The 72,089-nt window shown below is 41.7% G+C and overlaps 3 non-coding genes across 3 annotated transcripts; 2 read left to right on the forward strand and 1 right to left on the reverse strand.

Moving 5' to 3' along the window:
- The first annotated feature begins 18,143 nt into the window (after positions 1–18,143).
- On the forward strand, positions 18,144–18,215 carry TRNAQ-CUG (transfer RNA glutamine (anticodon CUG)). Its single transcript has one exon. It is a non-coding gene; the product is annotated as a tRNA-Gln (tRNA).
- Positions 18,216–18,855: 640 nt separating this feature from the next.
- On the forward strand, positions 18,856–18,927 carry TRNAW-CCA (transfer RNA tryptophan (anticodon CCA)). The gene has a single exon. It is a non-coding gene; the product is annotated as a tRNA-Trp (tRNA).
- A 1,725-nt stretch (positions 18,928–20,652) lies between these two features.
- On the reverse strand, positions 20,653–20,731 carry TRNAQ-CUG (transfer RNA glutamine (anticodon CUG)). Its single transcript has one exon. It is a non-coding gene; the product is annotated as a tRNA-Gln (tRNA).
- Positions 20,732–72,089: the final 51,358 nt, after the last annotated feature.

The raw sequence follows: 72,089 nt of genomic DNA on the forward strand, positions 1-72,089 counted from the left end.
AGTAAATCTACCGATACGAGGCTGACTTATTTGAGCACCTTCAAATACCACCGGACTGAGCCAGGATCGAACCTGCCAAGTTGGGGGAGAATGTATTTAACGCCGAAAGATTCCATGTATTTGAACAGCACGAACGAAAAAATAAACTAGGCCCTCTGACACTCTTTTAAACACCCACGCACTTTAAAGGTAAACAAATACATCCGATACATGTGATAACTGAAGAATTTGCCTCGATCTACCCTGGTCCCGCGTGGCTAGTTGTTCCACCGTGACGTCATGCGCTAAGCGAGGAAAATGCAACACCTTCTGCGCACGGCTGAGTGCACCCCCCTGCTTTATCCTGCCGCTGGAATGTAAACTTCACTTACTGGCTTTTGCCTATACATTAAATGATATTTGGGGTTCTGAGCTTATGAATCTCCGTCCTCATTCTGTATCCATCCAATTTCTTATTCAAATGAGCGAGTTATCTCGGCTAACAGACACAGTTGGACGTATAACAACTCGACGTGTACCGTAACTGCTGGACGTATATATCCGAGTAATTTTCGTTGACCTCTTCTTTAACATAACCTTCAATGGCTCTATAACTGATCTGGATGCCACTGGACGGTTATAATATGCTGTGAACTTGAATGCACACATGGGGCATTGAAAGGCTGCGCCCCCACACTGTTGTTTATTATTACTACCTACTAATGGCATTCGGACTAAGAAGACCATGCGGCTACTAGTTACACAGTGAGAGAGAGCGTACATTTATAAGTCTTCGTGGTTGAAAATAGTCATAATTTACAACTTAATTTTACAGTATGATAAATATGCCTAGGCCTATTTACAAAGTACAGCGCATAATTGTGGAGTTAGGTTTGATAAGAGGATGACAATTGATGTTGGCTCTGGAGTATTTAACTTCACTAGAGAAAAGTACAAATGGTTCTGCTGTGGGGAGTACTTCTTACATGGCAGTAGGATGTAGTTCAAGTCGGCTATATCTCCAGGGTCTTCTGCCGCCCCCACTTGTGCAATATGGTTACACATCTTCTCTTGCTGGTTCTAATGCGATTTAGAATCTTGCACCGACGTTAAATTAGCTGAAATCCTGGAGATCGCTCACAGGGATTCTTGGTATAAAGTGGTGATGTAGCTACATATTTCCAGGCATTGGAAATGTTGAAGGAGCTCGCCTGTAGATGAAGTGCTGTGTGCCATGATGGTATTTATTTTAGCAGCTTATTTAAGGATGTAATGACATCATTGTGTGTTGGTCGTAAAGGACTGTTCTGAATTTTCTTCCAAGTGTTTAGCAGTGATTGAGATTGTCTTAAGGAAAATGTGTATGCGTCGGTAATATGCATCCTATAATAAGGCGCATTGCCTGACTGAGTTGGGTATCAATCACTTCGGTATGAGCACTTTTCTACTAGGCTGTCAGGGTGTGATACAGAGGAGTGTCTGTCTCGGCATACTGTATCGTAGACAGCTGTCAGATCTAAAAATACGCCCATGGTTATCATCTTCTTAAAGACACTTTCGATATTATGGATTACTAACTGTTCCTCACATCCACTCACCATCATCATCACTGACGCGACAGCCCTTTGTGGTCCTTGGCCTTCTGAAGAATATTTCCCCACTCTTTCCTATTCAGTGCAGAGCTCCTCCAATTCTTGATTCCAATCATCTATACATCCTCTCTCACCCCTTATTCCACGAACCAATTCTCAAGTCCTTTACACGTTTGCGAGGTCGTCGTAAAAAGGTCAGGTCGGCTATTTCTTCTTCAGATTTCGTAACGAGAGTTTTTTACAGATTGGGTTGTCAGCCCAACGTCAACCCCCAGCAATCCTGGAGGGCCGATGTTTTCTTTCGGGGTTGTCTCCCTTAACTGGTGTCCGACTCGTTGGCTGAATGGTCAGCGTACTGGCCTTCGGTTCAGAGGGTCCCGGGTTCGATTCCCGGCCGGGTCGGGGATTTTAACCTACATTGGTTAATTCCAATGGCCCGGGGGCTGGGTGTTTGTGCCGTCCCCAACATCCCTGCAACTCACACACCACACATAACACTATCCTCCAACACAATAACACACAGTTACCTACATATGGCAGATGCCGCCCACCCTCATCGGAGGGTCTACCTTACAAGGGCTGCACTCGGCTAGTAATAGCTACACGAAATTAATAAATTAAAATCCCTTAGCTGGTGGGTCTCCATTTTGAAGCGTCGGGAACTCGCTTTTTCGCCCTTCCATGACTTAGCCGTGTACACGCAGTGTACCCGTTACCCAGGGGCCACGACGTGGACATGCATGTATCGAACTCGGTAGGAATAAATGACATTTCCTGTGCTCTATTAGTACACTTCCACCAGCAAGAAGTGAACCCACAGGACCACATACTACCCCTCCCCACCCCCCTCCTCACATCCACTACCGGACCTGTTTCGGTGAGAGGAAGATTTATTGAAGTGTAACATCTGCTGTGAAACCTAATTGAGCTTCTTTTTCGTAAGTCTAGTAAATAAAACGTAAATCATGTCTACTAAGCAAGAGTAGTCAGTCTTAGGAATTACGAAACATTCGTTGTAATGTAAAGATTTACGAGCCTTGCAGTATCTAGGTAGAGAGATGCAGTAATCCTACCAATTAGGAAATACTTAAGAAATATGGAAATGAACGGCACTAAAGATGATAAAGGAGAGCTTAAATTATAGACACCCAAACACCGCGCCAGCCGCCACATTATGATAATGGCATCAACTTGTCGCCCTTCCCGCCATCCATCTTCCTACCTGGAAGTTGAGAGAGCTGCGCCGGGAATGAATTACACTCTGTAGATTAGAGAAGTTGCGAGGCACAGCATCACCATCTACGTACACATCACTAGAGCTCATATACTGAGTAGCAGCAGACTGCGTACAATCTAACAAGTCTACAACTGTCTACGAACTTAGATTTCAAAATGTTTACTTATGACACGAATATTGCGATTTAAATAAGAAATCTATATATCTATATATATAAAATAAGAGTTTTGTCTGTACATTGCTCAGATTTTGAAAAGAATGGCATTTCTGTATCGGGTATGACCACAGTAACAAGGAAATGCACTTTTTACTTTTCCGTAATGTCTGTCTGTCTGTCTGTCTGTCTGTCTGTCTGTCTGTCTGTCTGTCTGTCTGTCTGTCTGTCTGTCTGTCTGTCTGTCTGTCTGTCTGTCTGCCTGTCTGTCTGTCTGTACACGCATCATTAGAAAACGGCTAAAGAGAATTTAATGAAAATCGGTATGCAAAGTCGGAGAATTAGTCGCCATAAATAATTTCATTCACGCTGATAGAAATGGTAGTTGAGGGGAAGGCCTAAAATTTAATTTTCAAATATTTATGTTATTAGTGATCCTATCTTAATACAAATTGGTATGCAAAGTCGCAATAAGTCGCTATAGTCTAGCATATAAATATTTTATTCATGCTGAGTGGAATGGTAGTTTATATGAAGGCCTAAAATGTAATCCTTAATATGTACGTCATTATGGTAATATCTCATTCAAAACTGGTATACAAAGTCGTAGAATGAGCCACTACAATCTAGGCTATAAATTATTTTATTCACGCTGAATGAAATGGTAGTTTAGGGGAAGGCCTAAAATTTAATTCCCAAATACTTATATTATTAGTGGTCGTATCGATAAATACTACATATAGTTATATAGAATTAAATTAAAAAATTTACCGTACCGGCTATGGTAACACCGATATTCATGAATTTGTAGTTTTGTGCTTAGTCCATATCGACGCCGAGCCACGAGAAAATGGGTTAACAGAATTTAATGAAAATCGGTATATGGAGTCGGGGAATGAGAAACTATAGTCTAAACTATAAACAATTTTATTCGCCCTGGATAAAATTGTAGCTTAGGGGAAGGCGCCTAAAATTTTATTTTTAAATACCTGTATTTTTGTTCCTATCGAAAAGTACTACATAACAAAAGTTACAGAGAATACAATTTCCAATCATTTATGTTTTATTCAGTTTTAACGTACCGACTATGATAAGAGTGGTATTTCAGAGTCGGAAGAAAACTAAATGTGAAGGCCTACAATATCGAAAGCGCATAACACTGATCAACAATAACATTACATTGACCATTGTTTGTTGTAATGTTCTTTGTCTCTTATGCTGCCTCTCAACTTCGATAGATGAGATTACTGTTGCGTACTGAGTATAATAGCCTGACTGAATATAGGCGGGAAATAGCCGGGGAGTTAGAAAACTTTCTTCTTTAGCATGGCATTCCTCCGGTTCATACATTTTCTAATACAGCTGGTACGTAACACACTGGTTCTTCATAGTATTCCAGTTATTCGATCCCTACGTTGACGCGCTGTTTTGAATGAGCTCTATGTATACTTAAGGCAGAGGCTGACTAAATAGTAGTAGTAGTAGTATGGCCTGGTCTGGATAACAGTTTAGGCCTATTCCAAATTATAGCACCACAATTCACTAAATAACTCAAAATTCAACCCTGAAAATAGCCGTTTCTTACGAAAAGCTTCTTCCTCTTCACTTTTATTAAATTCTACATTCATTTTATTCCAAATTATCAGTTGAAGACAGGGTTTCTCCTCTGGCTTGGAGGAAAAATTTGCCTCCAAGTCAGATAGATTTTTCCGCCGCCAGTGTAGGGAATTGATATTTTCCGACTCATCGGGTACTCCTAGGAAACAGATTAGTAAAAGGGCATAGTTTTTGTCCTGGGAGCCTCCACTATTCGACCCTCTCCCCACCGAAAAAGGACGAAGGGTGTTCACGAATCACGGCTGTCTGCGGCTTGGTCATTCCACCTCTGGAACATTGGACTGTTAGATCGGCAGTGTAGTCCTTTTCTTTAAAAATGAGAAAATGTGTGGTGTTTCATTTGATTGAGTATTTCATATGGAAGCATTGCTTTTAATCGCGCCATTCCTACCGACGTCATTGTAATGAATGTTCATTTCAGTTGGGAAAACCACTAAGACAGTCTTTCTGAGAATGTAAAAAGGCAGGTGGAGAGTGAGTGTCTACCATTACACTGAAAATTCCCCAATTCAGTCTTCAATATGAGTAAAGACTTTTGGTGAATTCCCCGTCGCGTTTCTAGAGTAACGTTATGAGCCATGCAATTTAATACAATCTTGATCACAACGTGTACACTAGAATTCCGTATACATTTAGAATTCCGTATACATTTAGAATTCCGTAGCGAAGCACGGGTACATCAGCTAGTATAAAATAAGAGTTTTGTCTATACATTGCTCAGAATTTAAAAAGAATAGTATTTCTGTATCAGACGTGTCCACAGTAACAAGGAATTGTACTTTTTAATTTTCCGTAATATCTGTCTGTCTGTCTGTCTGTCTGTCTATCTGTCTGTCTGTCTGTCTGTCTGTCTGTCTGTCTGTCTGTCTGTCTGTCTGTCTGTCTGTCTGTCTGTCTGTCTGTCTGTCTGTACACGCATCACGAGAAAACGGCTGAAGAGAATTTAATGAAAATCGGTATGCGAAGTCGGGGAATAAGTCGCTACAGTCTAGGCCATAAATAATTTTATTCGCGCTGAGTGAAATGGTAGTTTAGGGGAAGGCCTAAAATGTACTTCTCAAATATTTATGTTGTTAGTGGTCGTATCGATAAATACTACATAACTAAAATTATATAGTACTAAATTTCCGATCATTTATGTCTTATACATTGTTACCGTACCGACTATGAGCACAGAGATATTCATGAATTTAGATTTTTGTTGCTAAGTCCACATCAGCGCCGGGTCACGAGAAAGTGGTTAAGCAGAATTTAATAAAAATCGATATATAAAGTCGGAGAATAACGAACTACAGTCTACAGTATAAATAATTTCATAAGACACCCTAATATCACAGAGTCGAAGAAAACTAAATGTGAAGGCCTACAATATAGAAAGCTCATGAAATTGATCAACAATATCATTAAATTGACCATTGTTTGTTGTGATGTGCTTTGTGTCTTAAGTTGCCACTCAGCTCCGATAGATGGGATTACTGTTGAGTTCAGAGGATTGTTTTAATTTGTTTTACGTCGCACTGGCAGAGATAGGTCTTATGGCGACGATGGGATAGGAAAGGGCTAGGAGTGTGAAGGAAGCGGCTTTGGCTTAAATAAGGTACATCTCCAGCATTTGCCTGGTGTGAAAATGGGAAACGTAGGAATACCTTCTTTAGTGCTGCCGACAGTGGGGTTCGAATCCACTATCTCCCGGATGCAAGCTCACAGCTGAGTGTCGCTAACCAGACGGCCAACTCGCCCTGTCGTACCGAGAGTAACAGCCTGCCTGAATATTGGCAGGAAGTAGCTGGGGAGTTAGATAAATTTCTTCTTTAGCATGCCATCCCTCTGGTTTATAAATTTTCTGATACTACTGGTACGTAACACACTGGTTCATCATAGCATTGTCCGACTCGTTGGCTGAACGGTCAGCGTACTGGCCTTCGGTTCAGAGGGTCCCGGGTTCGATTCCCGGCCGGGTCGGGGATTTTAACCTTAATTGGTTAATTCCAATGGTACGGGGGCTGGGTGTATGTGTTGTCTCCATCATCATTTCATCCTCATCATGACACGCAGGTCACCTACGGGTGTCAAATAGAAAGACCTGCACCTGGCGAGCCGAACCCGTTCTGGGATATCCCGGCACTAAAAGCCATACGACATTTCATTTCATCATAGCATTCAAGCTATTCAATTCCTATTCAATATCTGTTTGCATATTTAACGGAATAATAGCACAGGAGTGTTCACGGCAGTTTGCGGCCTGGTCATTCCAGCTCTGGAACTGTGGACTGTTATATCGGTACCGTAGTACTGTTCGTTAAAAGTGAGAAAATGTGCGGTTTTACATTTGATCGAGTATTTTTTATGATAATATTGCTTTTAATCCCTACATTCCTACTGACTTTTTTGAAAAGGCCTATTTTGACTTAAGTTAGGAAATTCACAAAGACAGTGTTTCTGAGAATCCCGTTGCGAAGCACGGGTACATCAGGTACTTTAGGAATATGTAGTAGAGGAAAAGTGGATGCTGTCAGACTATCCTGTGGCAAGGAAGCTGTCTATGTTGGACCAGACAGATTTCAGTAATACTTATGAGAATGATCTATTGACATATCATAAATGTAATTTTGATAATAATTTTCCCGTAATATTTACGGCAGTATTATCGATAATTGTTAAAAAATAGCTGGGAACTCGGAGCAACAAGCTGATAATGACATAAGCACTACAGAAATATACTAATAGTTAATTTTATGGAAGTCACAGACAACACTTAAAATGAGATTTTTGCAAACACAAATAGAATATCAAGCTCTTCAAGTTTGCTTACTAATACGTACACAATAACTTAAGAATATATAAAAAATATTAAGGTTTTAATCCCAGAGGGTTGAGGCGCTGGCCTTCTGACCCCAACTTGGCAGGTTCGTTCCTTCCTCAGTCAAAAGACAGAATCAGTCAATACTGATCTGCATTTAGGGCAGTAGCCCAGGTGGCAGATTCCCTATCTGTTGTTTTCCTAGCCTTTTCTTAAATGATTTCATCAAAGAACTTGGAAATTTATTGAACATCTCCCTTGGTAAGTTATTCCAATTCCTAACTCCCCTTCCTATAAATGAATATTTGCCCCAATTTGTCTTCTTGAATTCCACCTTTATCTTCATATTGTGATCTTTCCTGCTTTTAAAGACGCCACTCAAACGTATTCGTGTACTAATGTCATTCCACGCCATCTCTCCGCTGACAGCTCGGAACATACCACTTAGTCGAGCAGCTCGTCTTCTTTCTCCCAATTCTTCCCAGCCCAAACATTGCAACATTTTTGTAACGCTACTCTTTTGTCGGAAATCACCCAGAACAAATCGAGATGCTTTTCTTTGGATTTTTTCTAGTTCTTGAATCAGGTAATCCTGGTGAGGGTCCCATACATTGGAACCATACTCTAGTTGGGGTCTTACCAGAGACTTATATGCCTTCTCCTTTACATCCTTACAACAACCCCTAAACACCCTCATAACCATGTGCAGAGATCTGTACCCTTTATTTGCAATCCCATTTATGTGATTACCCCAATGAAGAAGATCTTTCCTTATATTAAGACCTAGATACTTACAATGATCCCCAAAATGAACATTCACCCCATCAATGCAGTCATTAAAACTGAGAGGACTTTTCCTATTTGTGAAACTCACAAACTGACTTTTAACCCCGTTTATCAACATACCGTTGCCTGCTGTCCATCTCACAACAGTCCGGTGGTATTAGAAGGTGCTCAACAGTGGCGTATGCTGGTATCAAGACGTGGGCTACCACTAGACTTAGGTTACCCCTTCTCGTTAGTTAGTTTAGTTAATGTCAAGCCATAAGCGTTCTGAACTGCAGCCAATAGCCAATGGAGTAGCCTGCTGAGTTGTCAATGCTGTTTCATAAGCTAAAGCCCTGGCCTCTGCTACTGGCAATAATCAACACCTGATCAGTGGAAATGGTAGCCTCAGGTTTAGCAAATTTAAGTCCGCCTTTGTGGCTAAATGGATAGAATGCTTGCCTTTGGTCCGATGGGCCTAGTTCAATTCTCGGAATTAACCCCCTTATACTCTTAATTCCCCTGGCTTGGGGACTGGGTGTTTATGACGTCTTCGCCATTCATTTCATCCTCATTAGGTCACCACCAAGCCTATACAGGTGCCATGGACTATTATTATTATTATTATTATTATTATTATTATTAAAATGTTGAATTTTACAGCATTACTAGCAGTTTTACCCATCGTTCACTGTTTTATTAGCTTCTTCGGGAGATCAGTGGTGATGTCCGACCCATGATCACAGGTTCGATTCCAACCAACCAAAAAGAACGCTAAAGCTTAAAGATTGCATTTCATTTTAGCAGATCTATCTATAAAAAGAAAACTACATTACTCCTATAACAGCAGCCGTGCATTGTTTTCCTATGTCGTGTCCGCCCCAGTTTTGAGCTCAGGACTATCACTCTTCCGAGGATCGAACCTGTGATCGGGAACGTAGGAAGAATGGTGTCACCGAGACGTGTGTTAATATTATAGGGGAAAATATGAGTAAATATGCATATGAATGTGATGGCAGTGAGGCCATAGTAAAATGAATAATATTAAGAAGAGATTTAAGGTAAAAATAAGAACCATGAAGGTCTTGAAACATGAAAGCATACAGAATGTAAAAAGGTAACAAGTTGTGCAATTAGAAGAAATGTCTTGGTCGAGTTGGGGTGAGTCATGAAGCAGGAAACTGCACCCTGCTAAATGCGTAGTATGTCTTCTAGAAAAGGTGGATAGATGTTGAACGAAAAAGGGAGTTTTCGTTCTGGTTGGCTGTAGCCAGTTTCCATAGGAAAAAGAACTTCGATACGGTTCCAGAAGATGGGCGTATCGAGGAGAGTGTAAAAACCAGGGGGCACACCCTGGAAGGGGCTTTTTTTTTTTTTTTTTTTGGAAGTTTTCTACCGGGAGTGCGAGCGGAAGCTCTGCCAGTCAGGTCTTCGATAATAAGAATAATAACTCGTAAGTTGGACTATACCGCTGAGAGTCGACCATGCCAAGTCTTCGTTATTCAGTATTATTTGAGGTTGAGGAGAAGCTTGTAAATACTGTACAGTATATATATTCATCGGTCTGCAATTAAAAGTGGTATTTGGGAAGCTGTGGACTTCGATTCTCTTCACACGTAGCGGATCCCCCAGGCCCTATTAGAAGTAAACTCCCAAACCGCTCGGGGAGCAGTCTGACTTATCACTTCACGTCGTGAAAGTACCTGTGTCACGACACCTACAAGAATGTAGAAGCAAAAGAGAGTGAAATACCAACTCTCTGTTACCTGTCTGATTATGTCAGAAGTATGAGGTAAGGTATATACGATAAGGAACGCATGTGTCTATTGAGAATCTTCCTGAGAACTTCGAATCTTTGAGCTATCTCTCCTTCGTTAGGTGTCCGGACATTTCGTACCACGGATATTCCGTACCACTTGATATTTGAGGACATTTCGTACCACCTAGGTGGTTATCTATCTGCGAACTGTTTTCCTGTAATCCCAAAATATTTATGCCAGGGCAATTCGTACTTGATGTCAAATTGGAACTCCATCTCCACGCCAAGGGGCGTAATAAGCCTGACAGACACCTTTAGAAATCCGAAACAAAAGTAATTTACAAAATTTGCTGAAGAAAACTTCTATATTATTTTAATAATTTCCCTTTGCACTATACGTATCACTTGTCTAAGTAAGTATTATAATAAGAAAGTCGATTTTTGAAGTATAAATACTAATTAATTAAATTCGTATGCCTATTTCTAGCCGGGTGCAGTCCTTGTAAGGCAGACCCTCAGATGAGGGTGGGCAATTCGTACCACTGTAGGTATGTAGGTAACTGCGTGTTATTGTGGTTGAGGATACTGTTATGTGTGGTGCGTGACTTGCAGGGATGTTGGGGCCAGCACAAACACCCAGCCCTCGGGCCATTGGAATTAACCAATGAAGGTTAAAATCCCCGACCCGGCCGGGAATCGAACCCGGGACCCTCTGAACCAAAGGCCGTACGCTGGCCATTCAGCCAACGAGTCGGACAGTATAAATACTGAAACAAAACAATACAATAGGAATATGATGTGACCATTCACAACGTCACCTATAGTATGTCATGATACCCAGGAGATGAAATATGCCGTTTTCCGCGTCATTCTACGATAAAAACTGCCCAAGTTAGAATTTTTCCACCCGCTCCGGGATACGATTGACAGTATCCTGAGTCGCGCGACCCAACTCTAGTTGCTGGTAATTAGCAGCGAGGCGGTGCAAGAGCGCTTGTACTCGAAGTTTTCTCACTCCAACCACGAGCAAGACAGAAAGAGACGCGTTATCATGTGACAGAGAATCTAGGTCACTAGCCGAGCCCAGGGAGTATATCCAACGTGAGAAGAAACATTATACCCTTTTCCCCTCATTCATTCACCACTGCCAACTCATCGAGTTCAATTGTTTTTTCCCTGTTAATTTTTATAAATCGCAAGATACTCAACGGATAATCACGTGTAAACATTAATTCGAATCAGGGAATTTTACGCATAATTATGAGACCGAGAAGTGTTCTACTTAACTGAAAGTACAGTAGCTACGCCGTAACAAGGGCGCGTCTTAATGGCTAACAGATGTTGAGCCCCAACCGTGGCAGCGAACCGAAGGATTCCCCTAGTGCTCGTCATCATTCACCGACAGAGACAAAAGGACCCTTTTAAGATTGCTTGAGAATCTACGGAGCTATTTCAATAATATTTACTCAGTGAAAATGGGAATACAGGAGCTACAATTTGATATCCTGTTCGTCACTCTACGTTGCGTATTACCGGAGCATATTTTGGGAAGGGGTTGCATTTTTCCCCACTCTCAGCATCCGGACAGCTCGCCTATATAGTGAGGAGCTGAGAGGCAGACACTACCAGTTCATTTTCAGTGCAACGCCAGTTCGTTAGTAGTTCGTCGTGATTTGTGTGTGAGTCGTTTATGAAGAAATCATCCTGTAATTTGAGCAGTGTAATGCAGTGATTTATTAAAGTTTGTGGATATATGTGGAAATAACCACAATTTGAGCAAGCTGTTTGCGCGTACAGTGTGCCGCTAATTAATATAGTAGAAACGGTACGAAACCGTAATGACCGTTATCCGTGTGTCAAAGAGGTTGTGCATCGAGCCTCATATATGCCTAAACTGAGACGGCTCAATTAAAATAAATAGGCACATATCTAACTAAGTGCGTGGAGTGTGTGTACTCGATATAAATGGGAAACATAAAGAAAATGAATGAACGGCTGATTGTCGACATGATTGAGGGTAGTGCCACGTTAGATCGATCCCTAACGCAGTAGAGAGCTCGACTTACGTATGACTAAGTGCAATAGAGTACGCCTGAATTACTGTCGTGATACACGAGAATGCTAACCCAGTAGTGGCCTAACCAGTGACGTTTCTAGGTGAACCAGTGGAATTTCAGGGCCTAGAGTAACTGTCTGCTGTCTATAAAAAAAGATAGGTAAATGAGAAGGAAATAGTGTCGGGCTTCAGTGACATTACCGACATTGGGTTGGAATGCTCGTGCCATTGAGCAGATCCAATCATATATTTAATTTGTGAAGTGTAACATAGATTAACGCATTTACATGAGATAACTTCCCCTCATTTACATAAGGAGTCTACAAGAACGTCGGAGTGAACGAGACATCTAGCTGTCTGCCGAAATTTCGCCTGTGTAGCAGAGAACGTATGGAACGTCGCACGAGATTAAGCCATCATGTTCGTGACTTGCCAGTTGGTCATCAAAGGACTTCACATCGCTGATGACGTTATGAGAGCAGAGTAAATTCATGGCGTGCCCTCCTGTAATGCTGTGAACGTGGTATCCTGAAGGCTAAGTACATTTCCAAGTATTTATATCTTTGAATGTCGTTACCCATTGTAAATATAGAGTAAATTTGCATGTAGACGTAACGTAGATCGCTAATATGCCATTTCAGAGGGATAATAATAATAATTTCATTTTTATTTTTGGTCTTTTGTGGAATACTTTCATCATGGTTTGGGACGACCATATTTTACTTCCATTTTTTATATAAGAGTTTGATAATGCATGACGTAATTCTAAGGACCTTAGATTAATTACGTGTGAAGTGCTGTCAAGTAAAGAGGGCTTAATATTCTGTAAAAATGACTCCAGTTATCATCTTTACTATAGCAAATATGAGTCATCAAAGATATCTCAGTAATTGATCTTTTTTTTGTACTTCACAAGCTCTTAGGGAGTCCTCCTAACTAGTAATTAAGGCTGCTGAAACAACAGATGAAGACATGAAATTGGGGTATATATTGTTAAATTATTTAGCTCGTGAATGTATGAGATAATTTGGACCCGTGTGGCAGGGATTCCTTATTAAATAGCATTGTAGTCGAGTTACTGAGAGGCGGAACGTGATGGGTAGGCAGGCCGTAGCCCTAATGTAAATGGTGCAGTAAAGACGTAAAGTTTCCCTTGGAATCTGGTATTAATATGCGCGAAGTGGATACCGCACCACGAAGATGATGATTACGGCCGGATCTAGAGCCGATATTTAATGTACTGCCATTGTGGCCAGGAAAGAAAGAATGACATTATTGCCGTGAAGCAATTGTATGAGAATACCCAGTGTTCCGCTCTCTGGAAGTGTGTCATGGGCGGCTAACAGCTGGGAGATTTATGAGCCCATTCAGAGGGGCGAAGTAAAAGTGTTTTCTTCAGTAAAAGGGAACAGGATATAAGTAGCTGGTTTCTTTCCTCTCGGCACAGCGATTGCTTGCATCAATTTAAATATTGCGAACGTCGCATAGTTTCCGATGTGTATTAAAGGAAGGATCCCTCCAATTTATTTCTTAATTATTTACAGCGTGTAGGGAGTTCCAGGTTAGATATACCCCGTCTCAGAAGATCCTGCTTCATTCCAGGATACAGTGAAGGCTTCTACTCACTGCCACCAGCAGCAGATGATTTGTACCATCTGTGACTCATCGCGCGCGCGCGCGCGCGCGCGCGTGTGTGTGTGTGTGTGTGTGTGTGTGAAATGTATTTGTTCTTGTCCATTTCTTGCAGGAAGTGATATGATACTCTGTCTATGATGTCTGATATTCAAGTCGCTCTATGCTTGTCCACAGGTAGCAACGTTGTGTAAATAATGCCCTGATATATGTATTGATAGAAATCCTAATGAAATGATCGTGTTTATTACATTGCCTATTAAGCAATGATTAACTTAGGGAAATGTTGTGGTACGACTTTCAAAGGCTTGGGAGTGTACACATAAATAATCTTCGTATATTTCAGTTCATAAATGTTCGTAGGCCTATATCATAACCTGATATAGTTTGAATATCTTAATTCTCGGCAAATAAACAGGATTATAGCAGGGTATGTCCATACTGATTAAATTTGTGCGTAAAGTGATCAGTGTAAGTGTAGCGCGAATAATTCGAGAGGAAACGCCTCTCTAAGTCTGAGATAGTGTAAATAGTTCAAGAGGGAACGCCTCTTAAGTTTGAATAATTGAACGTATAATGAAGTGTAGAGAAAGACTACCGAACATTTAAACGTCAAGATCACCCTCAATATCATATGTAAAGTGCGTTGTATGGCATATCCATGTTAATAAGATGTGTTCCATTAGTATAGTAAAATTGTTATACAAGATATGGTTTCTCTTCTCATTAGTAATGAAATAGTGTTCCTCTCAGAATTAATATTTCCCTACTCTAGAAATGATTAGAAGATCACCGCCCCATCGGACGGTCCAGTCAGCCCGATAATGCAATACCGACTCAGCTAGCAAATCATTCTAGTAGGGGAAGGTGAGGCTTCGACAACCGGGCCGAGTTCGAAGCTCACCGGAGGTGCTCCATTCTAATATCATACTTATGAAACACGGTAACTTGTTTATGTTCAGTACAGGTACAATACATCGTGTTCTGGCGCAATTTGCCTGGCGAGCATAAGGATGGATAATATTACTATTATTGTGAACATTTATAAACTACTGCATTATTTCATTATCAAGTAAGTAAAATAAAATATTCTGTTGAACTGGCCGATATGGGCTTACAGGTCACGCGGAAACAGGAAAGTACTGAAAGGTGGAAGTAGCTAGGTCGCCGCGAATGACGGATCTTCTTCTTCTTCTACCGCTTCTTCCCACACCTTGTGGGGTCGCGGGTGCAAACTGTGTAGCACATGTGGATTTGGTCCTGTTTTACGGCCTGATGCCCTTCCTAACACCAACCCTATGTGGAAGGACGTAATCACTATTGCGTATTTCTATGGTGTTTGGTAGTGTAGTGTATTTTCTGATTATGATGAAGAGAATTTTGGGACAAACACAAATAACCGGTCCCCGAACCAGAAGAATCGAACCCGGACCCTCTGAACCGAAGGCCTCAACGCTGACCGTTCAGCTAAGGAGTCGGACCCGAGAATTACGAATAAGAGGTAAGAATTAACGTGTGCCAATCAGATCAGTTGCGCCCGACGGAAGGTTAACATCAGTAGTGGTCACAATGTGCGGAGGCTTCTGCGCCAGTAGTGGACAATGGATATACAAATGAATACATTCATTAGGATACTTCACACTCTTTCGAATGGTACGGAATGTCCTCTCCTAAATATTTTTAAGTCATTAGCTAACACTTCGCAGGTAATCAGGCGGTCAAGTGGTACGAAATGCCCGGTGGTACGAAATGTCTTAGAACCCCTTCGTTAGCAGTGGCGATATGACGGACCAAAGCCTAGCACACCTATCCTCTGGTCCCCGCACCTATCGTGTTTTCAGCAGCTAGACGTGCTGGAGAAAGACGCAGTGCCTGAGCTGCAATATCTTTCTCCGGTGCCTTGCACTCAGAAATGCGAGCGACGTTTTATCTCATTGCGTTCAAATTTTGTAAATGGAAAAATGTGTCAGATGCTTACATTATAATGTCCTTTAAATGTCCATAGTTCTTGTGAGGTTTACCGGGAGAGCTAGCCGTGCGGTTAGGGGCACGGCTGTAAGCTTGCATTCGGGAGATAGTGGGTTCGAATCCCATCCTGTCGGCAGCCCTGAAGATGGTTTTCCGTGGTTTCCAATTTTCACACCAGGCAAATGCTGGGGCTGTACCTTAATTAAGGCCACGGCCGCTTCCTTCCAACTCCTAGGCCTTTCCTATCCCATCGTCGCCATAAGACGTATCTGTGTCTGTGCGACGTAAAGCCACTAGCAAAAAAAATGTTTAGGGTTAGGGTTTCACCGATAGCCCTGGTATCCCTTAGTATACGCAACTGGTGCTCAAATACATCAGCCTCGTGTCGGTAGATTTACTGGCATATAAAAGAACTCCTGCGGGACTAAATTCCGGCACTTCGGCGTCACCGAAAATCGAAAAAGTAGTTGGTGGGACGTAATCGAACCTGCCAAGTTGGGGACGAACAATTTCTCGAGGTTTAAAAGTTATTTCAGTTTTCTTTTTCAGAAGCGTTATTTCCACGACTGCCATAGTTAATTGAAACGAGATTTCCACTTCCGGAGGTGCATATGGCCCTTGAGGTTCACTCAGCCTACACCACAAATGAGTACCAGGTTAATTCCTGGGGGCAAAGGCGGCCGGGTGTAGAGCTAGCCACTCTACTCCATTACGTGCCGAGGTTACAAGTGGTGGAACCAAGGGCCTTCATGGCCTGTACGGAGATGACTTTGCTTTTTGCCATAGTTAATTCATATCCTCGAGGTGGTGCAGCTTTTTCCAGACACACCCCAATGGAGGTGAGCTGCATGACGGCCCTCCTGCCAATCGCACATTTCTGACAGTACCAGGAATCGAGCTAATAGGGCTAAAATTACGCTAAATCTTACACTACCGAGGTGGGCTCGGCCATTGGTAACGCTACGCGTACTTTCTTCAGTCTACGCAATATCCGGCACAAATGAAAAGATAACTGAAAAGCCTTTATTTGAGATTAACAGGGGAATGGCTGATGCACTTCTGGGAATATGTTGTGGTCATGCAACTACATGGACTCATTTTGTGCTGCAAGGAGTCTTAACTGTGAATAAGATCACATAAATCGGTCTGAACAGATTTGTTTTTTGGTGATCAGTTTAGTTAGGTAAAAGGACAGACACTTCTGCTCGCTGTGTTTACTTTAAAAAATAAATAAATAAAGCAACGCCTGGACCAAAGATGGTATTAAGAATATGGATTGTTTGCGTGTTCTACGTGCGCGTCATGAAAATTCAAAAACTCATGGTGCGAGGCAATAAAAATCACCTTTCTTGAATATTAACAATAGTCGAGTTCGCTGTTCTTTTTCTTACTAATTGGACATTCATCCTTGCGGCTTATACTTTTCTTTCTTTCTTTCTTTCTTTCTTTCTTTCTTTCTTTCTTTCTTTCTTTCTTTCTCTGTTTACCTTCCATGGTTGGCTTTTCCCCCGGACGCATCGTGGGATCCCACCTGTACCGCCTTAAGGGCAGTGTCCTGAAGTGTGAGACTTAGGGTCGGGGGGATATAATCGGGAAGGAGGACCAGTACCTCTCCTAGGTGGCCTCGCCTGCTACGCTGATCTGGGGCCTCGTGGGGCGGTGGGGGGGGGGGAATGAGAAGAGGGAAGGAAGCACCCGTGGCCTTAAGTTAGGTACCATTCCGGCATTTGCCTGAAGGAGAAGTGGGAAACCACGGAAAACCACTTCGAGGATGGCTGAGTAGGGAATCGAACCCCCCTCTACACAACTGGCATTCCGATTAGCTGAAACCCCCGGAGGCGCGGGTTCGAGGGCTAGAACGGGGTCCACTCGAACTCGGGAGCTCAACTGAGAATAGGGGGAGGGGGTGTTCGACTCTCTCCTCAGCCATCCTCGAAGTGGTTTTTCGTGGTTTCCCACTTCTCCCCCAGGCAAATGCCACTGCCATTTCGTTCCCTCTTCCTTGTCTACCCATCCCAATCTTCCTGTCCCCTCACAAGGCCCCTGTTCAGCATAGCAGGTGAGGCCGCTTGGGCGAGGTATTGGTCCTCCTACTCGGTTGTATCCCCCGATCCAAAGTCTCACGCTCCAGAACACTGCCCTTGAGGTGGTAGAGGTGGGATCCCTCGTTGAGTCCGAGGGAAAACCAACCCTGGAGGGTAAACGGATTAAGAATGAAAAAAAAAAATCTTTCTCTTAATCGGGGGGGTTGCACCTAACCACACTAACCGCTACACCACGGAGGCGGACTGTTAGTAATTCGTAATAATAATTTGTAGTATTTCAACGTTTTGTGTATGGCACTTTTAGACTGTATATTGTTTCCTAATGAATTCAATTTAAATAATTTGTGTATTGGTAAATGACATTACTGGATGGAAAATACCAAGAAGGGTGCGTTAGTCAAGATGCCTTAGAATTACGACTAAGAATTAATTTTGAATTCAAAAAAGAAACGATATTTCCCTCAAGTTCTAAACACGATTTCACGTATCAGCGGGTAGAAACCGCTCAGGTCTATGAGCATTCACGCCGCTCAGCGTGTGGTCCCATGGTGTAATGGTTAGCACTCTGGACTCTGAATCCAGCGATCCGAGTTCAAATCTCGGTGGGACCTAGAATTTTTTCCGATGACTATTCGCGTCATGACGGGAGTATAATTAGTAGATAACAAGCTGTTAGGTACTGTGTAAGTGATGCGATCGTTTGATCGATATAAAACGCCTAACGAACAAGTTCGAATCCACACCTTTTCTTGAACATCCCTTGGCGAATTCTGGTGTCGGTGACCTGAAGCACCATGCAGCTGCACGCTGCCGGCATTGATCATTAACTTATGAATGAGATATCAAACGTAGAAATGAGAAAATTATTGTTTTTCATCACTTACTTTGTAATCTGTAACCGTCATTTTTAAAAAATATTAAATTCTCTTGTAAATTACGCGTAGTCATAGAAAGCTATTCAACAATAAATTAGCTTTCCCTAATAACTCGTTGTAGTAGATATTATAACGTAGGCAACGGGTGTGACGTATCTTTCACTTAAAATTTCTTGAAAATTAAAATATTTGTAGAATATCTCGGAACTTGTATTAAGGTTTTATTTTGTTATATCCTTTTCCTTTCCATTCACACCGCAAAATCCCTCCTCCCTTCTACACTTCGTTTCTTAATATATTAACAAAATCTAAGCTTCTATAGTTTTTACTTCACAGTTCTAATCTAAGTGCCGCTGTATCAAATTAGTACCCCAATGACTCCGTGGCGCAACGGTAGCGCGTCTGACTCCAGATCAGAAGGTTGCGTGTTCAAATCACGTCGGGGTCAAATATTTTAATTGAAAGATCATTTTTGTAATTGATAGTAGGCAACTTATTTTACACGTTTCCAACCCATGTTATTAATAATAGTGCCATATTACAATATAATTCAAATACAGCATTTGTTTCTAAGTCTGAAATATGGCAAAGGAAAAAGCAGTGTGCAATCCTCTGGCTACGGGAAGCACATTGGGAACGAAGGCTGGTATTGTGCGCAGTAATGAAGTGCAGACATTGAACAATGTTATTGCAGTCAGTAGCCTTGAAATGAAATGGTCGGTCTTGAAGTGTAATAAATTCCAACAGGTTACGTTGGATTCGTAGTAAGATCCAATTTATTTATGAGACATCAATCAAATTGTGAAGACGAGAGACCGTGTATGGGAACCGAAGAACAAGGTGAATCTAAGCCTTCAGCTGCAATAATGAGGTCAGAGTTAACCAGGTGGAAGTACTCAGTAGAACCACAGCACCGCTGTAAGTTATATGCTGTACGAATATAACCTAGTTTTCAATATATCTGAGGAGGTGTGTTAGTTGAATACTTCCTAACTTAAAATAAGCACGCAGAGAGACTGGTAGCAATTAGCACGGCTAGCTTTTGCTCAATGATGCGAAAAATGTTCGCTTTGACAAAACTTACGGCGCTATCGCCCAGAGGAAGGGAAGGGCATCGTTCCACATCGGCTGTACAATTTAAGCTCACCGAACGCGATAGCTAAGCGGTTCGGGTCACGAAGCAATAGTGTGCTGCTCACCCATATAGATGGAAACTCTATTACATCACGTTAACAATCCTTTGCACAGCAAGGCATCAAACCGAGAGCCTGAGCAATTGGATCAGTGAGGTTAGCCTAGTTAAACCATTGATTTATTAAAATCTGGGGGATCAAATCTGTGATGTGTTGAGTACTTTCACACCTATAATTAAACCGAACGTTTTAACCAGACAGAGTCTATTCCGAGAAACAAAAAGAAAGAAAAACCTCCAGCCTTGATAAGGAGAAAACAAAATAAAATGAGGTAATGAGACTGGTTTACATGATATAGTAGATATAGACGTAGTTTATTTGAGAAACAACCGTCGCACTCACTCGACTGTATGCGAGCTCGAAGAAAAATAGTACGTCGCATTAATTTTATTTTATTTTAGTTTATTACATTTAGAAAGTTTGGAAGAGTACGTAATCAAATTAAAATATGGTTGTCATATACTCTTTCTTTCTTTCTTTCTTTCTTTCTTTCTTAATCTGCTTACCCTCCAGGGTTGGCATTTCCCTCGGACTCAGCGAGGGATCCCACCTCTACCGTCTCAAGGGCAGTGTGCTGGAGCTTGAGACATTGGGTCGGGGGATGAAACTGGGAAGGATGACCAGTACCTCGCCCAGGCGGCCTCACCTGCTGTGCTGAACAGGGGCCTTGGTGGGGGATGGGATGATTGGAAGGGATAGACAAGGAAAAGGGAAGGAAGTGGCCGTGGCCTTAAGTTGGGTACGATCCCGGCATTTCCCTGGAGGAGAAGTGGGAAACCACGGAAAACCACTTCCAGGATGGCTGAGGTGTGAATCGAACCCACCTCTACTCACTTGACCTCTCGAGGCTGAGTGGACCCCGTCCCAGCCCTCTTATCACTTTTCAAATATCGTGGTAGAGCCGGGAATCGAACCCGGGCCTCCGGGGGTGGCAGCTAATCACACTAACTACTACACCACAGAGGCGGACTAAAAATTCTAGGTCCCACCGAGATTTGAACTCGGATCGCTGGATTCAGAGTCCAGAGTGCTAACCAGTAGGGCCTACACCATGGGACCACACGTTATCACACATACCGCCATATATAGGCCTATGTGCTTTTAAAAAAATAGTGATTAAATAACCAGAAATTAATGCACAAGGCATGGTGTAATACAGTACAAGCTGTACAAAGTGGAGATAAGGTGTTGCATCTTCCAGCAGCTATCAGTGTCAGTATTCATAGTGAGAGAAATGGAGCAAGAGGTAGGACCGTCGCGTGTAGTGAAGCAAAAAAGAGGAAAACCACTCAGAAGTGACTACAGCCAGTGAATGTGTTCAATAAACTAAGTGAACAGAATCCAGGTTTAGTCGTTTATTCGGAAGTTCAGATCTTCGCACTGTCGTCGTATGCGATGCGCAGCCCTGTACGTCCGAACACGAGACGTTGACGGGGTGGAGGTCGGTACTATACGCTCAGCGAATCAGAACTCTTTCTTTGGCGGAGGCGTGGACATACCATGTTTACATCAGGCTTAAACTCTCGTGAAAAGACATATACAAAGCTGAAATTGGAAAGTTTTTCCGTAATGCCACTAGGGCACAGGCCGCCAAGGATGCTGACAGAAGTTGTGTAATTATTATATTTTCTTTGCCAGATGTATTATTTCGTTGTTGTAGTGTTACTATCATAGGCAATCGCAGAATTACTTGAAGGGGGTGCAATTTCGGCAGTCTACGGGGAGCAGTGTGCGCCAGTCCGGGGAAATTTGTAAAATTCGAAGTCAGAATGACGTGTTTTGAAGCCGCATGTACTTCCTACTTCGATTAATAGCAAGTAATTTCTATAATTATTTACATTGTGTTAATCTGGAGTAAAAACTGACCTATAAAAGTATACGATCTAACAAGGGCTATCTCCCTTAGCTTTTGGCTAAAGATACCAAATATTTTGATCAAGGTTGACACACGGTATGATGCCCGCTAATATGGAAGAATCTCAAAAGAATCCCTTGGACATGCTGATTTAGTTTGTATGGGGACACCGTTGAGTTCGTCAAGATAACCTGGTCCTCCAAGTGATAACATGTAGGCCTACGGCCGAGCACACATTCGGTACATTTCGGCGTGTTAAGACTTGGAATCCGTGAACGCTGAGAGACGGGAAGCAAACTTGACAACAACCAAGAAGGCACAAGGTATGTTTGTTCTAACGTTAATTTGTTCTGAAATGGACTAGTTCTTCCAAAATTTTCTTGCAAGTTCATTAACCTCTTTTAGTTTGCTTTACGTCGCTCCGGCTCATATGGGTCTTACAAAGGCGATGGGTGAAGAAGGGGTTAGGGGTGGGCAAAAAGCAACAGTGGCCTTAATTACGGTACAGCCCCAGCATCTGCCTTGTGTGAAAATGGGAAACCATGGGGAAACATCTTCCGGTCTGCCGACAATGGAGTTCTAACCCACTATCTCCCGAATGCAAGCTGACAGCTAAGTGATCAAAACCGCGCAGCCCCTCGTTCAAAGCATTAAATTGTATGCATAGAATAAAAATGAACAAGAGATTCTACTGTATAGAGTCATAAATCATTCATTAAAATTAAATTCATGCATCGAATTTCTGTTTCGTAAACTATGTTTTTTATTACACCACCTGCCTTTTTTTCGGCTTTTCCCCATCAAACCACCTTTTTCATGAGCCAGACGATGCAAGTGTACCACTTTGCAACTCCCTCGTGGTAACCATGGTTACTATTATAGTTATGGGTTCATAACAAGATTGCATTTGTTGTCGAAAGTTGATAATTATGCACTTATTCAGCTGTTTACTGTGTACTGTAGTGATTTAGTTTTCTTGTACTGTATTCTGTTGACGATCTTCCAACATATCGTACTGTTGTGTGCTACTCGTATTTAGAACAGGAGAAAAGAGGAAAGTAATTCAGTGAAAGTAATCGAACTACTTACAACGAATTCCTTTTAAGGATTATTTTACTTTACTTTACTTTTACTTTTTTCAAAATGTAATTTTTTTCTCATAATTTGCTTCTTGAAGTAAAATTTTAATCGTCACATTCTAGTAAGTCCGCCTCTGTGGTGTAGTGGTTAGCGTGATTAGCTGCCACCCCCGGAGGTCCGGGTTCGATTCCCGGCTCTGCCACGAAATTTGAAAAGTGGTACGAGGGCTGGAACGGGGTCCACTCAGCCTCGGGAGGTCAACTGAGTAGAGGTGGGTTCGATTCCCACCTCAGCCATCCTGGAAGTGGTTTTCCGTGGTTTCCCACTTCTCCTCCAGGCGAATGCCGGGATGGTACCTAACTTAAGGCCACGGCGGCTTCCTTCCCTCTTCCTTGCCTATCCCTTCCAATCTTCCCATCCCTCCACAAGGCCCCTGTTCAGCATAGCAGGTGAGGCCGCCTGGGCGAGGTACTGGTCATACTCCCCAGTTGTATCCCCCGACCAAGAGTCTGAAGCTCCAGGACACTGCCCTTGAGGCGGTAGAGGTGGGATCCCTCGCTAAGTCCGAGGGAAAAACCGAACCTGGAGGGTAAACAGATGATGATGATGATGATGACATTCTAGTAATCGATGTGCATCGCATGGAAGCAGAACCAGTAGCTTCACCAGTGCTCGAGAATGTACGGTACTTTATTACCTCTCCAGTACTTCCAAAGACATCAAACTTACCCTGATGCCCATCACTGCTGGGAATGTTCTTAAAATGGCGGTGAGTGAATGTCTCAGCGTGTGTATCCTCTGTGCTATGTAATAGTAATCAAGGGTTTGGTGTTTCGAATTGTGTTCGAATTTCTTCCGAGGAAATGAGTGGTTATGTGTAGTATAGTGAGTTGGCAATCTGTGACGATATAATGCTGAACTCAGTGAGTTTGTGATTGTGCGCCGCGTGGTCGGGCTGTGACCAGCTTACCCACACTACGGGGCCGGCTTGTTCAACTGCCGCGAGTGATCCGCCTGCAGGAACGCAAAGGAACGTGGAAACTTCCCGCGCCCTCTCACAGGCAGGAGACTGGTAAACTACAGATCGTAAGTTTTATTTTCCTTCCTTACCGACGGCTGATCTGTCTTGTTTTCTTACGGTCTCAACGTCGACCCACCATTCGTTGAAATTACGCTGTCATGCACGCCGTTCCTCGTTAAGTTTCTTACTAACGCTGTTACTCCTGTCTGGTGACGTACAAATAAATCCTGGGCCTACAACGAATAATGATTTCTCTGTGTACTATCAAAATATCAGGCCCATAAAAAAATAAAATTACAGACTGTGAACTTCATGTTCAAGAATTAACTGCTTTCGACGATATCGACTTAAGTGAAACTTGGTTGACGGATTTTGTATTAGACTCTGAAATCCCAATCTCCAAAGAAATTTCCTTATTCAGGGCTGATCGTAGAACTGGATCCCGGGGAGGGGGTGTTTTAATCGCTGTCAAATCTAAATGGCATGCGACCCTACGCTCCGACCTGATGAATGACTGTGAAGCTGTATGGGTTGAAGTTGCACTTCATAACATAAAATATATATTTACATGCTTCTATAGACCACCCCGTTCTTATGAATAAAAATTACATCTTGTAAAAAGGATAGAAGCTTTCCTTTCGTCTGTGCTTAAAGCCGTTCATTCCAAAGATAACATTGTCATACTAGGAGATCTTAATCTGTCCATCTCCTGGATTTCCCCTCTATTAGGTCAGCCTTCTAATAACCTTGATAAATGGTGTCTGTACCACTATATTACTGGACTGAACTTCAAACAGCATGTCTTGGAAAACACCTGCGGAAATAGTCTTCTTGATTACCTGCTTTCTTACAACGAGCCCTCAATCTGTTCCTGTGGGACGAGAAGTCTTAACCACAAGTCCGTTGAAGCTACTTTCATTCTCACCCCTCTCCGTGCTCCGAGATGTAATCGACCTGTTCATTTAGAAGCTCTGTGCCTATGTGGCGTAAAGTTGACTGGCAGAATGTTAATCGTACCCTGTCCCTTTTACCATGGCATTTGTTGCATGTGGTGAAGTTCAAAATGCGGTGGACTTACTTTATGATTGGACCCTTGTGGTGATTCGTTACCTCATTCCTACTCGTTCGACGTCCATAAAATGTCCGCCATTGAAGAAGAGTGATACTAAAAGTGCTGAACTTAAAAAATCGGAAGCCTGAAGACAATGAAAGAATGCGCCCTCCGAGATAAATTATAAAATATTCTCTGATCCTCGCAAACTCTACAAGTACTGTATTTACTAAGGCGGGATTACGCAGAATATATTAATGACGCCTGCCTTGAAGTAAGACACGACAGTAAAATGTTATGGCCACATATAAATAACAGAAGAGACAACAAACGAATATCGGAAGTAGTAACCTGGGACCATTCTGCAGCCAGTGGAGCAGATAGACCTGAATTATTCAATGAATAGTTTACCTCTAATTTTGTTATACCTGTTCAGTATACTGATTTTCCTAAAATCAAACCTGTTACTTCCCATAGCCTCAGTAATATTTCTATCACTGAATCTAGAGTGTACTCCCTAATTTCGTCTCTACCAGAAAATAAACCTACTGGTCCTGATGGTCTCAGTCCTATCTTCCTTAAAAATACAGCAGCAACTCTTTCATACCCTATTAGCGTGATATTCAATCGGCGCTTCTCAGTCGGCTACTTTACGAGCTCCTGGAAACTTGCTTACATCACACCTGTTCCAAAAAGTGGAAAGAGGTCGGATATCGCAAATTATCGCCCGGTCTCTATATTACCTGCTTTATCAATCATTTATGAAAGGACCATCCACCAGCGTTTGCTTGCGTTTACAGTACAATTCCATACATATCTCCCAGCAGCATGGTTTCTTCCCTTGAAGTTCTGCGTAACTAACTTGGTTATCCTCCTCCATTATGCCACGTCTGTCATCCATGCGGGCTCTCAACTTGATGTACCGGTATGCTATATCGATATCGCTAAAGCCTTCGATACCGTGGATAATGCACTTCTTGCACACAAACTTTTTGAACGGTTTTACGTGCATGGCAGACTCCTAGCTCTCATTAATAGCTTTCTGAATGAAAGACTACAGTGCGTGGTCGTTAATGGATGCAGTTCTTCTCCCACCACCACCACCACCCTCTCTGGTGGCCCGCAGGGCAGTATCCTAGGTCCCCTTCATTTTTCCCTGTTTATTGATGACCTTATCGATACTCTTTCCCACCATTCATCTGAAATCCTTCTCAATGCAGATTATTGTAAAATATCCAAGCAGATCGATTCTCCCACAGATACAATCCAATTGCAAAATGCACTTGATTCACTGTCAGGTTGATGTACTACATAGCGTCTTAAACCTCATACCTCCAAGTGTTCCACCATTTCGTTCACACTTCCTACAACCCCCGTTCTTCAAGAATATCACCTACTGAATCAACCGATGGCAGTTGTTTATAATCAAAAAGACTTAGGTGTGCGTTTTGACAGTAAATTGCTGTTTGTTTCGCACATAAACATGGTTACCTCACGTGCTATGTCAATCCTTGGTTTTCTCTACAGATTTTCTGACATCACAGATGTAAATGCCCTCAGAGCATTCTACGTTTCCTGTATCTTATCGATTGTTGAATACGCCTCGCCAGCCTGATCCATTTCTGCTTCTTCAAATCTCAGCCACCTTGACAGTGTACTGTCTTTTTTCTGTGCTATTGTCAGAGCCAGGGTCCCTGCCTGTCGCAACTTAAGCACTATCGAAGTGCTTGGGAAACTAAAACTCAAAACTCTTTCTGCTCGGAGGAAAGTAGCCGACTTAAAGCTGCTATACAAAGCAGCTAATGCTCTATTTAGGTCTCCAAATTTAGTTTCCTTCTTCCCTCTCCACGTTCCACCCCCAGTACCAGAATGAAGACCCCATTCCATATTCTTTACTCCCGGCTTTTTCTCACCCAGAGGTTCTTTTCTGTACGTATTCCAGCAATGTTTAATACCTTATCTATCAATAAGAACCTAGATATCTTCGTATCGTTTCCTTCATTTTGTCATGATATTTCTCATGTCTGTCTGTTAGATCATCAGCCCAGAGGCTGGTTGGATCCTCAAATAGCACCACCAAAGGCTATGCAGTTATAGGGAAACTGCAAAAACCAATGGCAGAGCCCAAATGAGGCGTACTAGGCAAGATGAGGAGTGAGGTAGTTTGCCATTGCTTTCCTCACTGGACCAGAAGGTGCCACTGCAGCACGACTGATCCTATGAGCAACACCTTTCATAACACTCGGACGCTATTTGTGTCCCAAATGTCATTACTCAGCACCACTCATACCCCAGCAGCTTCCATATTGTCACAGCCATGAATGAGACTGGGACTTCGGTGGAAGCTACACTTTGCTCTGGCCTGTGCCAAGAGACGGATATTTCTCATATAGGTAACTTAATTTTCCTTCTTGTTCTTTCCTATTTCTTCTCCTGTATTTACTGTGCTTCCCTTTGTTATTGTCGTTATTTATGTAAAAGTGTATTATATAGGATTGTGCAGTTTTTATTGTGAATATTTTTGTCCTTTGTAAACATTTATGTATCTTTCATTTTAGATTAATATCTATTATACATAGTTCGGATCTTTGTAAGTCGACGTTATGCTGTTGCTGATACTGAATAAATAGAATTTTTTTTAAACGCAAGCATTCCTCCAAGTGCCCCTCCAGAGCGTCTTTTCAGCAAACGCAAAGACATACTGTACTTCGGTTTAGCGATGGAAATTGTTTTGTAAAGTTATGGCTGATGAAGTAAAAAAATTAAAATGATCATTTTCATCCGAAGTGGAAAAATTCCTTAGTGAGAAGAATGGAAAACAACTGTAAACAATTCTCAGGACAGCTGACTGTGGGACCAGCCCATCGTCTCCCGAATGCAGAGCTGCAAAGCCACGGTAAAGCCGTGATCACCATTAGCCGAACTTCCACTACTGCTACTACCACCAACAAGTTTGATCTCTTTCAGGCCAAGGAGATTTGAGAAAGTGATCTGAGGTACCGGTACGGAAAAGATAAGGGAATTGGCGGCCGTGGCCTATTCAGTACTAGGAACTGTCCCGGCATTCGCCTTAGTGCAGGAGAATGGAAAATCGCGGAAAACCATTCTCAGGGCCGTCGACGGTGGCGACCAGCCCCTCTCCATCTCCCGAATGCAGATGTGTAGAGTCGTGGTGGCTACCGGTCCTCTACTCGGTTGGTCGGCCAGAATACAAAGTTGTAGAGCCACAGGCATCATTAATAAAAAAAATTCTTCGAACTTTTTTAAATAATGACCGACAGAGGAAAGCAACGAAACGCACCGGTATCGGTACTTCTCAAACCACCTATCTTTTCGGAGATAGGTGGCTCACACGGATGACCAGGGACCAGCCGTGTCCACTTCGCCTCTGTACCAGTCGACCGTTAGGCGAAGCTATTGCGAATAGGCCCTACCTTAAGGAAAACATCTGTAATTATTGTATAATACATGCAAGCTTGCGTACTGCTGCCGTTTGGCTCCGCATGGCTCAAAATGTTCTGTTTACAGGGGATCATGAAAATACTTCATTCGTTGGAAACCCTTCCAACGAGCTAGAAGTACTACTCTAGCTCGGTGAAGATAGCATAAAATTAAGAGGAGAGGAGAAAAGGACAGAGACGCCAGTCATATGATCGCTGCAGCCATCTATCGGCGTGATGAAGTACTTACACGAGGTTTGTCACAAGAGAGTTACTAACGCTACCAGACGCAGCACTGAGCCAAGGCTGAGCGAACGAGGTCAGAACTTGTCCCAGCAGACCAGCTGGTGTAACCGTTTCCACCTGGGGAGAGTAAATTCCATCACAATTTCACAAGAGCAACAGTAAACTGAGACTAGCTGCCTGTCACCTGCTTCCGTCTGTGCTTCTTCGGAAACGCCTTGTGAATTGAAATGACAGAAATCCTAGCACTCTCTCAGTTCGTATCGAAATAGGAAATATGTGATGGGGAGCACTATAATAATAATAATAATAATAATAATAATAATAATATTTTTAAAGTTTAACTGAGGGTGGGGCTGGTAAAATACATAAACATCATACGAGGCGACTAAAAGGGGAACTTGCGGACGTGGTCCACTAACAGGGTCTGTCTTCGCTTCCACTTGTACTACGCGCCTCACTTTCACCTTTTCGATTGGTCAACTCTTGTTATTTTCAGATCTGACGGTATTAGATTTGCGAGGCCTTACTCACATCATTTATGTATAGGCTATATAAGGAAATACAGAGGTCCAAGCCTTCCAGGACTCCTTAATTATATTAGGATCAGATAAAGCTTCACTTACTCTAGTTCTATTTTCGAGCAATTTAGCCATCCATTGTCACATATTTGTCTTTTCCAGTAGCCCTCATTTTCGTCAATAATCTTCACTGATCTACCCAGTCAAAGACCTTCGATAGGTCAATAGCGATACAGTTAATTTGACTTCCTGAATCGATAATATCTGCTATATCTTGCTGAATTCCTGCAAGTTGAGCCTCATAGGAACGATCTTTCCTAAATTCGAAGTATCTTCTATCAAACCAATTAGTAATTTTGCAAACTCGTCTAATATAATCAGAAAGAATGCTTTCCCGAAACCGTACATGTAACATACAGTACGTCAAGCTGACTGGCCTGTAATTATCCGCTTTATGTTTCTTTCCTTTCCTTTGTACTATGAGGCTACAACTGCAACTTTCCATTGAACTGAAATAGCTCCTTCATGCAAACAGTAATCAAATAAATATTTCAGATATGGCACTGTATTCCAACCCATTGCCTTTAGTATATCCGCAGAAATCTTACTGATCCCAGATGCTTTCAATGCTTTCAACGTTTGTAACTTTGTAACTTCTTTATTACCAGAGGAAAATTTCAGTACTTCACCAGTATTAGTAGGCTAACCTCCTCTACCTGGACATTATCCTTTTATCCAACTTTTACGTACTACTAACTAAATACTTCTGACTTCCGTAAAACCTCACACATACACTCCCCTGGGCTATTTATAACTCCTGGAGCCCGTTTCTGCCTGAAAGTACCTGTACCTCCCCTTCCATTTTTCGTTAAAACTCATATGACTGCCAATAACACTTGCCATCATGTTATCCTTGGTTGACTTCTTCGCTAAATTCAATTTCATGGTAGGTTTATGTAATTGCTCCTTTCTTCCACAACCTTTCCTAACTCTATTTCTTTCCAACCTGCACTTCCTTCTTAACCTCATTATTTCTCTGTTATCATAGAGTGGATCTTTGCTATTTCTTACCACCATTAAAGGTACATACTACCTGTTTTCACACTTCTCAATAACTGCTTTAAACCCATCCCAGAAGTTGTTAATATTGTTATCCACTGATCATAATTACATTTTAAAAATCTCCCTCAGGCCTTCTTTACCAACCATATGGTAGTGCCTAATATTCCTACTTTTACGAACTGCCTTTCTATCACATGTACTGTGTGTTTAACTCAAACGAAAACAGCTTCATAATCACTTATATCAATTCAGTTACTTTATAGAGCTCATGTGGTTGACGAGAAGTGCAATAACAATCAATTTTGCTATCACATGTACTGTATGTTTAACTCGACGAAAACAGCTTCATAATCACTTATATAAATTCAGTTACTTTATAGAGCTCATGTGGTTGACGAGAAGTGCAATAACAATCAATTTTGCTCAGTTCACTGATCTGTGTATATTGGATAACAAATTGATGAATATGGTGGCCTTAGTGGCTGAAAAGGATTCGATTTCACTTTCAAGGAACTATTTGTATAACAGTTATGAATGAAATACGGAACAGCTGACCTTTCAATTCTAGAAGACATTATTGTCTTGCCATCTTGATTTTAAAGACATTTAGTTTGGAATACTTTGTCCGCTAGGTGGCCTGTAGTTAGAGGAAGGTAAATGGCATTAACAGTAATTAAAATATTTTAAAACAATAATTGCCAATAAGATATATTTTCAGGCACCGCTCATAACTCGTAAGAGGGAATCAGCAACGGTAACAATGTAACTTGTATATGAGTTGAACTTGCCCGATAACCTGCTCGTAGCTACTGTGTGAAGTTCATCCATGGAACAAAACCGATGAAGCTAAATTTAGGTCTTACATTTAAAGACTGAATTGGCGGAGAATTGCTTGTTTTGACGGGCCAATTCACAGACCATCCTGTCGATGCAGCAGTAATTAAATGATAAACCTCGGTTCGTGGGCAGTTTTTATCTGCAAAACGATTGGCAGGTGTTGTTGGAAAACGCCTACGCAATGTACGCTCAATAAGTACAGTATCTGCCTCAGTAAGCCTTATCTGTGAATAACGTAGTGCTAGGACTGTTTATACAAAGAGGAACATTTATTTTTCTAGTTCTAGAACAGAGGTTTATTTTTTATTTATTGACCTGCCTGAAATTACAGGTGGCCTCAAGGATCCAAAATACTACAACTAATCTACGAATCAGTAGCCTACAACAGTTATGAACAAAGGGAATAAATTGCATGGATACCAAAATCCTTCCCCTTGTGGGGGTGGCGGTAGAATACAGTCCACGGTATCTTTGCCTAGTCGCAAGAATCCACTGAAAGAAGAACCCCCAGTAACTCGTCCTGGGACCATGAATTGAGGACCATGGGCAACCTAGCTGAGTATAGCATTGCTTGCTCTTACTTGGAAAGGTAGCAGTCGTGGCCTCAATTAAGGTACAGCACCAGGTTTGCCTAGTGTAAAAATGGGAAACCACGGAAAACCATCTCCTGGGCTGCCGACAATGTTATTCGAACCCACTATCTCCCGAGTACAAGCTCACAGGAATACTCACCTGAAGGTACTGGCTAACGAAAGGGAATGGCTAAGAAATATGTAAAAATCAAAGATTACGATATGAGCTGGAGGCAAAGAAAATCAGACCAAGGAAGATCTGATAGAAACAAAGAAGTGAGAAGTGGAAGCAATGAAAGAGTTTCACTGATGAGGTTATAGCTGATATGATATATACAATCTTACGGTGACGATGGGATATGCAAGGACTAGGAGTGGAATGGGAATCGACCGTGGGGCTCGAACCCACTCACGCCATGGACTGCCCACTTCGAAAATTTAATGGGACAATGGTGGACATTTTCAAGTCCTGTGATGAAGCAGTATGTTTATAAATGATATGTATTTTCATTTTCATCCCTATGCCACACGAAATAATCTATATATATAAAATAAGAGTTTTGTCTGTACATTGCTCAGATTTTTTTTTTTTTTTTTTTTTTTGCTATTTGCTTTACGTCGCACCGACACATATATGTCTTATGGCGACGATAGGATAGGAAAGGGCTAGGATTGGGAAGGAAGCGGCCGTGGCCTTAATTAAGGTACAGCCCCAGCATTTGCCTGGTGTGAAAATGGGGAAACCATGGAAAACCATCTTCAGAGCTGCCGATAGTGGGGTTCGAACCTACTATCTCCCGAATACTGGATACTGGCCGCTCAGAATTTAAAAAGGATGGTATTTCTGCATCAGTCGTGCCCACAGTAACAAGGAAATGCACTATTTACGTTTCCGTAATTTCTGTCTGTCTGTCTGTCTGTCTGTCTGTCTGTCTGTCTGTCTGTCTGTCTGTCTGTCTGTCTGTCTGTCTGTCTGTCTGTCTGTCTGTCTGTCTGTCTGTCTGTACACGCATCACGAGAAAACGGCTGAAGAGAATTTAATGAAAATCGGTGTGCAAAGTCGGAGAATAATTCGCTACAATCTAGGCCATAAATAATTTTATTCACGCTGGCTGAAATGGTAGTTTAGGGGAAGGCTTAAAATTTAATTCTCAAATATTTATGTTATTAGTGGTCGTATCTTATTGAAAATCGGTATACAAAGTCGGGGAATAAGTCTCTATAATTTAAGCCATAAATAAATTTACTCACGCTGAGAGAAATGGTAGTTTAGGGGAAGGCCTAAAATTTAGTTCTGAAATATTTGTTATTAATGGTCGTATCTTAACGAAAAGCGGTAGGGGAAGTCGGGGAATAAGTCGCTACAATCTAGGCCATAAGTAATTGTACTAACACTGAGAAAAATGATAGTTTAGGGGAAGGCCTACAATGGATTTCTCAAATATTTATGTTATTAATCGTCCTATCTTAATGACAATCGGTATGCAAAGTCGGGGAATAAGTCGCTATAATCTAGGCCATAAATACTTTTATTCACGCAGAATGAAATGATAGTTTAGGGGAAGGCCTAAATTTTAATTCCCAATACTTAAGTCCTTTGCTGGTGATTTTTGTATCTTTCCTTCAATAGCGTCGAACGACTTGGAGTATTCCGGGGATATGTTATTTCTCTTGATTTAATTAAATAATCTTCTGAGCTTTTTGTCTGTTAAGGTCTTCTGAAAATGCATTTGGATACGAATTTACATGTTCGTGCATTAAAGATTAAAACTACAATTTAATTAATTACAATTTGATTTACGTCGCACTGACATGGCAACGATGAGACCGGAAAGGGCTACGAATGGGAAGGAAACGACCGAGGCCTTAATTACGGCACAGACCCAATATTTGCCTGGTGTGAAAACGGGAAACCATCTTTAGGGCTGCCGACAGTGGGGTTCGAACCCACTATCTCCTGAATGTAAGCTGATAGCTACGTGACCCAAACCACGCGGCCACAATAGCCTATGTATTTATAATGTGCAAGGATACGTATGAATTTAGTTTCGGTCTGCTGTTTGTGTGGTTTTCCTTGTGACTGACCGTCATAAGATTTTCTCGTCAACTACTGTAGGCCTATGTCTACCTTTGAGGTTTTATTATTTACTTGAAATATTCTGCTTGAAAGACGAGTTAAAACAGTGATCTGACATTTTAAATAAAGAAATGATTTTTTTTTTTCTATTTCTATTATTTCTAGAGGGCGTTTTAAGGTGCATTCTCGATTATCTACTTCAACCTTGAGAAGTCTATGTTAGGTGCACTTGAGGCTCGGTAATGTTCTCCTAGTATATTAAATAAAGAATACAATATGATAAACTGGGTTGAGTGACTTAGATGGTAGAGACTAAAATTACAAGTTCAGTCCAGTCATACTTGAATACACCGGGCTGAGTGGCTCAGACGGTTGAGGGGTTCTGTATGAGTTGCGCCGAGTAAAATTTGCGCCGTGGAGATTCCCCGCCGGGAGTAGAAGTGGTTTGACAGCTGTCTTAAGCATCTGCTACCTGCGCTGCACCGCAGGGGGTTATTTCCAAGTTCAAGGAATGTTTGTGAATATCTGTAGTACTGAGATTTTGAAATTAATATATTAAAAAATATTATTCACTCTATTTTTTTTTGCTGGTTGTTTTACGTTGCACCGACACGGCGACGATGGGACAGGAAAGGGCTAGGAGTGGGAAGGAAGCGGCCGTGGCCTTAATTAAGGTACAGCCCCAGCATTTGCCTAGTGTAAAAATGGGAAACCACCGAGCTCGATAGCTGCAGTCGCTTAAGTGCGGCCAGTATCCAGTAAATAGGGAGATCGTGGGTTCGAGCCCCACTGTCGGCAGCCCTGAAGATGGTTTTCCGTGGTTTCCCATTTTCACACCAGGCAAATGCTGGGGCTGTACCTTAATTGAGGTTACGGCCGCTTCCTTCCACTTCCTAGGCCTTTCCTATCCCATCGTCGCCATAAGACATATCTGTGTCGGCGCGACGTAAAACAAATAGCAAAAAGAAATGGGAAGCCACGGAAAACCATTTTCAGGGCTGCCGACATTGGGGTTTGAACCTACTATATCCCGAATACTGGATACTGGCCGCACTTAAGCGACTGCAGCTTTTGAGCTCCGTATTCGCTCTATCAATGTTGGTTTCTTGCACATTTAGAAAACCTGCATCGTATTTATATCCGTGGGTGAAATATAGTTTGACTTAATTTAAAAACCAAGTGTGGAAACATGGAATCAGTCTTTCAGTCTTACGAAGAATATCCACAGCCTGTTTGTAGCTAACTGACAGGGTCAGGAATAGAATGAATGAATGAAATACCGCTAAAGGAAGAAAATACTGTCGAGTGCGAGATCTGACGTGCTTTTGCGGACAAAGATTAATGGATGGCAAATGAAATGTAGCGAATTTGTTGAATAACGAATGACCAGTGAAAACAGAAAAAAACTGTCTCACCCACGTTTCCCCGACATGCATTAACCATAGCTACTGCCAAAGAAAGAAAATTGTGTGCGCTGGCGAGACCTGTCGCATTCCCCTGGGTATAAAAGATTAATAAATGACAAATGAAATTGTTTCAAACAGTGATGCTGATATAAATATGACGTAATCAGAAATAATATTTTGAACGCCAGCTTTGTCCAGCATAAACGCTATCTAAAGTGATCGTAGATTTAACCCCCGGAGCAGTGATGGGAAAGCCTGCGTTCCATCAGAGTCATGAAGAAGTTTTTTTAATCTTAACAATAACTGAAATTTACAGTTTTCCGTCGCAAATGTTCATTCTATCAGCGTTGTTTCATTCCCTGTGGAATTCCGAAACAAGACCTCTAGTTCCTAGAATGATTAATGACCACGGCGCAAGTTTTACTGATTTTAACACGGCGCAACTTTTACTCGGCGCAACTCATACGACACCGGTTGAGGCGCTGGCTTTCTGACCCCAACTTGGCAGGTTCGATCCTGGCTCAGTCCGGTGGTATTTGAAGGTGCTCAAATACGTCAGCCTCGTGTCGGTTGATTTGCTGGCACGTAAAAGAACTCCTGCTGGACTAAATTTCGGCACCTCGGCGTCTCCGAAAACCGTAAAAGTAGTTAGTGGGACGTAAAGCAAATAACATTATTATTATTATTATTATTATTATTATTATTATTATTATTATTATTATTATTATTATTATTATTATTATTATTATTATTATAATATAATATGAATACGCCAGCCTCATGCCGGTAGATTAACTGGCATGTGAAATAATTCCTGTAGGACAAAATTCCGGCACCTTGGCATCTCTGAAAACTTTAAAAGTTAGTCAGTGGGACGTAAAACAAATAACATTATTCTTATTACGTATGTATGATAAGTACCTAGAAGCAAAGCCTTCTCTGCACAGGCACTGAAGGGCCTTAGACGAGTGGAAGGTAAATATTTCCACTATCCGTAACCTCGACACTAAATAAGTGGAATAGAGTGGTTTGTCTATACTCAGCAATTTGTCCCCAGAAATTAACTTGGTACTCGGCTTTGGTGTAGGCTGAGTAGTGAACCTCTAGGTCTAGACCATGTACCGCTCCGCAAGTGGAAATCCCGTCTTTTACATGTTTGGACTTCCTGACGGGTAAATATACACATATATAAATGCGTAAAATTCACATGATTGTGTCGTGGAAATATTAAAAACTGATGTCCCTTATAAGACTGGACTGGCAGGACATACTACCTCAAAAAATAATCTACCTGCTTACTTCTGAGATGAAAGCTTTGGAGGACACAATCATGTGAATTTTACGTTTTTTTAAAGAAAATTAATATACCCACTGAGAATGAAACAAAGATTTCGAAAACCGGTTATGGTTTAAATAATTTATAAAATGTGCTGATATAGACTGAGTAGTATTCAGTAAATTGTTATGTAATAAATCAAATTATTATTTACAGCTCTTTGAAGTATAGTTAGTAATGGAGCTGTTGTTTTGTAGATTTCATGTCCACTTAACTGCTTAAATAATTTCAAGCCACTGAGCTTTAATAAGTAAATAGTTGGAATGACAAAGACTTATTCTCTTCTTCTATTGCATACTATTTTATAGTGGTGTCTCGGTGATGTTGGCTGAATTTAGTCTACTTCTTCCAACAAATCTCCCAGTTTTCCATATCCATGAATGAGACCGGACTTGGGTACGGCATCAGTTATTTTCTTACATCTTTGTTCCCTTGACTTCATTTGACACGTATTATGGTTGACGTAGTTGGAAACAAGAATGATACTGCAATGTGTTATCCGATGATAATTTTACTTCAGTCGTAGCGAATATCATATTCCACTTAGGTCACACCGAGGTGGATCCAGAAAAGAGCTGCTGCATGCATGTTGAGTGGTCAGCCCGAAGGCTGTCGAATCCACAACAACTCCGCCATCAGCTGCCATACGGCCCAGGAGTCACTGAAGAGGCGTACAAGGGATAGGGGGAACGAGGTAGTTTCCCGTTGCTTTCCTCACCGAGCCAAGCCCACTTAAATGTACGCACCAACCGACTCTATGTGCGACATTTTCACACCATGCATAAGAGGAGCTGGCTGCATAAGGAATAATAATGACTTTCGTGTGGCTATTTCTAGCCGATCCCTTGTAAGGCAGACCTTCCGAAGAGGGTGGGCGGCATCTGCCATGTGTAGGTAACTGTGTGTTATGTGAGTTGCAGGGATGTTGGGGACAGCACAAGTACCCAATCCCCGAGCCAAGGGAATTAACCATTGAAGGTTAAAATCTCCGACCCAGCCGGGACCCTCTGGACCAAAGGCCAGCATGCTAAACATTTAGCCATGGAACAGGACTGCATATGGAATAGTATTAGGCCCTTATTATACAGCGCAGCCACTCATCGGGCATGGACTATTATGGATGTTATTACACGAGGGCAGCCAGTCGCGCGACCACACTTTGTTGATCTTGAGGCTTCCCTACACGGCAACCAATCTGGCCGGGTGTTGAAATATATGGGTTTATTACACAAGGCAGCCAGAGACCCGTAGCCACAGTTTAGTTACGTATAGCCACGTGCTACTGTCTTCTGTTTTCTTGACGGCAAGTAGAAGTACGCTATGAGAGTGATTTTGAGTGTAAATTCGAAAGTATTAAAAAAGCATATAATTCAATACAATTTAACATCAAGAAAAGCTTGGTGGAAGCAGATCGGTGTTGTGTGTAACAGTGTGAAATAACCGACAAAACGGCGCCATTACAGAAATAGAGACGCAACAGGAAGCTCTGAGATTAGTTCGAGAAAGTAGTGGAAAGAAGTGTCACGTAGGCCACGCAGTGATTTTGACGCACCAGAAAAATACCTTGCTCTAGGGTGTTCCACGACACGCCCCGTTAGTTTAGTGGGAGGAACACGTGAGTCAATTGAACTGAGACACAACAGAACCCTGTAGTATTAGGGGATGATATTTGGGAAGGCACTAGAAAAATTCGAGAAAGCATATAAGCTGAAGTTTGAAAAGCACGAGGGCAGAACTGATTCAGCTACCGTGAATTACGCATCTTGGCAGTGAGACAGAGAGAGAACCTACCCAACTGTTAAAGGTATGTAAGCAACAGCAGTGTGCTATTATGCTCAACAAACGCATAATTAACCAGAAAACTACAATAAAGAGAATTTAACTTGATTTGGGGAACAACAGTATTTGAGCGTGCCGAGTTCGAGTTTGTGGAACTGCATTTTCCTTTCGACTAGACATCACGTCGTCTGAGACGGCTACAACGTCGCAGAGAGAAGAATCAAGAGAGAAGGCAGAAGAGAGAGAACAAAGAAGATCTTTAAATACGAGCTAAGTATTCACCTTCTCAATCATTTTTTAGTTGAAAAATATCGTATGTAGAGGAAATTCTAGAGGACACGGACTTGAGAAAACCCCTCTCACATATCAAGTTTGTACATATTTGTAAAGACCAGTTTCCTTGTTTATTTGTGTACTTGTAAGAATGTACAGATGCTTTGCATAATACACGTGAAGGGAGCTGTGAGTGATTTGGAAGTGTAGCCTTGTTATTGAATAGTGTAAGCTCCCTAAAATCGAACAAAAATCCCCAGCCTGTCCAGTCCTTAGAATCACGACACCACTCTCCTCAACACCCCAGCCTACCCGAGACAGAACCCAGGTTCCCTACAACCAAACCAACCCTCCCTGCCAAACCTAACTACCTACCTCCCCAATCAAGACACCACCAACCTCCTCAAACTCATTCACCTAAACCTTCTACAACCCAGCCCCCCCCCCCCCCCACCACCAAGTCAACCACCTTCTATGCATCTCAGCAATCTATTCCCCTACCCCCATCTAATAAACTCCCCCGCTAAGCACGTAAACCCCCACCGTCACCACTTCCTAAGACCTAGCCCCAACCAGGAACCACCAAGCATAAGCCCCTTCCTCCATTCCCTAAATTAAATTAAAACAAAACCTTAGTTATTTTTCTAGGATGTCGAAGAAATTTATCAAATATTTTCAACAGGGGCATTCCTCCAGTAATTGTAAACGGTTCTGTAGTCAAGTATCAGGAATATGTTAAGAATTTAGGTATTCTAATGGATAACACTCTGTCCTGGACCTTCCATGCCAAGCATTAGGGCAAGAAAGTGTCTGGCATCTTGCATCAATTTCGACAAAACTTGTACGGTATCTTCCTTTTTCGGTGAGAAAGATGTTGATCGAAACTATGGTATTTCCTATTTTAGATTACAGCGCTGTAATTTACAGCGATATTTCAGAGAAATATAATAGTAAACTCCAGCGTATTCAGAATGCCTGTGTGCGATTCATCTTCAATATTCGTAAAGACTGTCAAGTAAAATCTTACTACAAAGCCGCAGAGTGGTTGAAACTCAGGGATAGACGATCATACTCAGCTGCTTGTTTACTGCTGGGAATTTTAAAATCTAATGTTCCCTCATATTTGACCAAGTCCTTTGTTCAGATGAGTCAAGTGCATGATCGGGACAATAGGTTTACAGCTAACACCCTTCAGGTTCCACAGCATCGTACGGTAAAGTGCACAAGTCGTTCATTGTCACTGCCTCTCATTTGTACAATGATCTTAAACTGTATGAAATACAGCATTGTAGTGTCGGAACTCAGAAAAAATTTCTTAAATGCCGTTATCTTTCCACTTATTAAGCCATGCAAGTGAATTTTCACCAAATTAATAGTACGAAATATCATAATCACCTAGATATGTTTTAGATGCTCAGTTTTATTCTTAATTCATCTTCGGCATTAAAATTCTTAGGTTTCTTTTATGTCTTCTCTTCCTTGTTAGTATAATTTTTTATGAAATGGTAAAAGTATTATTGTAATCTCTTTGATGTTTAGTTTTTAATCTTATTCGTATTTCCTCAGTAGGAAAATGTATCTTACGCTTTTTATGTATTCTTTTTCTTAGATTGTGTATATTAGTTGATACATTTAACTTAAAGTGGCCGTTAGTTACAGCCAAAGGGACCTCTGGTCCTACTTGTAATTAAATTTAAATAAATATATTTCTATTTCTCAATTGTTCTCACTTCCTTACCGTCCGACTCGTTGGCTGAATGGTCAGCGTACTGGCCTTCGGTTCAGAGGGTCCCGGGTTCGATTCCCGACCGGGTCTGGGATTTTAGCCTTCATTGCTTAATTCAAAAAGCCCGGGGGCTGGGTGTTTGTGCTGTCCCCAACATCCCTGCAACTTACACACCACACATAACACTATCCTCCACCACAATAACACGCAGTTACCTATACATGGCAGATGCGGCCCACCCTCATCGGAGGATCTGCCTTACAAGGGCTGCACCCGGCTAGAAATAGCCACACGAAATTATTAATTATTATTACTTCCTTACCAAGCAACTAAGCAATAATCACCACCACCACCACCACCGAAGCACTAGAAGTCAGCAATAGCCGAGGTGGTGCTGCACTATAAGCTGCAAAACCATGACGCTTTTCAAAAATTAATAACACCCGCAATGATCTTACTAAAATCTAGTAAATCGCAAAAAAACAGCGGTATGGTCCCAGCTGCTATTGTGCAGCAACATTGGGCGTGGTCACTACCTGGATGGATGACCACTCAGGTCTACCACGTACCGCTGTACTAAATCTAATGTGTGTCAGCCATGCTGTCTAGAAATACGATAACTGGCCAGAAACCATAATATTATTATTAAATTTTATCATTGCCCTAAAACTCGTTCCAACTACTCTTCCGCTTAAATTTCATCTTCCTCTAAAACCACTACTCTACATTATTTCTTCACTGATTACATTCTCTTTTAGTTTCCAGTCACTAATGTAGCGCAAAACAAATACACTGGATGTGGAGTGATCGTTTTCGCACCGGTACCAGTATTGAAATTTATTATGGGCGTGTGAAATGATACGTGCTTTAATATAGACCCGTCATGAGTACACTCAGCTCCAAATACGCCGACATTCTGTTCATCTGAGTGCAACATGACAAACAGCCACATATAGCCCCGGATCTGTGAATGGCAAAATCCCGCATTGTGGGGGACTTCTTTTCTTTTCTTTTTTTTTTTTTTTTTTTTTGCTAGTTGTTTTACGTCGCACCGAAGGAAGCGGCCGTGGCCTTAATTAAGGTACAGCCCCAGCATTTGCCTGGTGTGAAAATGGGAAACCACGGAAAACCATTTTCAGGGCTGCCGACAGTGGGGTTCGAACCTACTATCTCCCGAATACTGGATACTGGGCGCACTTAAGTGGGGGACTTCAAACACTTACGGATTTAGTAGGGGTTTAATATCGACAGTTCATAGTTAGCCTTGATTTTTTCCATTTACTAATTTTAACCGCCTTTTATTTGATTGGCAGGTGGTAGGTTGGCTATTCTGTAGTTCATGTCGATTGTTTTGTGATAGTTTCGATCGAGTATGACTTCGCGCAAAACTATAGTCGAATCCGGTTATAACGACCCGGAAGGGACCACCAACTAACGGTCATTATAGGCGGTAATCACACAAGCCCTTCTTTTCTTGTTGCTAAAATGTCATATTTGTAAGTTTTAGGCTACACACTTACGTGGTTAATTAACAGAATAAAGTTGAAACTTCAAAAGCTTCCCATTCTTCCTAAGCCCTACTGAAAAGTGTGCAATCAACAGGAGACTTTGCAGAGAAATCATCCTGTGCTGCACTTACTGTGGCCGCTGCCGCTGTTGGAAATCAAGGGGACACTTGAATAAAATGGTAGTGGTATTGGACGAAAGAAAGAGACACTAGTAAGTAGACTATAACCATCATAGATAACCGAAGATGACTTACTTCTTCTTCTCCTTCGGCAGTTCTTGCTGTTTTCTGGCATTAGGCACTTTCTTAACTTTCTTATTTCTTTTTTGTTGATTTTCCTCGGAACAACCGCACTCAGAAGCCAGTGGCAACCGCGTGTCAAGTTGAATTAGATCGGAATTCGCGTCGGGAACGTCCAATATCACCTCAGGCATTGCGAAGACAAAGAATTGTTCCTGTAAACACAAATGACATACTGTATTATATAATATTATATAAAATATCTTAAACTGCAATTAAATGTAATAAATGTGCAAAATGATAGGCATTAACAATTTTCATAACATATCTGATTGAAAACAACCATTTAGCATCCTGAGGTAAGGGTGTATTCTGCCCGAAGGCAGGTCCGAACCTCCGCAGAGGTGTTCCTAAGCCGGAGTTTACGTACGGTAGGATAGCCAGTTCCTTTCCGCTCCTCCATTCCCTTACCCCCCACCAACAGCGCGTGGCAACCCATCCAAATATTTACCATTCCCAATGTTGCTTAACTTCGGAGATCTCACGAGATATGGTGTTTCAACACGGCTACGGCCGTTGGCTAGCAGCCTGAAAATTGGTTAACATTTCTAGCCATTATTTGAGGGAAAGAATGGGTGCCTCTATAGGAAATTTTTGGGATAGTATGGGAAGTCCGTGTAATTTGGACTGATAATATTTTTGGTATTAGCAAATTTTGTCACCCCCTGTCTGAGGCAAGGCCAGCAAGATAGCCGAGGATAGTTTTCTTCCTGGAAGATGTTTTGCTAATGGACTCAAGGTGAAGAGGATAACTATTTTTATACTCACATTTCCTGTAAGCTTATGCGGTGGCAAGTTAATTCAGCCGGGTGGGTGTTTAGCTCTTACAAGTACTGATGAAATATCTAGGTTTCATTCATAAATTTTAAGTACTTTGCAGATTATACAGTTTTAGATTAGATCTTTGGATGTTGTGCAATTTGGACTACCCAAGAGTGTGTAATTTGGACCTTTGAAACATTTATCAGTAATTACGTTTCTTCGTAGTTTTACTGGTGATTCTAAAATAACTTGTTTTATAATCTGAGGCAGATCCTGTGGTGTAGGGGTAGCGCGACTGCCTCTTTCCCGGAGGCCCGGGTACGATTTTCGGCCAGGTTAGGGATTTTTTTACCTGGATCTGAGGGCTGGTTCGAGGTCCACTCAGCCTTCGCGATTACAATTGAGAAGCTATCTGTTGGTGAAATGGCGGCCCCAGTCTAGAAAGCCAAGAATAGCGGCCGAGGATTCGTCCTACTGACCACTTGACACCTCGTAATCTGCAGGCCTCCGGGATGAGCAGTGGTCGAGAAACTGTTTACTACAGATGCAAAAAAAAAAAAAAAAAAAAATCAAAAATGCAAAAAAAAAATAAAATCAAAAACAGTTTGTATTGTATGCGGCAAGTGTTATGATGTCCGCCTCTGTGGTGTAGTGGTTAGTGTGATTAGCTGCCACCCCCGGAGGCCAGGTTCGATTACCGGCTCTGCCACGAAATTTGAAAAGTGGTACGAGGGCTGGAACGGGGTCCACTCAGCCTCGGGAGGTCAACTGAGTAGAGGTGGGTTCGATTCACACCTCAGCCATCCTCAAAGTGGTTTTCCGTGGTTTCCCACTTCTCCTCCAGGCAAATGCCGGGATGGTACCTAACTTAAGGCTATGGTCGCTTCCTTCCATCTTCCTTGTCTATCCCTTCCAATCTTCCCATCCCCCCGCAAGGCCCCTGTTCAGCATAGCAGGTGAGGCCGCCTGGGCGAGGTACCGGTCATTCTCCCCATTTGTATCCCCCGATCCAATGTCTCACGCTCCAGGACACTGCCCTTGAGGCGGTAGAGGTGGGATCCTCGCTGAGTCCAAGGGGAAAGCCAACCCTGGAGGGTAAGCAGATTAAGAAAGAAAGAAATGATGATGATGATGATTGTTGTTTAAAGGGGCCTAACATCTAGGTCATCGGCCCGAAAGAAAGAAAGAAAGAAAGAAAGAAAGAAAGAAAGAAAGAAAGAAAGAAAGTGTTATGATGACGACTGGATTCAGTGTAAGAGTTACAGAAATTGGGCTCATGAAAACTGCGCCAAAATTCAGGATGAATTGTTTTATCATTGTCTTGCATGCCAGAAGTGACGACCACACTCCATAGTGCAGTGTTTTATTGTTTAGGATTTAATAATAAATAGATTAAATAACTTGTGTTTATTTCTACCAGTCCAAATTTCACGACCACCTGGTCCAAACAACACGCTATCGGAAAAAAATTACACGATAACAAATATCAGAATAAATATTACTTTCAAACAAATTCTAAAGATAATTTTAGCATTTATTTTCACCAAATAATTTGATACGTTGTACTAATTATCGTGTATAAAATTTGAGAAATGCTCATTACGGTCAACAGAGTCATGTATTTTTAAAATTGAGTGGTTCAAATTACAAGGACTTCCCCTATCTCAAGCCTCAGCGTGTCCGGCTCTATGGCTAAATGGTTAGAGTGCTGGCGTTTGATTCAATGGGCACCGGGTTCGATTTCCAGCCGGGTCGGGGATTTTAATCTTAATTGGTTACTTCCACTGCCCCGGGGCCTGGGCGTGTCTGTCCTCCTCAAACAGAAAATACAATGAAATAATTAGAAAATAAGAAAACAGTATCGGTAAAAGGAAAGTCTTAAGAAAAGGTACTTGATCAAAATATTACATTTAAACACGCTACCTGCAATCTTTGAGGATAGGCTGCAGAACCTAAATTTTATGATGACCGGGTGAGTTGGCCGTGCGGTTAGGGGCGCGCAACTGTGAGCTTGTATCCGGGAGATAGTGGGTTTGAACCGCACAGTTGACAGCCCCGAAGATGGTTTTCCGCAGTTTCCCATTTTCACACTAGGCGAATTCTAGGGCTGTACCTTATTTAAGGCCACGGCCGCTTCTTTCGCACTCCTGGACCTTTCCTATCCCATCGTCGCCATAAGACCTATCTATGTCGGTGCGACGTGAAGCCAGTTGTAAGAAAAGTAATAATATGAGTATCCGAACAGGATGGTTTTTCTGTTGTGATCGTGATGTTGTTGCTACACGTAAAGCCTTGAGACCTTTTAGTTAACTGCAGCTATGATTGGGTAAGGAAATGGCCATGTCCAATGTGTTAGGTAGCACCCCAATATTCACCTTGGTTTGTATGTACGATTTTACCTATAGGGATGATAGCCGAAAGACTGTTATAGGCATCTCGCAAAGGCTACTGCAATTCGAATACTGGCCATTATAACTGAAATTTTTGAAACAAAGTCATATCTCTGGCATATTTGACGTTTGTAAGACCTTAACTGGAGTAATCTTCAGAGTTGTGGGATTCATATTAAGACGGTGAAAGAACTGGATTGGCTAAAGAGGAAAGAAGCTAGGCACATGACGCGGAACCACAGAACCATGAGCAGTGTCAGAAAAGCATGCTAAGGAAACTCTGGTGGAAAAGTTTATCGGAAAGGTCGATAGAAAGAGTAGGGGGCATGTACTTGGCATATACTGAGGAAAGTGTTTGGTAGGATATTGGAAGGGGGTTGTAGATTTGGTCATGAGTTTAAAATACAATGATGCAATAACTGGGGAAAGTGGGAAGGGGGAAATAGAACGGAATAGCTTACCAAAGGACATATTCAACCCCTTCCCTAAAGATATACGTTTTTTCAAAGGAAGAAGGGCAGGAAGAAGTAAGAGCTCAATAAGGGGCCAAAGATCTTCTTAGGTCGACGCCCCGAATAAATAGCATTAAAAAAAGAAGTTCAGTAGGAGACAATAGGCAATAATATGAGTAACTTTACATTTTGTCATGTTTTAAGAAAATGTGCATATATTTTCCATTCGATTTTTAATTCCTTATGATTTTGCCACTAGAGAGAAAACTCACCTGTAAAATAAATACTTTCATTGACATTAAATTCCATATAAAACTAGAGGCCCCGTAACTATGATCACGACATTAACAGTCTGGTAGAACTACAAGCTTTTTTCTAATCAAATATTTTCCACTGTTTCAGTCCTGAAACTAACCATGGCATATGTGGCAAAAATGGAAACTGAACCCAGATCAGTTAAGTGGGAACTCCTGGATCACAATGGTGTTCTGTTGAGATCGTCACCTATAACCTAAGGTCCTCCTTCATCTCACAGCAGTGGCTTCCCTCCCCAAGACGGCAGATGATTGCTTTCGAATGTTAATACTGTTACGAATAAAGTGTTTCATTACTCCAATTTGTTTCAGGATGACCCAATAAATGCACACACACACACACACACACACACACATATATTCACACAATTCTAATTTAGAATGAATGGTCACACGCACTACTTGCTGTCTATTTAAAGGTCTGTCTCTCTTCATGGCACAATGGGCAGTCCAGTCCATTGCTCTCCCTGGGGACAATTAATCCTTACTTTCACTTCCCCAAGTTCAGTCATCTCATACAGAAGCTGTGTGTAGACCACTGGATCTGAACACATGGCTACGTGCCACTCGACAAACGACGACTTTTTGTTGGTTCGACTCTACAGACAGTCCAATAATTCACAGAGTCACATGCAGTGAACAACTAAACAGCTCAACAGTATTCAACAGCAGGACGATACTCACAACAGCGAACATTAACACGGATCCACTTATCCTCGCACTCACGATAGCGGGTTTCCTCGCTGACTCACGGTGATCTTCAGTCCACAGAAATACACAAGCACACAGTACTCACAGATAGTACATGTCTTCCGTTCCGTAGTCTCCAGCTCATCTACTCACTGGTTTCTCAGACACCGTAACGGCAGCTCGCTCGCAGGGGTCTTGTATTTATACCTCGATGTTGGGCCACTAGAACATTTAGGGTTCGGCTGGAGCTCGAACTTTCCTGTCGTATCTTCCAGAAATCGCATGGAGAAACTAGATGAAGGGAACAATAGAGGAAGGGCCGTGGCATGTACTCGGACGGGTAATACCGAATGGGCTGCGACAAGGCTAACGGTCGCTTGAGCATGTAACAATACTCTCGCTTTTCAGTGGTTCTGAGGCTGAGAGCATGAAGTGACGAACACGATGCCTCCAGCTGAGTCTAACACTGCATCCTATTACTTGTGCCAGGGTCCTCACTTTCATCTTCCCTATCCCACCGATAGATCACTGGTTCAAACCCGGCGGAGAAATTTCTAGTTTGAACGGTGGAGAAATGTTCACTCTACACACCATGTCGATGTAAAACATCTCCGTCAAAACTAGAAACTCAGTAACAGTTCGTCCAATAAATTTCTGTGTCACTTGGTAGAGTAAAACAAAAGTCGAAAATGACGAAGGCAGCCTAAATGGCATTAAATCACAATGCCGGTAAACAATATCTGAGCCTATAGATTCTTGTTCTTATTCCGAATATTCACCCAATACATCGGGGCGTTGCCGATCTCCTACGATGTAGATAAGGAGTTCGGTTTATGAGGGGACATAATAACACCAATAACAATAATACTTAAAATAACTTTGTTTAGAACTTAGTAATACATCTTAGATTATGAAAGAAAAATATTCTTTAACGTATAAGTGTATCTAATAATACATTCTTTCTCCTTTCTTAATCCGTTTACCCTCCAAGGTTGGTTTTTTCTCTCGGACTCAGTGAGGGATTCCACTTCTACCTACTCAAGGACAGTGTCCTGGAACGTGAGACTTTGGGTAGGGGGATGAAATTGGGCAGGCGGACTAGTACCTCGCCCAGGCGGCCTCACCTGCTATGCTTGTGGTGGGATGAAAAGATCGGAAGGGAGCAAAACCACTTCGAGGATGGCCGAGGTGGGAATCGAACCCGACTGTACTCAGTTAACCTCCCGAGGCTGAGTGGACCCCGTTACAGCCTTCGAACCACTTTCCAAATTTCATGGCAGAGCCGGGTATTGAGCCCCGGCCTCAAGGGGTGGCAGCTAATAACATTAACCACTACACCACAGAAGTGGACTCTAATCAGTACAGAACGATTTCATGAAAATATCATACAAAGGTGTAAATGGTCAAGTTGATATTACAGTTTTTGTTCAAGAATGTTTATATATAGTTTAAAATCTCTTTTACAGAAGGAAGCATCGAAAAACCGTTTTGTAATAGCTCATATCTTACTTCAAATCTCGTGACATGGAGCATACTGAGAAATATACCAAATAACTTGCATTTTTCATACCTTGATATTTGCAAGTAATTTTTTTCTTCAAGCTCGCTTTTTATGTATCGAAATGTGATCTTTCCTGTATGAACATTGTTATAAAGTATAATTTTCCTAATTCTCTAAGTATGAAAGCACTCTTTATTTGTTGAGGGCAGATTGTGGTCAGTCAGTCACGATACACATAGGAAAAGTCGTCTACATTGTACAATAATCGATAGATAAAATTTCCCTTTGGATCCTATTTCACCTTAACAACATTGACAAATATTTGAACATTTTCTTCAACATTGAATCACTTTCTCGCTACGGCATCGGTACTGATTGACATTGTGCTCGCAATGCTAGTGTATTCACACCTTTAAAGGCACAGAGTACATACCTGTGAATTTTACATGATTTCTTGCTTTTATGCTACGTACCACTAACTACTCATCCGCGTCTCTGTCATACATAATAAGGAATGTTTTATTACAAAGTTTGAAAAAATAATACTGTACCGTATCACTAGATCACGGTCCAAATAGCATCGTTTTATATAATCAGAATATTCGAATAGACCATACAGAGCCCGACTCTGTGCTTTAGCAGGAGGCGACCCCGTAGCGCAAGCTCCAGTCCACCCCGGTGAAAAGTCTTATGGGGCTTATGGTTCCAATCTGTAGCTAGCTTTAGGTAGTTTCCGTCTCCAATTTTAGATGGCGCTGGAGGTCATCCATAACGTGTAGATAGTTGTAGAAAGGTTCTGTAGATGGCAGACAAGTAGGCATGAAATGAACGATATTAATAATTAAAGGCAGTTTGTCTCGAAGTGAAGTATTTCAAGTCTAACGACAATCAGTGGGCCCTTCTAACAAAGAATTAGCCGTATCTCTTCCAGTATTATGGAGATAATATTGCTGGATTGCATTGAATCCGACTTTACCCAATCGATTAACCTTGTTCGAACTTATATCGATTTTAAGCGATACTTCCCATGATGCTACAGTATTTGTGTTGTTTGAATTCCAAGTGCTCATGTGCTTGTGCTGTAGATCTTTGTTCCTTGTGCTTGTTTATTTGAAATATATCTTCGCCAGTCCTCCTGAAATCCTGTATTTCCTGTTTGAGTACACATCAGGGGCTGAAAGCTGAATGTTTCTATTAATGTAGTTCTATATATTTCCTGTCTCAGTGCATTTAATTCTGTTATTTTACTTTCATGTGGTACTTGGATATTGATGTGATACCCCATCCTCTTGCATATGGTGTGCTCTACTGCTCTGCTGTCTTGCTTTCGAAGGGATTTCTTATTTGTTATAATATCAGCTTTGTGTTAATGTGTCAATCATTCATTTGAAGTTAAAGCTGCTTTGAGGTGTGTGGTTATCTTCTCAGCAACATAGTATGCCATACGAAGTAGGGGTATCAGATCATTATTTACAACATAGTAAGTACTTGGAAATAAAAATATATGAATTACAACGTATTGGGCATGGAAGTAGAAGAACTGCATTATCATCGACGGGAGGGAGGGGGCGAGGGGCAGGGGAAAACGAGCGTCTAGACCCTGACAGACATTTCGCTCCTTCGCTCTGATCCTGATTTGGCTCATGCGCGTAGCTATTTACTATTTCCCTTCCCCTCTTCCCCTTTCAGGAGCCAAACATTGAACAGAACAACAAAATACTGTGCATGCTACAGTGTGCATGCATTAAAACAAAGTTATTAATTTACTCTCCATAACTGCTCTCTTCCAGGAGCCTACCATTGAACAGAACAACAAAATACCGTGTAAGGTACACTGTGCATGCATTAAAACAAAGTTATTAATTAACTCACCACAACTGCTGTCTGCTGAAGACGACTCCCGGACACTTTCACAAAGACCTGAAGGTGGATTACTGTCCATGCACACCATCTAACACGCTATAGTCTAGTCTACAGTTTAGCATAAACGTCACATTTATTTAAAGTCAAACTTTATTAACACGAATTCTATTGTCCGTGTGTCTCTAATTTTGTGTGCGTGGTTTATCACAGAAGTTAAGGCTAGGCTCATGTCACAATTACACATTAAATAAATTATTGTAATAAATTACGCTACCTTCTTTCTCATTGAATAACTAGCGATTGAGAACTTTGAACACAACGGTCAACCGTCTCTCTGTTTGCCCTCAATTACTATTGACAACGAAACCAGTTTCTTTTTTTCGGGGTCTATACGTCGAAAGCTTCTAGACAATTTAGGAGTAGATTTCTTAGTGGAGAAAAATCGTCTTTGTTGATCCACATTTTTATTCCCTGGTACATTTCTGGAGGCTGAGGAAAATATTCCAATTTTTGAACGGACTGCTGAAATAGTCGGGTTTATTTTTGCAACTATTTCATCTATTGCATCAATTTCTTCCAGAGAACATGCAGAGGATATTACTTCCTGAAGCATATTCAAAGTTTTACTTTTCCTCGCTTCTAGGTTAAAGTTGCACTCTTACTTGTAGCACTGTTCTTGTTTAGAGCCGCAATTTGCTTTTGCTTTAGTTGATTATCGTTAATATTGTCGATAATCAAGTCAGGAGCAGAGCTGACGTCGGTGCTAGTAGAATTAACGTTCTCGATCGAATCTGAAGGCCTCCTGGTTGTGTTCTTTATAGCATTGTACCTACATATGACATGAATATGCTTACACATATTCCATCGTATACTATTATCTATACAGGTACAATTAAACTCGTGGATACATGTGTCACATTCAGAACATTTAAGATGACAGCTTTCACATTTAATTTCGGTTTTCCCAACCTTATAAAAATCCATATTGTCTTTTTCTGAGGGGATTAGCCAACCATCTTCATCTTCGAATACATTTTCAGGGGAAATGCTCAAACTTCTTTTATGTCTAGCTCGAAGATCTTTGTGTTTTGACGTGACTTTTCCCTTTTCTAAGGTGATGATACGGTCAAATATCTTGTCTCTAATGAAACGCATCATGGCATGTATTGCCTTGTCAAGACGTTTCAATCTCTTGCCGGATAAGTAGAAATACTTAAGAGTTTTGTGGACAGACTCTAAATGCATGTTGGTGTTAATTTGTGCCCACAATCTGTAACAGAATGCCCAAGAGTTTACAGTAGGGACGTAATGCTGCACAAAATATTTCCCAAACATTTCGGAATCAGCATCATTTACAGTTTTTTCTATAACAGTTTCAAGCATTACATTGAATGTATTGACATCCGTTTCTTGCAGTAAAGTTGTGACTTGTCTGTATACTTCTTCCCTCTTATGTGAATTATTAATCTTCTCTGTAAGATTTTTCCGCCAAGCTTTAATCACATGCCAAGTACAGTAGAGTCGTTTTCTAGGTTTGCCCATAACTTTCCCCCATCCGTTAAAAAAACAGTCAGCCATATCACTCATAAACACATTAGGATTGACAATACCTACTATGTCCTCAATTGTCTGAAAATAGAGTACCATTAGTTGTTCTTCGCTCTTATTCGTGAACATAAAGGCACACGGGAAACCTTGATGCAAATCATCTATAAGTAAGAGTGTGAACAACTCAAAATGATAATTGTTGAGGCCATGTGTGCCATCGATACAAATAATATTACTTGCATATTTCTGAAGCATTTCACGTTGTCCCTCATTCATCAAAATTAGTACGAAATCCTCTTCTTTTAGAAAGGGAAATCGTTCGTCGGTACATGGCACTCCTTGCTGTTTATAAAATAAAATGCAAGAATCCTGGTTCTTCATTTGCTGAACCCAGGAATGAACACTTGTCCCGTCATCACTATGCTTTTTTTCACCAGATGCCAAAGAGAAAGCATTTTTAATATTATAGAGGTCTTTCCTCGTTACAAGTTGTACTATCTCCAAAGAGCTGCAAATATTTTCTCGGAGGTCGTCCAAAATGGCATCAAAAGGCACTTTGGCTGCGATTTTCATTGCAAGGGCATCTCTCTCTTCTGTACTTAACGAAAGGTGACCCAGATCATTTGAATGTCCTACGTGTGTGGGTACGTAATCAACCTGACATTCCCCGGTCTGATTGTCTTTTATTACTTTAACACTTGCCGGACAAAATCCGCCGATTTTATTGCTCCCCTGTGTTTTTAGGCTTCTCATATTATTACCTTCTGATACAAACTGTCCGGAGCGATGGCATGAAAAATAATGCCTTTAATGCTGCTGTGGAACGGCTGACAGTATACTTCGATTTTGTGTCATGTTCTATTTTCTCTTTCCATGTAGCAAATGATGCATACGTGGAAAACGTAAGAGATTCTGATTTAATTTCAATTCCATGATCTGACTGAAAATGAATGGCAAACTTATCATTAGAGTCAAAACCACATTGTAAAGGACAAACGTTTATTCTGTCTGAACTAGCAGATGGTTTCGATTTCTTTGTACAGTCTGGATGACTGATTAAATTATGCCTTCTCAAAAGTCTTTTATTTCTAAACTTTCCCGGGCAAACGGAGCACTTAAGCCACTCGACAGGATCTGATTTTAAGGACGGGACTGTGTCTACTGTTTTGTGGGACAGTCTTACATGACGTCTTAAATTCCTATGTTGTGTGTACACTTTATCACACAGCGCACACTGGAACATTTTGATTAATATAATCTACCGCATAGATACACAGCCTACAAATCATGAACTGGACTTTCGCATAGATACACAGCCTACAACACATGAACACTACACCAACGCTTCAGAATCAGGTATTCCGCGCCACTCTCAAATTATACACAACATAGAAACACGTGTTCCGCTCCACTCTCAAATTATGCTCGCTTCAAGGGAGCGAGAGAAAGACAGAAAGGTATCGTTTTGCTCACTTCCGGGCACATGGAGCGAAATGTCTGTCAGCCAGCGTTCGTTTCGAAATCCAGTGAAGTTTGATAAAGTTATATTTATTCGTGGGAAGTTAATTTTTGCGACACCGTGTATGTTGGTGATATAGGAAATCACGGTATCTTATTTTGTCCTTCAGGTCCGGAAGTTGTAATGAAATGAATGTAAAGATTCTTATAAAATTGTTGGTCATGGGAGTATCAAGGTTTGAAAGGTTTTGAAACAGGAAGAAGTGGATTGTGTCGGAATAATATGTTGAGAGAATAGTTGTGTAGATGTTGAAGGCATAGGAAGCCTGTATTTCAGGAGTAATGCTGCCGTGATGATAGGCGATGAAGGGATGATTTTTGAAACAGGCTATATTTGTCGATGGCAAAAACATTTTGAGAGAGGCTATATATTAAATGTGATATTTCTGAGGTAGGCTGTATATGAGATTCCGTTAGCAATCCGGAACAGCTGACTGGTTGAATGATGGTCAGAGTCGAAGTGAGTGCTTTGTGACGCACATTATGATTTCAAGTCAAGAACTCTCGTGATAAACAATTTCTGTAGAAGATTGTAGCTTTTGGCAGCTAAGTCCAAATGACGATTTATAGTAAGCGACCTCAAGAATAGAAGGGCATTCTGAAAAAACACGGTTGGTGTTATTTAACTGTTGTAACAAATTTCCATTTTTTTTTTATATTACGAGACGAGATTAACATTAAATCGGAAACATTGTGGGGTGAGATATTGGACGTTATTAAAGTGATAGTTTGGCTGTGTAGATTCAATTATTTTCGCTTCACAGGATAGATTCGTGGATATAGATATTTAGAACAGTGAGATGGTAGGCGATTTTAGACCTCACCCTAGAATTGCAGTGTGGATTTTGTGATAGTGATGATTATTGTTTTGGCGATATTCACTTAAAGTTAGACGTGTATTGTATTTATTATTATTTTTCCAAACTTCACTGAGTATGTTGAGACCGTGTCAAGGATTGAGTAGCCGCGCGTTATTAAATTTTCATTTCACATTTTATTGACGAGATTGGACTTTGTTGTATTTCCGGACTTAAGTTCATACTGTGGCAAGATTCGACTCATTGTGTGCTATAGTTTCGACAAGGGTTCAAGTTAAATATCAGAAAATGTGTTTGAAGTTACGATTTCAGCTGACATTTTATCGGATGAGTAGACATCCTAGTTTCCGCTCGACAATAGATTTAGGACGTTACGCGTATCATAGAAATATACTGATGAGTAGACATCCCCATTTACGCTCAACGATAGGTTTAGGGTGCTGCGTGTGTGTGTATATAGAGGTTATTATTAGGGTGTGTAGACACTGTAGGCTCGACGACAGGATTAGGGTGTTGTCTGTGTATAGTCAAGTCTTATGTTAGGTGTTTTGCGAATTGACTTGAACGATGGTAGTATCTGCAGTAGTGTATGTTATGCGAAGATTGTTAGCAAAGTAATACTGAGGCCATGTTTCGGCACAATCCTTACTAGCTAGAAGGTGTTTACATAACAGCATGGAACCACCAGAGGCATAACGTGAGGGTTGTCCAGCATTGGATACTGAGCTAACGGAGATTGATTATTACTGCTGTTTGCCACGCGCGTTTGAGTTCATTGAACAAGTATTTTCATTTTTTTTTTTTTTGGACTTAATTATTTTGTCGTTCAGACATCCGATTGCTTTGATAGTGTGCGTGTGGACACTTCGCTTATTTATGTCAGACTTGAGTTACGAAGGCCGTTTCGATTCATCAGCTGTGAATATATTTTATTTTCAATTTTCATTCTTTCATTTTATAATAGGTATGACTTTGGTCTATCAATAACTTGTAGTTAGTTGATTGGGACAAACATAAGTAGACGGATTTGTAATGGTAGTCATAGCTTGTCGAATGGAGAGATTTCCGTAGATTGTTTTGGTATTTTTGTCTTTTATTTTATCATGTGGACTTGTAAGTTTATTAAACTCAACATAACCGTTTATAACCTGAAAGTTGGTTTTATAAAAATATTTTTCAAGTGATTTACCACTTTTTCTTTAACCCCAGTGTTTAGCATTTCTTCTAAATGCATGATGAATAAATGTTTCCTTCAGAACGACGTAACGTAAGATCCTTTCGGTTCCTTCCGAACAGCTGTTTGGGTGATGCATGTTTCAACATCGGGATTATTCCATAACTTAAGGGTGTCACGAGATGACAATACATGGTGGAATTTTATTTTTAATTATGAGTACTGCTGTTAACTTGTAGTGAACACCATGCTTTCCAGTAGTATTTCGCAACCTATCCAAAGCAACTGATAGTCAATTTGTTTCGATTAAGGGTCCATTCGGCGGGTGTTCCCATATCCGACAGGGTATTCGACTGATAGATAACCTTAATTAAATGTAAATCTGAAATTCTACTTGTTGAAGGTCAGATTTTCCACGGATCGTGTGGATTAATTCTCAGTTATCGCTTGGATCAAAAGGTGCCCGATGTTCAGGTTTTATTTTCGTTTTCCACAACTGAAAAAAATTATCCCTCAATGTTTCAAGTTCCTTTACGTAGCACCGACACAGATAGATTGTTTGGCGACGATGGGACAGGAAAGGGCTAGAAGTGGGAAGAAAGCGGCCGTGGCCTTAATTAAGGTACAGTCCCCAGTATTTGCTTGGTGTGAAAATGGTAAACCACGGAAAACCATCTTCAGGGCTGCCGACAGTGGGGCTCGAACCCACTATCTCCCGAATACTGGATGCTGGCCGCACTTAAGCGAGTGCAGCTACCGAGCTCGGTCTTTTATTTTTCTTTCTTTCTTTCTTAATCCGTTTACCCTCCAGGGTTGGTTTTTCCCTCGGACTCAGCGATGGATCCCACCTCTACCGCCTCAAGGGCAGTGTCCTGGAGCTTGAGATATTGGGTCGGGGGATACAACTGGGAGGAATGACCAGTACCTCGCCCAGGGGGGCTTCACCTGCTATGCAAAACAGGGGCCTTGTGGGAGACGGCAAGATTTGAAGGGACAGGCAAGGAAGAGGGAAGGAAGCGGCCGTGGCCTTAAGTTAGGTAACATCCCGGAATTTCTCTTGAGGAGAAATGGGAAACCACGGAAAACGACTTCCAGGATGGCTGAGGTGGGAATCGAACCCACTTCTACTCAGTTGACTTCCCGAGGCTGAGAACACTCTGTTCCAGCCCTCGTACCACTTTTCAAATTTCGCTTTTTTTTTTTTTTTTTTTTTTTTTTGCTTTATGTCGCACCGACACAGATATGTCTTATGGCGACGATGGGATAGGAAAGGCCTAGGAAGTGGAAGGAAGCGGCCGTGGCCTTAATTAAGGTACAGCCCCGGCATTTGTCTGATGTGAAAATGGGAAACCACGGAAAACCATCTTCAGCGCTGCCGACAGTGGGGCTGGAACCCACTATCTCCCGATTTTCAAATTTCGCGACAGAGCTGGGAATCGAACCCGGGCCTCCGGGGGTGGCAGCTAATCACACTAACCACTACACCACAGAGGCGGACAAATATTGATTTACTCCGGGTAATGTGAGTGTTCTTGTAACTAATATCTGTGGATCAGTGGTAGAATTTCGGCCTGGGCGCCTTTAGATCGTGTGTTCAAACCCGACAGATGAAGTCGGATTTTTGAAAGACGGAAAGAAGTCCATTCGAAACTCCATGTTGTACCACGTCGGCATATAAAGGATCTGATGATGAAACATTTGGTGGAGGATTAAAGTTTTCATTCCATACCTGGACAAGGCCGCCTGTTGCCATTTCTTGATGGATTTTTGTATCTGTCTCTTGGCACAGGCCAGAGCAAAGTGTAGCTTCCACCGAAGTCCCAGTCTCATCCATGGCTGTGACAATATGGAAGCTGCTGGGGTATGGGTGGTGCTGAGTAATGACATTTGGAGCACAACTAGTGTTTGAGTGTTATGAAAGGTGTTGCTCGTAGGATCAGTTGTGCTACAGTAGCAACTTCTGGTCCAGTGAGGAAAGCAATGGCAAACTACCTCACTCCTCATCTTGCCTAGTACCGGTACGCCTCATTTGGGCTCTGCCATTAATTTTTTGCAGTTTCCCTATAACTGCATAGCCTTTGGTGGTGCTAATTGAGGATCCAACCAGCCTCTGGGCTGATGACATAACAGACAGACAGACACCTATACAAGTGTGGAAAATTTAAGTGACCCCGACGTGTTTCGAAACCTCCTGATCTGCAGTCAAATGCGCTACCATCGCGCCACGGAAAATTTCAAAGTTTTGTATCACCGTCTCTCACGCCAGGGAGATTTTTGTTGGTAATGTCATTTTTGGAGAAGGTAAGGTGGGTGTGGCCGTGGTCTACAATAGGAATAGGTCCGGAAATCGGCTTAGTGCGGGGAATGAACAACCACGGAAAACCACTCTCAGGACAGTCGTTGGTGGCGAACAGGCGCAAAGCTAGCCCAAGACAGCCTCTGTTAAGTGCAAGTCTTCCCTACTTGGTGTCATTTGGTCTTTCTCCCGAAAAAAATAATCAAAACTAAGCCAGAGATCGCTCAACATTGATCCGTTTCCCTGCCATGTGGTAGAGTAAAACGGGACGTCGAAATTGACACGCAAGAAGCTTAAATGTCGTATTATTGCTATTATTATTATTATTATTATTATTATTATTATTATTATTATTATTATTATTATTATTATTATTATTATTATTCTGGGGTTACCCGTGGAACGCAGAGGTGAAAAAAGGTGCTGGGGTGAATGGGTTTAACTACAATGTCAAGAATTGAATTTAAACTCTCTTAGTTTGCCAAGCCTACTCAAGGCAACATCAACTTACAAATTCTGGCCTCTGAAGGCACAACTTACAATAGGAAAATGATTATACAGGGTTATATAACACCCAGCCTCCTGGGCCTTCATGTCAAAGGAAAAAACGTTTAAATAAATGGCCCGAACACAAAATGGATGGAGGCGAGCGAATGCCTTGCACTCCTAGACAAGAACACTTAAAACCTAAAGGGTACTAGGCCAATGAAACAGGGGCTATTCCCAAACTATGGAGGTGACTCGTAAAAGAATAGATTAGAACATTACCGAAAGGAAGAAAACCAGTTACCAAACGTAGTCACCTCAAACCAATATGAAGCGAAGCTCGAGAGGGTACATCACTCTCTATCCCCGATTTACAGTTAAAGATTTTATGTAGTTTTTACATTAGCCGACAGAAAGTTACATTTTTAGATAATGATTCGGACTCTTCCCTCAGGTTAAACTGCGGAGCTAGCAAGAAATAAAGATGTTATGTGGCCATTACCTTGTCGCTGTACTGCTGCCTGATGAAAGAGGCGCCGTCCGCCTCCTGCTTGACACACACACTTGAGGTGTACCAGTACCTCCTTTGCTGAATAGGAGCCTTGTGGGTGGGTGGGGGGAGATCGGAAGGGATAGACAAGGAAGCGGGAGGAAAACGGCCGTGGCCTTAAATTAGGTACCACCCTGGCATTTGCCTCGATGAGAAGAAGGAAACCATGGAAGAGACGTGAAAAGCCGCAGTTTATAAACCCTCGGGGAAAGTTCGAGATCATTCATGAAAGATCAAGACACACCCACAGAATATTATTGGTTGAGTTCAAAAGTGACACTCAGAATCGGAGAAGCAGCCTGTGATAGGTGGAAAATTAATTACAGAAATTTGGGATTGTCGTGATTCAAAATTGGCGGAAGGAAAAGATAAATTTAGCCAATCCAAAAATAAATGAACATCAATTAGTAAAAAAACTTATGAATACAAAACTTCGTTAAATCAAAAGTTCTTTCACTTCACACCAGGGTGTATGATCATGGTTTTTGTTTTGTAGTGACATCTATGGAAGAAAGTCCAAACTTCTTGATGAATGGCGAACAAAACAAGTAGAAATACAGTCAGTGCCGGAAACTGCACAATAACAAAATGATATCATATTTTAGCGGTGACATCTTCTGAGTAAATTTATAAGTTCGTCTAGTTTCAATTTCACGGTTTCTCCACTAGAGGAGTTATGTGGCGCTAGATTTAAATGCGCGGCGTTGGGGTGTACCTCCCGGTAAATTATTATTATTATTATTATTATTATTATTATTATTATTATTATTATTATTATTATTATTATTATTATTATTATTATTATTATTATTATTATTATTACCTTTCTTTCTTTCTTTCTTTCTTTCTTTCTTTCTTGACCCGTTTACCCTCCGGAGTTGGTTTTTCCCTGTGACTCAGCGAGGGATGCCTCCTCAACCGCCTCAAGGGCAGTATCCTGGAGCGTGAGAATCTGGGTCGGGTGAATACGGGATACAATTTGGAAGGAGGACCAGTACCTCCTATGCTGAATAGGAGCCTTGTGGGGGGGGGGGGAGATCGGAAGGGATAGACAAGGAAGCGGGAGGGAAGCGGCCGTGGCCTTAAGTTAGGTACCACCCTGGCATTTGCCTCGAAGAGAAGGAAACCATGGAAGACTACTTCGAGGTGAGAACCGTAACCCCTCTACTCAGTTGACCTTACGAGGCTGAGCTAACCCTGTTATAGGTCTCGTACCACTTTTCAAATTTTGTGGCAGAGCCGGGAATCGAACTCGGGCCTCTGGAGGTGACAGCTAATCACACTACCCACTACAGCAGAGGCGGACTATTATTATTATTATTATTATTATTATTATTATTATTATTATTGTTACGGAGATATCCGTGGTAGGTAGAGGTGAAAGAAGGTGCGGGTGTGAATGGGTTTCAAGCTACGAATTTAACGTGCAATGTAAAATTAATTTAAAATTTAACTAGGTTATATTTTCTTTTCAAAAACAAGAGATAACAATCATAACAGGTACAGAGTAGCAAAAATGTAGGTACAATATTACTGGATTCGGGCTCAGTGCCCTTACTTCATAACTCTTGGGCCATCAGCCCCGCCTTACTCCAAAAAAAATTTTAGCCAAGGGGCAGAAAACCCCATTCATGCCCAGGAGCACTGGCTCCAAACATTACACATAAAGCCTGCACGAGGCATACAGAAACAAATTTCAAAGAGCGATCCGCTCTCAAAATTGTAAGCCTATCACAAGGCCACACCAAACTCTACCTTCAAGCTGTCCTTCTAAGGACGTATTCACAGGGGTAAAATACCCAACCTACGGAGGTCTATTACATGAAAAGAAGGTTGATTACATGACCTCTAAAATAACAATTTGAGAGGAGGCGATCTTGCACTCCTAATACACTTTGTTTTTAAAACCTAATCTGGCTCTGGGCCGCTAACGCAAGGGCTAATCCCATACTACAGAGGTGACTTAGAGAAGAACACTTTACATTACATAAACGAAGAATAGTTTAAAAAAAATAAGTTCACCTCAAAACAAATGTGAGTGGGAGCTCGAGAGGGTTAGCACTCTCTATCCCAATATGTAGCTTTACAAGAAAAAGATGAAAAGAGTAATTACATTTTAGGAAAAGGTTACATGATGGAAATGCTTCGAACCCGCCGCGAGTGTTAAACTGCCGACCTAGCAAGAAAAGAAGTTATTAATAGGCCATTACCTGGTGTTGAACGGCAAAAGAAGAAAGTGGCGCTTCCCGCCTCCTGCTATGTACTTAATACACTGAAAGATGGAACAGAAGTGGCCCGGAGACCCCAAAATCAGCAGTTTATATACTCTCGCGGAAGTTTCTAGGCGTTAGGGGAATGAAAACACCCGCCCACAATGTTTTTATTGGATAGGACCCCGCAATCGATTCAAGTTGGGGGAAGATACATCTGATTGGATAGAAATTAATTTAAGAAATTCGGGATTGGCTACATGCAAAACAAGGGGAAAGAGAGGGGTATACAGCCAACTTAAACAATAACAGAAAGAAATTTAGCAAAGAACAAACATTTGAAATAAAAATTTCTTCAACAAAATAGTTCTTTGACTCCGCACTAGGTTGCACTATTGTTGATCTTCAGTAGTGTCCTCTAGAAGAGAAAGTTCACACTTCTTACTTCAAGCTAAACAAAAACACATCAAAAGTGACACAGTTCAAAAACTCAAAATTTTCCACGTGGTGACATCTTCTGAGAAAGTAGAGAATTAATAGAATAGATAAAGTTCAACCTTCCTCCAGAAGAGGAGTTTCAACTGGCGCAACTTTTAAATAAACGGTGTAGAGGTGTACCGCCCGGTACAGACCTCCCCCCCCAAAAGTTCCTCCAGGGGTGACACATGAAATCAGTTTGAAACAAAGTCCAAGTAATGATGTTGATACGAAGATAGATAGCAGAAGCATTTACAAGATTTCTTAATTCAGTTTCAAAATGTTGTTGTTGCAGGTGAATGAAAGTCTTTATGTTTGTAGAATTTGAATTTCTGAAGATAAACTTTTAATACTTAAAGGTGAAGAAAAATTTTGCAATGTCCACCAAATATTGTTGTTGAATTCCCAAGTGTAGTTATTGCTTATGGTGACTGTCCATGTAGTTGATGTAGATTGAGTCGGATGGCCAGACCGGCCGTTGCAGCTTGCGTCCAACGGAGGCCGCTCGGACCCCTCAAGTACCCTGAGATACCGCTCGCCCGCACTATGAGGGGAGCAGAGGTGTTGAAGTACGCCGCGCCCGCGGTGAACAGATACAGGCTGCGGGCATGTAGCAGGTCGTGCGCCGCACATCAGCCTTGGCCGGGAGGAGAGCTCCGGCTCGCCGTGCACATGTCGTCCTCGCTGGAGAGGAGGGGGCCCATCCCCCTCCCCAGTCGCTGCACGGCGCTGCGCGGCTGCGGGGGCGCTGAAACATTAAAGCTAGGCGGCAGAATTGTGTTGGACTATCATCTTCTTTGAGGGTACAGGCTTGTGGAGAGGTTGAGGGGCCAGCGGCGTGTAGATATCCATGGCATTTACTATAATGAAGCCACAGTGTAAGGTGGAGCAGGAGACGGGAGCGTGGTAATGGCCGTGGCAAGAACAGGATGGCAGTTTAACGGGTCGGGGCAGGTTTTACACAAGGCTTACATCTAAAACCAAAATATTACAGAAGGGGCAGAATGCCTTAAAAGTGAAACTCAAAAAAATATAACCTTCATATCCTTTCAAAATAATATGAAGCAAGTTAACACAGAAATTACACCGGTTTCACCTGGGACAGGTGAACTCTAAATATCCTCTCGGTGGCTGGATTACTTAGCAATAAGGTAACCGGCGTAAGAAAATCGAGAATGATACAAGGCCCATGAAATCTGGGGGCAAGCTTGCCCGCGGGAACAAAATTTTTGACCATAACCTGGTCACCTACCTTCAAAGTGGTGGGTCTCCGTCCACGATCATACCTTTCCCTAACCTTTTCATGAGACACTTTAAGATTGGCTTTAGCCTTCTTCCAAAGATCTTTAGTGTTATCCGGATCTATTGTCTCGGGTAGAATGTCATTCAAAGACCAGAGGTTAGAGAGCGGCGAGTTGGGAACAAACTTGAACATCAAAGAAGCTGGAGTAAATTTGTGTGATTCATGGACCGCCGAATTCAAAGCAAAAGCTAACCAATGCAGGGACGTGTCCCACCTAGAATGATCTTCATGATGATAGGCAATAAGTGCGGACCTGAGATTACGGTTAACCCGTTCAGCCAGAGATGGTTGAGGGTAATAAGCGGAAGTAGTTACATGAGAGATGGACAAGTCAAAACAGAATTTACGAAATAAATTAGATGTAAAAGCCTTAGCATTATCAGATACAATGTATTGGCACGGACCAAAAGAAGCGAAAATAGAATTTAAGCAAGTAATGGTTGACTGAGCGGTAGCCAGCTTAGTCGGAAATAACCAGGAAAATCTTGTAAAACCATCTACACACACAAAGATGAACTTGTTGGCATTGCCCTTTGACTGGGGGAAGGGTCCCACATAATCAATATACAGGCGTTCCATGGGGCGCGACGCTTGATGAGAAGACAAAAGGCCTACTTTAGTGGACATGGTGGGTTTACTGATCAAACAAGATTTACAAGCTTTTACAAGTTCCCGAATTTCACCGTCCATACCTTTCCATATGAACATTTCACGAATCTTTTCACGAGTTTTAAAGATTCCAAGATGCCCCCCCAATGGGGTCTCATGATAGTATTTGAAGATCATAGGTACAAGAACCGCTGGAACAACAACTTTCATCATCTTATCATGCCTCGATGGGCAACATAAAACACCATTCCTCAGAACATAAGGGACGACATGTTCCCCAGAAGAAAGGGTTTCCATTATCGGAGCCAGCGTAGGATCTTCACGTTGGTATTTCTCAATATCCCTAAAAAGCATGGGAGCATCTGTTAAGATGGCATTAACACCAGATAGTATGGACTCAGAAGGTGATGAACTGTCGACCGGTTCGTGGGTCTCTACGTCGTTATGAAACATACGGCTGAGTCCATCAGCAACAACATTTTCGGTACCTCTGATATGTCTAACATCAAACTGGAAGGCGGAAATACGAATAGCCCAACGGGCTATACGACCAGTACGACGCGGCCTACCTAAGACCCAGCTTAAGGCTTGATTATCTGTCTCCAAGTCGAATTTGACATGTTCCAGATAGAGACGGAACTTTTCTAAGGCAAATAAAACTGCCAAACCTTCAAGCTCATATATGGAGTACTTTGCTTCTTGAGCCGAGAGAGTCCTAGATGCATAGGCGATGGGGCGCCTCCCTAGTTCAGTCTCTTGAAGAAGGACTGCAGCTACCGCCGACGACGACGCGTCGGTTTGGACGATGAATTTCTTCGAGAAATCAGGCATAGCAAGTACAGGGGCATTACAGAGAGCTAATTTAAGGTCTTTAAAAGCGGCTTGTTGAGACGGTCCCCACTCGAATTTGATGCCTTTCCTACGGAGAAGGTTTAAGGGCGCCGCTCTATTAGCAAAATTAGGAATGAACTTCCTGAAGAAATTCACCATGCCAATGAACCTGGCGATACCTTTAATGTCCTTGGGAGGTTTAAAATCACGGATGGCCTGTGTTCTAGAATGATCGACTGCTACACCATCAGGTGACACAATATGCCCTAGGAATGACATAGAGGGCTTAGCAAAGGCAACCTTGGACAACTTGACAGTTAACCCAGCCTTACGAAGGCGATTCAGAACTTCTCGCAGATGATCTAGATGTTCTTCAAAAGTCTCGGAAAATACGACGACATCATCCAAGTAGTGATATAAGTACTCAAATTTGATGTCGGAAAAGACCCTATCTAGTAGCCTAGTGAGCACAGCTGCCCCCGTGGGGAGCCCGAAAGGCACGCGGTTGTATTCGTATAAGTTCCAGTCCGTGGCAAACGCTGTAAGATGTTTAGACTCTTCGGCAAGGGGAATTTGATTGTAGGCCTGATTCAAATCCAAGATCGTGAAGAACTTGGCCTTACGAAACCATGAAAAACAAGAATGAAGGTCGGGAAGGGGCACAGATTGCAACACCACCTTCCGATTGAGAGCCCTGTAATCAATGACAGGCCTGAAGCCTCCTTGGGGTTTCGGGACTAGAAAAATAGGCGAAGAATACGCTGACTTAGAGGGCCTAATAATACCATCCTTCAACATCTGATCGATGATTTCTTTCAGAGCCTTCATTTTAGGTGGAGATAGCCTATACGGTGGAAAACGGACAGGAATCGAATCCGTGACCTCAATTTTGTATTCAATAAGGTCAGTAACACCAAGAGTATCAGAGAACACCTCGGGAAACGACTGACACAGTTTCCGAATACTATCAGCCTGCTCCTCAGGTAGATGTCTAAGGTCTAACAACATCTCATCCTGGGTAGGCGAAATAGATGAACATGATACAGAATTACACTTTAACAAGGGAATTCTACAATTGGACGCAAATTTGAATGTGCACGACCTACTCTGGAGATCGAGCACCAGACCAGTGTGAGAAATGAAGTCCGCTCCCAATATGATGGGGCAAGACAAGTGCTTAGCCACAAACAGTTTGATTTTCCATGTAAATTTAAAAATACGAATTTTGACCAGTACGGAACCTAGAATTTCTAATGGCGATGAATTAGCCGAAACATATTGAATAAGAGCTGAGACATGGTCAGGTAGTTTACAAACAGATTTCAATTTAGAATACCATTCAGCCGAAATAATCGAACAAACACTGCCTGAATCTAAGAGAGCTGTTATAGGCTCGTTATTTAACTCAATCTTAAGAAAAGGAACAGGTGCGGGGGTATCCGCCGCAATCCTAAGACACTCTTTAGGGCATTCAAAAGATGAATTTGAAGGCTGGTCGTTCTCTGCATTTACAACCTGTTTACTAGGGGCTAAGTCTCAGGAAGATGGATTAGTCGGCTCAGCCGACGCCACTAGTCACTTTTTATTATTGGCATAGCTGGAATTTGCACCAGAAGTTGAGCAGGAGGGGGTGCTATTTGAGTTTGGGCAATTCTTGGCGATATGTGAGAAGGCCCCACACTTAAAACAGCCTTGTGATGAACCAGCTCCATTATTTGCCCTACTAGACTTGATCAGAGGACACTTATTGCGCAGATGGTCAGGCGACCCGCAAGCATAACATTTACGAGGGGTGACTGATCGGCGAGGTGGAAGCCGAGTATTACTAAAAGAAGGCGGGGGTTCTTTTGCCACACGCAAGGAATCGGCATACCTAACTCCTTCCGCAGAGACGGCTAATGCTTCCAGTTCAGAGAAGGTTTGCGGGCACGCCGCGAAACACAAATATGACCTGTAGGGTGGTGAAATCCCTTCGATAATAGCTTGCACGATCTGATCCTCGGGGAAGTGGAGAGCAAACACCCTAGTATAAAACTTAATATCTTGGATGAAGTCTGCCAGGTTTTCATCCAAGCGCTGTACCCGATAATAGTATTTCTGAATAAGAGATGACCTCGCGCGGGCAGGAATAAAATTTGCAAGCAGATGTGCATGGAAATCTTCGATAGATGACTGTTCAGCTATGGCTCTTACTATTTTATCTGAGAGAACCCCAATAGCATAAGGATAGATAATTTGCAAAATTTGACATGGGGAAAGAGAAAACACAAGGGCATGATCCTGAAATTCCACTAGAAATCTTAAAAATGAAATTACGTCACTGGTGGTATTAACGGAAAACTTGGATATACCTCTGAGCAACATTGCCAATGGATGAGGCAAGCTGCTAAACCCGGGCGACATAGTAGGTAAAGGTTTCAATGGCAAGGAAGTTAATTCAGCACGTACATTGTTCAACGATGTGCGGCGTTCAGACTCGTTGTCCAATGGGGCAGAGATAGTTTGAGCAGCAACGGTTATCCTATTGCCTTCTCCCTTAGCAGGTTCTTCCTCACTACTTACATTCACCGTGGCGGGTTGATCAGTTTTGGGAGGAACTTCCCCAGTTAACAATTGAGTGACTTTACTAGACAATTCAGAGATAGTTTCAAGGAGCGTATTAGCTTGCTTCCTCTGAACGTCATTCACCTTCAGAGACAACAGATCATTAACTCTATTTGAAAAGTGATATAATCTGCCTTGCACACGCTTAATTTGGTTAGGAGACGGATCATTTTCATCAAAAAAACTAACTACGGAAGCTAGCCCAGTAATATTCTCCGTGATCGTGGAAAGAGAGTCGTCAATTTCTTTCTCTCCCAAATTGGGGATGGAAATGGGCAAATCAAGGGACTCTCTAAGCTTGTTAGTGTCTATTGCAACCGTGCCTCCAGATTGAACGTTTCTGATAGTTAACTCGTATATCAACTCCTCTTTGCGCAAATAGTTAAGGAGGAGAACATCGCGAGGGCCGGACATGATGACAGAACAATTTTTAAAAAAACTCAAAAAATTCCAGCAACTGAGAAAATTGTTAGAGTTCGAATTAAAGCAATGTTTAGCCGTCAAAAGGGGCTAAATTGAGACCCATTCAACCACGCTCTGCTACCACTTGTTACGGAGATATCCGTGGTAGGTAGAGGTGAAAGAAGGTGCGGGTGTGAATGGGTTTCAAGCTACGAATTTAACGTGCAATGTAAAATTAATTTAAAATTTAACTAGGTTATATTTTCTTTTCAAAAACAAGAGATAACAATCATAACAGGTACAGAGTAGCAAAAATGTAGGTACAATATTACTGGATTCGGGCTCAGTGCCCTTACTTCATAACTCTTGGGCCATCAGCCCCGCCTTACTCCAAAAAAAATTTTAGCCAAGGGGCAGAAAACCCCATTCATGCCCAGGAGCACTGGCTCCAAACATTACACATAAAGCCTGCACGAGGCATACAGAAACAAATTTCAAAGAGCGATCCGCTCTCAAAATTGTAAGCCTATCACAAGGCCACACCAAACTCTACCTTCAAGCTGTCCTTCTAAGGACGTATTCACAGGGGTAAAATACCCAACCTACGGAGGTCTATTACATGAAAAGAAGGTTGATTACATGACCTCTAAAATAACAATTTGAGAGGAGGCGATCTTGCACTCCTAATACACTTTGATTTTAAAACCTAATCTGGCTCTGGGCCGCTAACGCAAGGGCTAATCCCATACTACAGAGGTGACTTAGAGAAGAACACTTTACATTACATAAACGAAGAATAGTTTAAAAAAAATAAGTTCACCTCAAAACAAATGTGAGTGGGAGCTCGAGAGGGTTAGCACTCTCTATCCCAATATGTAGCTTTACAAGAAAAAGATGAAAAGAGTAATTACATTTTAGGAAAAGGTTACATGATGGAAATGCTTCGAACCCGCCGCGAGTGTTAAACTGCCGACCTAGCAAGAAAAGAAGTTATTAATAGGCCATTACCTGGTGTTGAACGGCAGAAGAAGAAAGTGGCGCTTCCCGCCTCCTGCTATGTACTTAATACACTGAAAGATGGAACAGAAGTGGCCCGGAGACCCCAAAATCAGCAGTTTATATACTCTCGCGGAAGTTTCTAGGCGTTAGGGGAATGAAAACACCCGCCCACAATGTTTTTATTGGATAGGACCCCGCAATCGATTCAAGTTGGGGGAAGATACATCTGATTGGATAGAAATTAATTTAAGAAATTCGGGATTGGCTACATGCAAAACAAGGGGAAAGAGAGGGGTATACAGCCAACCTAAACAATAACAGAAAGAAATTTAGCAAAGAACAAACATTTGAAATAAAAATTTCTTCAACAAAATAGTTCTTTGACTCCGCACTAGGTTGCACTATTGTTGATCTTCAGTAGTGTCCTCTAGAAGAGAAAGTTCACACTTCTTACTTCAAGCTAAACAAAAACACATCAAAAGTGACACAGTTCAAAAACTCAAAATTTTCCACGTGGTGACATCTTCTGAGAAAGTAGAGAATTAATAGAATAGATAAAGTTCAACCTTCCTCCAGAAGAGGAGTTTCAACTGGCGCAACTTTTAAATAAACGGTGTAGAGGTGTACCGCCCGGTACAATTATTATTATTATTATTATTATTATTATTATTATTATTATTATTATTATTATTATTATTATTATTATTATTATTATTATTAGTTAAATATACATTCTCTATCCAGTAAATAATTCTTTCTTTCTTTCTTTCTTTCTTTCTTTCTTTCTTTCTTAAACTGTCTACCCTCCAGGGTTGGTTTTTCCCTCGGACTGAGCGAGGGATCCCACCTCTACCGTCTCAAGGGCAGTGTCCTGGAGCGTGAGGTGAGACACTGGGTCGGGGATACAACTGGGGAGGATTACCAGTACGTCGCCAAGGTGGCCTCACCTGCTATGCTGAACAGGGGCTTCGGTGGGGGATGGGAAGATGGACGGGATAGACACTTATTTATTTAGCGTATGGCTTTACAGATACAACACACAATGATTTTGAAGAACAAACTATACATTTATATCCAGGTTATTTATATAGCTAACTGTCTCTGGAAGCGCATGAGCAAAGTCACTGATATCGCCACTGTACTTTCTTTTTGGACATTCGCTGATAATGTGCAGGATGGTCTGCTTAGAGGCACCACAGTCACAGTTAGGCGTAGGAATTCTTTTCCACTTGTAGTGGAAATCTGCGCAGTTACCATGGCCCGATCGTATCCTGTTAAGAGTAGACCAGGTTTTCCGAGGAAGCTCAAATCCAGGTGGCAGTGACGATCCTATGTGTGGCAAAGTTGACTCAGGCCTAGTATCTTGTCTTCCCTGCCATTCCTTAGTAATATTGAAGTTGGTATTCTTCAGTTCTATTGCAGTTCTTATTGGTGGATTTCGGGACCTTAGACGATTCAGATGAACATCGGCGATGTCGTCATGTATTAGTAATTGGGGATTATTTATTAATTTCTTAAATTCCCCGAGGAGAGCGTTTTTACGTCGAAGGTCTGGTGGGGAGATATGGCTGAGAATAGGTAGACAATATGTGGGTGTAGATCTTATTGTGCCAGTGACGAGATGCATCGTGGTGTTGAGCTGCGTATCTATGAGGTTGGTGTGAGGGCTATTCAGCCAAACAGGAGCGCAGTACTCAGCAGCCGAGAACATAAGTCCCAAAGCGGTGCATCGGAGTAAAGTTGCTGTTGAACCCCAAGTTGCACCACATAATTTTTGGATTACGTTGTTGCGAGACAAGGAAGAGGGAAGGAAGCGCCTGCGGCCTTAAGTTAGGTACAGGTACCATCCCGGCATTTGCCTGGTGGAGAAGTGGGAAACCACGGAAAAACCAATTCCAGGATGGCTGAGATGGGAATCGAACCCACCTCTACTCAGTTGACCTCCCGAGGCAGAGTGGACCCCGTTCCAGCCATGGGTACGGACTCAAACATGTCGAAGAAACTACCTGTCTTACTGCGGCATTAAACAACTAGGGACAATATAACTGTCCATGTTTCACTTTCATGCAGTGCCTAATCGAATCATATTCTTTCATAAATGAGGAAAAAAACTGAAATGGCGTTTGGCTTTTAGTGCCGGGAATGCCCGAGGACAAGTTCGACTCGCCAGATGCAGGTCTTTTGATTTGACTCCCGTAGGCAACCTGCGCATCGTGATGAGGATTAAATGATGTTGAAGACGACACATACACCCAGTCCCCGTGCCAGCGAAATTAACCAATAATGGTTAAAATTCCCAACCCTGCCGGGAATCGAACCCGGGTCCCCTGTGGCCAAAGGCCTGCACGATAACCATTTAGCCATGGAGCCGGACATAAACGAGGGATTCGGTCGTAAAACATGGTATCTGACATGTTTTAGTAAACAGAGTTTTTTTTATATCAATGTATTCCTTTAATCAACTTCATGCATCAGTGAAGAGTTTTGGAGGGAAATTTTTATTTTAAGTACAATAATGTTGGTTACAAGGTATGGTATGTACCCGCTGAATGCAAATACAACATGTGAACTAGTAAAGATGGCGGCACGAAGAAAACTGTTTGTTGATGATAGTGACATAGGAAGAAGTGACACCGATGACAGTTCTTTATGAGATGATATAGATCAAGATCCAGGTTTTGATCCTGAATATGATTGCAGCTCATCTGGGATGAAGTTGGTTCTTAGAAAGGTAAGAAACTAATGCCTTATTTTTCTAATCCCTTTGGGTGTAAAATATGGTATGTGTAGTACATAACATTTTCTAAACCTTGCCCCATCTCTATAGCTCCCAACATGACATGAGTTTTTAATTATTTCTCTTACTGTAGTACAAGATATTTTATCTAATTTAATTTGTGAGCTTTTATTTAACGTGAAACACTTACTTTCAAACAATTATTTCTTTAATCTGTTGCAAAAATATAAAAACATGCAGATGTAAAACATGGTATCTACTGCAGGTACCATCCAAGTTACATCCAAGTAGCCAGAAGCTCCACAACTCAGTTGAATTATGGCTTACAGATCTTATCAACTTTTGTATTATTATGATTTATTTTCCAAATTGAAATATTAAACATAATAATTTAACAAGAAAATCAAAATAAAAATAATATATTAATCGGTAGGCTACTATTACTGAGTTAAAAATTACTGATTAACAAAATTTGTTTCAGAAATCTAATCCACTTGAAACTGGTGAAAGGTGCCAACCTGGACCTTCTACTAGTACGATTGGAGAAGACGGGTTACCAGAAACATCACCTTCTGTTGTGCAACCAGCCTGCGTCAGTGATCCCACTTTAACAGCTAAGATGATTTGGTAAAAAGGAAACTGTCAAGAAAAGTTGTGAGAAAAAGAAAAAAGAGGAGTCAACAATCAGGTCAAAAATAAAACTGCCAGAAATCTGAGCAAGAGTTACTTGTCATATCGGGGTAAGGGGACACCTAAATCTCCATGAATAATCAGACATGACTGTAATTGTAAAAAAAACAATGTTTTGACAAAATTGATGAAGAAGCCCATAATTCTATCTTTGAAGAGTTTAATGCTATTATGTAATTATAATACACGGAATGCTTACTTGTTTTGTCTGACAGATGTCCAAAAAACTGCACGAAGAACTAAAAGGAGCGGGAGTCCTTCCCGATGAACTTTTACTGCAATATGCCATATTGTGGTGGCTGTACAGAAAGTAGAAGTGTGTAAAAAGGCCTTCTTAAGTATCCATGGTTTACAAAAAACCTGGGAATAATTTAAACTTTACTTTCCAAAAAAAAAAAAATCCAAGGGATCCTCTACTCCTCCTTTGGATAAAAGGCGTAGCCATGGTCACCAAAAGGAAAAATACTCTGAAACTGATATAAATAATGCTTGTATCTGCATACATAGGCTTCCAAAATACGAAAGTCATTATACCCGTCACAAGAACCCTTATAAAATGTTCATGTCCATGGAGTATACTGTCGAACGATGTTTTAAAGAATACACCACTTTCTGTTCCGAAGCTGGTTACATTCCTGTATCTTCTGATAAATTTAGAAGAATAGTTACCGAAGAATTTAATATATTTAACAAGTGACAAGGACAAAGATGAAACAAAAATGAAATAAATCAGTATAAGCATACAAAAACACCACTTGAAGGCTGCTGCTGGGTTCAAGTTCATTCAAGATGCATCAAACGACAAAGATGCTCTCGTACTTTCGTTTGATTTACAGCAAACTCTTACACTTCTAAAGCTATCCACAGGTCCAGCATTTTATAACAGGAAGTGTTTCTGCTATAACTTTAGCATTCACGACTGCTCATCCAACACAGGATATTTATATTACTGGGATGAAGCTACGCCTAGCCTAGTAGAGGAAGTGATGATATCGCCAGCTGCATTTTGAAACACTTCGATCAACAGAACGTACATTGTGACAAACTAATAGTAATATCTGACAACTGCTGCGGCCGAAACAGGAACTGAACTGTTGTCGCACTTCG

The sequence above is a fragment of the Anabrus simplex genome, chromosome 1, assembly GCF_040414725.1.
Source record: "Anabrus simplex isolate iqAnaSimp1 chromosome 1, ASM4041472v1, whole genome shotgun sequence".
Lineage (NCBI taxonomy): Eukaryota > Metazoa > Arthropoda > Insecta > Orthoptera > Tettigoniidae > Anabrus > Anabrus simplex.